A 72,089-nucleotide genomic window follows, 5' to 3' on the forward strand; every position below is an offset into this window, starting at 1 on the left:
GGCAAATTGCAGTCAGCCCCTTTTAACGAGGGGAAGAGCTCGTTTCTTTGGGTGTTAGCCCCCGTTGCATTGATTTCATCATTGATTCTTCCACAGTTCTTCTTCTCTGAGGCAATTGAGTATATCCTGGGGGACGTGCTGTTCGTAGGTATTTGTATTCAACTGAGTACTTTCTATGAGTGTTGTCTACCTTTGAACTTGTGAGTGACTGTCCTTGTGTGGTGGATCATGGACAACACTATCATGTAGGCAAATCAATTGTAGAGAAAATTACATAAATAAACCTTTGTCTTAATTTGCTTTTGTATGATGTGTGATTAATGGCTTAGTGATGTATGCTTGTTTGCTTTTCTCGGCTAACTTTTAATATGTTTTCACCACTTGTAGAAGATTATGTTTTGTGGCATGTTTCAGATTTCAATAATTGATTATTTTCAAGTTAAATGTGATACTGAGTAACTTTTATTCTTTTACGATATATAATTAGTGACTGCTGCTGAACATCAAATTATCAAGTAACTTCTTAACTCGTGTCTTCTAAGGCAAGGAGATAGCGTGTTATGAGTGGATGCGATGGTGAAGAGTAGGCCTTGTAGACATCTTTGGAGGTGCTTAGATGAAAAGATTAGAGATTAAGGCCTTTAGTCTAGTATGTTTTGGGCATGAATAGTGCCTATAATGAGGATTTTTCATCCTTAAAAGAGGCTGTCCTATTTATGAGTCATCTTTTCATACCTATCAAAAAAATGAGTTCATCTTTTCTACTTATTATACAATGCTTGTAAAATTTTAGTTATGGAGTGGTGGTAGCTGGATTTAAGCAACCTTAAACAGTTTTTTGAAAATGATTAACCAAGAAAAATAAAGTTATCAGACTGTGAATGGGGGTGTGTTGCAAGAAACCTTTCCACTGCCTGGTTAAGTGATAATTTACTGCAATGGGCTAGGAGTTGATTACTGTTGGGAGATTGGTTTGGTGTAAAGAACTTTTTGAAGTCCTGCTCCCTCACGTCCTCTTTGTGATTTACCTCCCGAACACAACCAAAAATAATATAAAGGAAAAATTAAATTAATAGATCACGAAATTTACTTACTCCTTTTTGTCTAAAGCTCCTTTTGTCTTCTTGAAGATGATTAATATTGAAACTTCTCCATCATTGTGCTCTTATATATTTCCTGTGTACCTAGGCTATGCCTATCTATATCTTCAGCAAAAATTCTTGTATACTGATCAAAAGAAAAGGATGTAATGTTGAAACTCATTATTGGATCAATGAGGATATCAATTTATAAATAGCTTTTATTATTATTATTATTATTATTATTATTATTATTATTATATACCAAAGTTGTGTCTGAATATTCTTTGTATGCACAACACAAACATGGGTAAAATTCATCTAATTGTTTCCATGTAATTTTTGTGCAGAACTTGTGACTTCTTTATTATTCGAGGTCCTGTTTTACATTGGTATTTCAATATTCCTGCTTGTAACTGACCGTGTTCAAAGGCCATATTTGCAATTTAGTCCAAAGAGGTGGGGTCTCATCACAGGTCTCCGAGGGTACTTAACAAGTGCTTTCTTCACAATGGGCTTCAAGGTCATTGCCCCTATCTTAGCTGTCTCTGTCAACTGGCCGATTATTGGCCTGCCAAGCCTGATTGCAGTGGGTCCTTATCTATTCGGCTGTCTTGTACAACTTGCATTTGAGAAGTTTGTGGACATGAGTGGATCGTCTTGTTGGCCTTTGGTTCCTATAATTTTTGAGGTATATGGCTTCTATTAATTAAAATGTTTCATTATGTAGCCAAAGTTGTGGTTTTGATGGGTTGAATTAGTTTTGCAGGTCTATAGACTCTATCAGTTGACAAAAGCTTCTCATTTCATTGAAAAGTTGATGCTCACATTGAAGGGGCGCCCCACTTCTCCAGAATTGCTAGAAAGGAGTGGTGCCCTGTTTTCCATGATATCCACTTTCCAAGTTCTCGGCATTGTCTGCCTCTGGTCCTTGCTGACATTTCTTCTGAGGCTTTTCCCTTCTAGACCTGTAGCAGAGAAGTACTAATGTGTGTATGAGGTCAGTACAGTTTTTTTAGCAATGCGGTTTTTGTGCTTATTTCGAGGTCTGTGCAATCTCACATTTGGAGTCTTAGGCAAGTTTTTAGGTTTTTTTTTTTCTTAAGCAGTCCTTTTGTAGATCTAAATTATGTAAGTAGGCCTGATGCATGTTTGTTCTCCTCAAGACTGTGAAATAACACTTATTTAGTGACCACCATTGATGGTGATTATCTATTGGCGTGTTTATAGCATTTAACCTTTTGAAGTTTGGTAGCTGATCTGAACACGTAATGAATAGAAGAATACATGCTACTAGGTGGTTTTCTATTCGTGTATCAGGAATTTTAAAACCTGCTATGAATTTTGTGAAACTACATAAACTTCTACCTTGACACTTAAAAAAAGGGGATTTGACCATTTTTCTCACTTTTCAAACTTCTTAAAATTTCGTGTTCTCTGTCTAGAGTGCTTAGTTGGTTCAAATTTACTTAAAAAAAAAAAAATTGGAGTATGCAGTACCGTTGAATTCTCTCTGACCAAAGTAATATTGTTTTATCGAAATGGTTGGATTATTTAATTTTCTTTAGGTAAATGATATATGTGTTTTTATAGTCTGTTTTTCAAGAGGCCTGTAACTAGGGTTGTAAATGATCCAAGTTCGGGTGAGTTGAGGCTGTCCAAACTCATCTCGAATATCTCAAAACACGGCTTGAGCTCTGTTTGATTTATTGAAAATTCATCTCAAATTCAGCTCGAAGCTCGAGTTCTAATAATCGAGTCGAGTACATCGAAGAATTTTTTTAGGCTTTTTATTTTCTCAATTTAAAAAATAATAAATAACAATATAATGACACATACACATGTTAATGTATATATTTTTAATATATATTGTTTACTCCATATCTAATGTACTGCATGTATATAATACCTATATTTGTAAAATATATTTATTATATTATAATATATACGTGCAAGCTTATGCGTCGAGTCAAGTTTTATACGAGCTTGTTTGAGAATATTAACTGAGTCGAGTGAAGTTTTATACAAGTTGTATCGTTTAATAACCGACCATAATTTCTTGTTCACAGACATGTTCATTTAATAAACATCTTGATCTTCATCCATAGGAATGAATCTAGGCATTGAAAACCTGGTAGGGAGAGCAGCAGAAGCGATTTCCCAGAGGAGTAATGAGCCTCTCATACGTGTTAGATGACCACAACGTGTTCCCCTCCCTCCTTAACGTCAATGGCGCTATGAGTTTGCAGAAGAGATGCTTGGTCGAACCTGTAAGCACTCATGATGGAGAACTTTTCTCTTTGTTAAGGGCTCATTTTAGTTCATCTTGATCGGTAACCTGTAGAATTTGAATTCTGAGGATTTTGTTTGTCGAATCATTATCAAAGGTGTGACGGATCTTTAGATTCGTTCTATCGCCTTGTATCATTTCTATATATCACACATTACATTTTTTTTTATATAAAATGTATGATATATGGATGATTAATAGAATAATTCAATAAGTTGAAAAAAAATAAAATTAAAAAAAATTAAAAAAATATAGTGTGTGCTATGTAGGGATGATGAGTAATAAACGTAATTAATCGTGATAGGAGGTTTGAACTGTTCAATGCCTTCCATCCCAACTTTGCGATTAGAGCCCTATTGACGTTATACATTCTTCTAGATGTCGAATTCATTCCCAAGACTTTGGAGTGAAATTCATTTTCTTTGAAAATCCCCACAAAAAAATTTTGAATAAGCCATCTATTTTTAGGTAGTACAAAAGTAGACATGGGAGGGGAGGTGTTACTAATCTAGAGAAATGTTAAAAGTTACAAGTTTTAAATAGATAAATTTTATTTTACTTCTTGAGTTATACAAAAAAAAAAATGCTATTTATAATTATATTTTTATTTATAAGATTTATTTTACTAATTTTTTTTTTTTAAATTTAAATTTCATAATTTTCAACAAATTGACATGGTAAGAAATATGTTTTTTTTTTTTTAAAATACATTTAGTATTTTTTTACACATTTTGAAACGTTATCTATTTTTTTATAAAAAATATGTATAAAATTTGATTTATTTGAGACTTGTACAAATCATTTTTTATTAATCTAATAAGATTAAGGAGTAGTTTGAATTAAAAGATGAATTGAGATTATTTGTAAATAATAAAATAAAAGTTAAATTATTTATTATATTTTATGTGATAATTTAAAAAAATTATTTTAAGATTTAAAAAAATTAAATTATTTATTATATTTTATATAAAAATTTTAAAAAATTATAATAATAAAATCAAATAAATTAATATAAATTGAAATAAATTTTAATTTCAAACGAGATCCCTCCTTGCTTCTGATAGGGCCTTTGCTTTCCAGCTGGCAATTCGATTATGAGTCTTCTCACTAAGAGCACTCTCATTGGAATAGCTAAATTAAAGTACATTTTTTATGAATGTAAAATGAATTTAACTTTTAGCTATTTCATTTATATAAATCTCTACATTGGAATAGCCATTTTTTCATTATATGACAATAAAATAATATAAGATGAATTTAATTTTGACTATTCACATCAAATCTCCAAATTGAATTATCCATTTATTCATTATATAGTAATGAGTAATTAATAATTTTGAAAATTTTTTAATTTTTTTAATTATAAATTTATTTTATTTTATCATATTTTATTATTTATAATATTATATATTAATTTGTAATTGTATTCTAATTATATTTTTTCAATTGTCATTTAAAATAGAGAGATAAATAATTAATATTAAAAGGAGAGAGAAATAAATAATATAAAAAGGATTTGATGAATGAATAGTGTGTTCCAAATTTAGAAATTAGTTTGGATATTACTGTAGCTATATTCCATTGGAATATAGCTAATTCAATGTGAGCAATTTATTGACCTAATAGCTAAATTCTCATTGAATTTAGCTTTTAGCTAATCCAATGAGAATGCTCTAAGGTTCACCACTGGTTCTTTATTCAATATACCTATGAATAGGTTAGCCCAGATATTTAGCTTTGCCAGCTGTCTTCTTGACATTTAGGGGATGTTTCGATGCATATTTCATCGTCGAATGTCATCTCATTTTATTATATCCTATTTTTTAAAAAATATTAATTAAATATAAATATTTTTAAATTAATCATTATAATTTTTTCAAATTTTAAAATAAAAATAATAAAAATAAAATAATATTATAAAAATATTTTAATTTTATATATAATATTTTTTATTCAACTTTTTTTTTCTATCTTTTGTTAAAATCTAATAAAAATTTAATTTAAATTATCTTATTCCTAATTATAAAACTTGTATCTCATCTCATTCACATCCAAATATCCCCTTAGAATGATGGCAATGGTACGAGATACATGAGGCTGGTGTTTTTGCTTAAATAGACACTAGACTTGCTAGTATTGATTTTTTATCTAGACCAATTGCCGTACGTGGTAAGACACTTCATAACTGTTTGAGCCTCGTTTTGGGTAGCCAGCCTAATATGTTTTTATAATTTATTTTAATTTAATTTATTTCATTATTATAATTTTTTTAAATTTTCATATAAAATTAAATAAATAATTTAAAATTTAAAATTTTTAAAATAAAAATAATATTAAAAAAATATATTTTAACAATATTTTATTTAATTTATAATTTTAATTTCAACTTGATTAACTCGTATCGAAAGCAAACCTTGAATAGTAAGTGGGAGGTGGGAGAGGTTGAGCGTCTGACTTTAATCCCTTTGAGGTGCCCGTTAGAAGTGTGAAGAAAATCTCAGATACCAAAATGAATAGGAACTGAGATAGAGGCCTCTTGATAGTTTAAAACTTTAATGAGGTCCACGGGACTACCATTGAGAAGACTGGAATAAGCAGGAGTCGACATGCATTGCTTGATCCAATTGACCCAAGTCTCCCAAAATCCAAATTTTTTTAGGGCATTAAGGATAAAAGGTCATTTCATCCCATCATAAGTATTTTCCATATCAACTTTAATTGCCACAAGACCTCCCTTCCCTTGTTTCCTTTTCATGGTGTGGAAGAACTCGTGTGGCAGGATGGAGTCAAGATTATAATTTTAAATTCGTTTTATTCCGGCCGTTTTGACTGTAGTTTTTCGTTTCGGTGTAGTATTTGGTACACTATACCTCATCATTCTATTTCGCTCCAAATTCGGCCCATTCCTGTTGGTTTCGGTCGGAATTAGCATTTTGAACCCTATTTCATTTTGGACTATTTTAATAGAAGTTTTGTAATTTTCTTGTACTTGGATGACATTTTTATAAATTTTAAATCTACATGATATTTAATTAATTCTAGAATATAAAATGTATTTATATAATTTTAATTTTTTGTAACTTTAAATATGTCTCCTCATTCTTTTTTTTTTTAAATATCATTATTTTTATTAATTTCTCTATTCTTTTGTTTTGTTTTTTTTTTCTTTTGGTATCTCAACTCAAGTTTATGATTTTTTCAACATATATTCATTTTATAAATTGTCAATTCTTCCATATATATACACACACATACATGATATACACTTGCATACATGTAATATTTATTCTATTAGTTGTTAGTTTATACATACATATATACATATATATATATATATATATAATATAGTTAATCCCAAAATGGAACACCAGAATGTATTGGTATCAAAATATTTTGTTCCAATACTTAAACCGAAATGATCACTGGATCAGAATTTAAAACATTGGTCAAGATTACACCCTTAGCTATTTGTAACCGTTATTTCGTTTTGGGGTTACATCTTGAATGAAAGTTGGTAATATCTCTCTATAACTTAGCTTTAACTGCGGTATCTTTTCCAACGTCAACGACCATATATCATCACTTCTTCTCCTCCCCTCTTTCAGCAAAACCAACCAGCATCTTAAATATTCCAAGAATATTAGAACTCTTGATCAAGCATTTGCTCGAACAATCTCCTTGTATCCCTCGTATCACCCAATTTACGATAGAAAAAATTATTTGCAAGCTTGATTTTTTGACACCCAATACACTAATAAAGTCATGTGTTGTTCTATGTACAATGATGAAAAAATATTGATAAAGTGGTATTTCGACATACCAGATCACTTTCAAGTTGCAAAATTCTTTCCAATATACCTGCATGCATGCACCACTCCAAGAGGTCCCTTTTCGCATGCAGTATCGGACAAATTCGATCCCATCCTAACAAGGGTACTGCAAGAGATGCTTTCACCTTTCCCTCTTTGCATAAACGTACAAGAATTCCGAGTTGGGCTGGTTCTTTTCTTCGACATGAATGCCTACTTGATCAATAGAAAGTCTCAAAACCAATGAGATCTTTGATCTTCTTCTTGTCAGCTTGAAATTAGCCCAAGTTAGTACCACCAAATGCACTTATAAGCAACATACGATACATTCACGGTTTCAGAAGTCAGTACCACCATATGATACATTCACCTTTCCCAGCGAAATTATTCATTGGGAAAAGCAATAAAATCGCCGCCTATCACATTTTCCAGCAATTTATAAATCGCTAGAGGTTTGTCGGTATTAAAGCCCTACTTCTGATCTACTCCAACGAAAGCCAAATATTGTCGGGAAAGTTTTTTTACCGGCAAATTTTTTTCGCCGCAAATAGTACCTTATATCGCTACAATTGTAATCTACAATTCAACGTTAATTGTTGGGAAAGATTAATTCCGGCGAGTTAATATCGTCTCTAAAAGACATAAAATCACTGTAAATAGATTTTGCCAACGATTTCAGAAAATTGCCACAATTGACGAAACGGCTTTGCAATGACAATTGTGGTGATAAAAATTCATCGGTATAGGTCAGTATCAGCAATTTATAAATCACTACAATTGAATTATTGGTTTGGTGAAGTCAATTGCAGCAATCATAACATCGTTGCTAATTTGTCAATTACGACGATTTTCTAATCACCGTAATTGAGTCTTTTGTTTTGAAAATGATATTGCGGCGAACCACAAATCGCCGCATCTGCTTCAGTACCAGCGATTTGAAAATCGCTAGTAATGAGTTATCCGGCTTTTTTAGCTATTTTCTGGCGAAAAATTATCGCCGATAAAGAGCTTAAAATCGCCGGGAAAAGTTCATTTTGGTAAAACTTGTTGACCCAGTGTTCTTACTAGGCCTCATTTTTTGTTGTTCCTAAATGCAACATTCAACCAACTGCTGCTTCATTCATTCAAATTGAACATTGAAAACACATGAAGCAAATAAAATCCATCAACTCATCCAAATTCATGTATTTAGACACTGGGGTGGTGCATTATATTCTCATATTAAGTACAAACTGAGCTACATATGAAATAATAGATAAACATTACTGTTATAACAGATTGTTTAACTCTACTATCTACCGAAATAACCACTACCAAGTTTCACAACTCTATTTAAGTGGGACCGTTCATCGACATTAGTTTATAGATCATATAGTTTAGCTTCATTCTTAAAAGTAATAACACAAATAGCCTTAAAAGTATATGTTTATAGATCATATACAAAGATAAATGTTTAGTTGATCACAAAAAGAAATTACAAACAGTTGTCATACAAACTGAAATACATACCTACTTATATATATGTATATATATTTATATATATATATATATATATATATAGTTTTGTGTGATAAATTAATCTTAAGCATCCAGATAATCAGCTAGTGGCCTGTAAATCATAAGTAGATCCTTTCTCACCAACATTCCTTAGCTAGCTAGCTTCCCCCAACCAAAGAATAAAAAGATGGCAGTATTGGTGGATACCTTAAGGCTAGTCAATTCTATATTTCCATGGAATTTTTCAAAACAAGTTTTCAAGCTATTTGAATATATATATATATATATATATATATATATTTATAGCACTTGAATTTTAGAGGTTAATTATGCCTCAATATTTAGTATAGAAAATCTCTGATAGCTTAAGGTATTGACAAGTATTATAGCACTTGAAAAACCAGAGGAAATTTTTTTCTACTTAGTTGTTTAATTGACCAGTACTAGAAAGAACTTGAGTCCCCCCAACTAGCAAGAACAAAGATATATGAATATTAACTACAAAAAAGACAACTATAATGATGATCATATTCGAAATACCCTATAACTAAATTTATACATGCGGGGTGCTTCTTGAAGTTATGATCTTGATTATGCAGTGAGATTGTGGACAATACTGTGCTAGCACAAATGCAAGTGAATTTCCCCCCAAAAGGGGCCATAAACGCTACAAGAAAAAGGTCTGTTTTTTATTGAATATCACTCTTGAATTTTGCCAACTGGTAATATCCACAACTTAGACCACCACATACAAAAAAGGCAGGTATACAAAAATTAAACCTCAAGGAAGAACATGAGACTAAGATTGACAGTGTAAAAAAATTATTGTACAAACAAAAATTAAACTTAAAAAGGAAGAACATGGGAATGAAGCCCAAAAAGATGCGTGAAGGTTTCCGTGATAGAAAAATTTGAAAAGAAAATATAATTGAAAGGGAATATATTCCCTGAAAATCAGACTCGGTCGACAGGAAAATGAAGCCCCAAAAACTTAGCTCCAAGCCAAATATGGAGGCACTGTGTGGCGACTTTCAAGGGACAGGAAACGACTCGAAAATGAAGCGATTAACATTCAAATGAAAGCCGCATGCAAACTGGGGTACGAGGAATGTGGATTTGTAGGTGGGCTGTCCATGGAGAAAGAGGAACTAGGGAGGATGGGTGTGGGAAAATGGGACTCCGAAGGTGAACGGCGTAGTTACCGTAGTGAAGCCTTCAAGTGGCCTTCCATCCGTCGCAAACAACTGTGACCGTCGCCAATGCCAGATGGAGAAATGGGTTTTTGGTTTGAGTTTGGGTTTGGGTTTCATCAAAGTGGAGATTGAAGAACAAGTGTGGTGGAGGGAAAAAGATTGGGGGAATAAAGATCTTTCATGTTTTGGTGCCCACAATAAGTTGCAACGTAAATTACATTGCTGCAAGAGTATAAAACCTTTTCCAACGAACAAACTCGCTGCTAATACATAATAAATCACTGCAAAAAAGGGAATAAGTTAAGTCAGGAACCCAATTCGGCATGTGGTGTTTAAAACATGCAGTGATTCCTAAATCGCTGCAAATAAGTACCATTTGTAGCGATTTTATTTCCAACGATTCTAAAATTGTCGGGAAAGAATGTTTTTGTTGTAGTGAGAGCTTCTAAGAATTGAAACCCCTGTTTGGATTGAGAGAACCTCTCAATTCAATTCAACTCATCTTATTTAATTATTATAATTTTTCTAAATTTTCATACAAAATACAATAAACAATTCAATTTTTTCAAATCTCAAAATAAAAATAATATTAAAAAATAAATATTTTATAATATTTATTTAACTTTAAACTCTCATCTAATCTCGATCATTTCAACTCATTATCCAAACCAAAGTTCTCAAACGGATAAGCTGCCAAAATCTTCACTCTCTAGTACTTATATATGGTTGTAAATCATGAAATCAATCATCCACGTCGAAGAAGATCAAAGGAACTAAGAGGGAAACATATATAAAAGAAAATCTTGGTTTTAATATTGTACGCGGTTACTGGGCATATATAGCTCAGCCAGAACATTTTTCACCGAGAAAGTTCATCATCTTTTTGTACATTACTAGCATATATATATATATTAATATTGAGACTCCAGTGTTTATAAAAAGCATATATATATATATATAATGCTTCATGATCTTCATAACAGAATTACTTAACATGATAATGCCACTATCTGGCTTGTTTTTGTTTATTTTCCACTCCAGATTTTGGATTTAATCAAAAGAGAGATGGCCGATGGCACTGTCAATTAAGAAAATGGTTGCTAAAACATTTCATGATAATATGTTAAATATATATAATGCTACTGAATTTATTATTTTTAGACGTACGCCCGTCCCACCTCATGTGACAATATCTCTTAAATGACTTCAAAATTAAACTACTAAAACAAAAATAAGATGGAAAACAAAATTTCTCTACATATTAATTAAAGTTCTCGCCTTCCTGGTCTGTCTCTAGGAATTTGGGCACTAAAGAGAAGAACACTACAAGAAAGGGTTCTCGCTCGATCGGCCTGTTTTTGTCATGATCTCTCGGCCAACCAAGCTGGCTGGGTCTAGTCAAACTTCCTTTGCAAATTGGGCCTCCTCAAAGAATTAAAGCAATGAAGCAACACAAAAAAAACATGGGCACTTACTATTCGTACAGGGAATATGTTGGGTATTCTCTTTGGTTTAGAATTAGAGGGTGTTATTTTATTTTATTATTATAATTTTTTTAATTTTTAATATAAAATATAATAAATAATTTAATTTTTTTAAAATTTTAAAATAATAATAATATTAAAAAATAATATTTTATTTAATTTTTAATTTTTATTTAAAATTATTTCATCTTATCTAATTATTCAATCCATCTACCGTCAAAGTGTGCCATGCGCACATAAATCAACATGCAAGGCGTGCTTTTTCAAATAAATTAAAAAATAAAAATAAAAACATAAACATGCAAGCTGCGTACATCTAATGCCACTCTGTGAAATTGCTTGGCAAATTCTAAATACATTAGTGGTTGAGATTAAAATAGCTATCTTATTTGAATTTTGACCGATTCAGCACTTCTTCATGTGGTGCTAGCTCTTGCCACGTAACCCGTGTTTCAGACGTTGGGCTGCTCTGTGCAGTACTCTGCCAGTTGGGATTCTACATGCAGACATGAGCTTGAGCCTTTAGGTCAGGAAGTAAGTCCGGAACACGGCTTGTTTGTTTTTAAATATGAGATGATATGAAATAAAATATAAATTAAAAAATTAAATAAAAAATTATTATAATATATTTTTTAATATTATTTTTATTTTAAGATTTAAAAAAATTAATTAATTTATTTTATTTTATGTGAAGATTTAAAAAAATTTTAATAATAAAATGAAATGAAATGATATGAGATGAGATATTTTCTAAAAATAAATGAAGTCTAAATTTTCAACTCTAGAAGGATTCTTTATGAATAATGATAAGGTTATTTCTTATTACTATTCATCTATTTTTTTTATATTTAGTTTTTTTTTCAATTTTTTATTTTATTTAATGATTAAAAAATTATATATTTTATTATTTTTTTAATAATTAAAAATGTTAAAAAAATACTTTAAACAAAATGATAAAAAAATAAAAAAATTTAAAATACATTTGAGTAGTAGATGAATAGTAATATGATAATAAGAAGTGATTTGAATTTAGAGATGAATTGAGATAGTTTATGAATAATAGAATAAAAGTTAAATTATTTATTATATTTTGTGTAGAAATTTAAAAAAATTATTTTAAAATTTGAAAAAATTGAATTATTTATTATATTTTATGTAAAAATTTAAAAAAATTATAATAATAAAATAAAATAAATTGAGATGAGTTACGAATACAAACGAGGGCCATCACTAGCGATCGTTCATTCCCCCTCGTACGTCAGAAGAATAAAACAACAGAAACATGCATAAATTCAGGCGGTTAGATTCCAAGATTCCCAATGACTATTTGCTCTCAAGCCGACGATGGAGAACAACCCTCACCCGAAAACATCCAGACCATGCAACGCGTGTTCGACTCAGAAGTACTCAACTGGACCCACACGTTCGACTTCTGCATGCGGACGCTGGCGATAGTCGAAAGTACTCCTCGTGAGAGAAATGAATTTTGGTTCGTTCAAAAAGGTAGGCAAAAAATTCCAAACCCTCCTCTCCAAGGAAAGAGCGAAAAAGCCCACCTATTTCGCCATGTAACGACAAATCCAACATAATATGCTTCGAATCTTCTTCTGTGCTTATAAATAACCCCCACTAGCAAACCAGACCAGAATTTTAAACCAAACAACCTAAAACCTTTTAGAAACTCCAAACCGACAGTACTACAGATTTATAGAAGTACAATGGCAGCCACAAGATTATTACGTAGTTCTAGACCTTTGAATCTTGGTCTTGCTTCATCTTCTTCTTCGTCGTCTTCTTCTTTGTCCGGGAAGGCGGTGAGGTGCTTAAGCAAGGCGGGCTTTAATGGAGAGAAGATATTTTCTGGGTATGGCGAGAAGAAATCGGTGGCCGTGGCTTTGAAGGCCGCGTCTGTGGCTGCTCCGGAGAGAATAGTAACCTCTGCACCGGGAATGAGTCGGGGAATATTGGATTTTTCTTCTCTAATTGTGGCAAATATTAGGCATGCTATGGTGATTCTAGTGAGGACGGCCGTGAAGCAGAAGCGGCGGAAAATGTACATCCAAATGTTCCTTGAAAAGGTAGGCCAATGATCTCTTCCTTTCTGAGCATCTAAGCAACTGTATATATATATATATATATATATATATATAAGCTTTATGTCCTTCTATCTACGTATTCCTTGGCTGGTTTATCTTGTTCATTTATGGGGTTTACATGTTCATGATGAAATGTCAATTAGCTTCATTATGGGTACCCGAAAGATCTATAGCTACATAATTACGAACATTTGTCAACATGATAACTGAGTTTCCTAGGACAACCTTCAAATTAATCGATGGGACAGTTTATAATGTTTTTGTTTTTCATTTTTTCTATATGATCAATGTGCAGGCTATAGTTGATTGCCGATTCTTTACATTATTTGCTGTTGCGGGATCCTTACTCGGTTCGGTTTTGTGTTTCCTTGAGGTAAGAAACTAATTTGCTCATTAATTTTCTGGCGAAAGCCCAAGACAATGACATCGTATTTTGTTTCTTTTATAATTATCTTTCACGTCCTAATCCTTAACTCAAGCACAAACAGTACCATGGGATTCTAACAATATTCTTTCCAGCTTTATAATGACAAAGACATTAATTCTACGTTGCCTTGCAGGGTTGCTTTACCATCGTAGAATCATATTTACAGTATTTCCATTCGTTGTCACATAAGGCGGATCAAGAACATGTGATGCAGCTACTTATTGAAGCCATAGGTCTCTCTCTCTCTCTCTCTCTCTCTCTCATACCTCATTTTCCTTTTGTTTGGTGTGGTTCTATTGCTGATCAACTACATATATATATGTTTATCATTCTTGCAGACATGTTCCTCATAGGAACTGCCATGCTCATGTTCGGGATGGGTTTGTATGTCATTTTTGTTGGGAAAAAGACAATGACAAAAGAAGGGCCACGGCTTTCCGGGTCAAACTTATTCGGGCTCTTCTATATGAAGGTAACCTTTCAGAATCTTTACCATATATATTCACATACTTTCAAAGAACATAAAAACCTTTTATTCAATGTTTTAGTGATATCAAATTATACTGAACTTCCATGCATATATGTGATTTCTGTGTATCTTATTCCTTCATGCAGACACTTCCAGCGTGGGTTGAGATGCAATCAGTTTCACAAGCCAAGTCGAAAATCGGCCATGCTGTGATGATGATACTTCAAGTGGGAGTGTTGGAGAAGTTCAAGAACGTACCTCTGGTTACTGGAGTCGATCTTGCCTGTTTTGCAGGGGCTGTGCTAATTTCCTCAGCTAGCATCTTCCTTCTCTCAAGACTCTCATCTACTGTCGGAACTAGTACGTAATACTATGCATGGAAGATAGATATATAGGTAGCCAATGCATGGTTAATCACAGGCCTCAGACGATATTTATGGTTAATCACATAATATTCTTTCATTATCATCAACATATATATATACATATATATATATATATACGGATGGTTCAGATCAGTTATTTAAGAGACGTCGGAATATATGCACAGAGGAAGAAGAAGAAGAAGAAGAAGAAGAGGAAGAGTCTCTACGCTCTCTCTATATATAGAAATTTAATTAGTTTCAATTGGCATAAAGGAATTAATGGCAATGTGTATTAATGCACTTGCTGGGATTATATTGTACAATTGTTTTGTTCGTAAAGTCCATACTATTGGTTTTTTTTATTTCTTCTAAGCATTAATATAGATATTGATATTGTTTTTTTTTTTTTTTTGTAATGAAGTTATTTATATATAGAGCCTAATGGGCTTGATGGCATATAACAACCAGTTCTCCAAATGGAAAACTTAGATCCGAAACCCCTCACCCCCGTTGTATAAAAAAAAGTTAAATTATATATAAAATTGTTAGAATATTACCATATAATTTATTATAGAATATATTCATAATGTTCTAGTACTATATGCGATAATATGACTTATTCTTTATTATATTTAGTTTATTGTGTAAATCAATCCGTATAATTGATTTATTGTATTTTTATTCTTTCTCTAACCTCATTCACTTATAAATAGACATATTTTATGTATTCAAGAACAATTCAAAAAAGCAAAGAAATAGCTCTCTCCTCCTCCTCTCTTCATCGTCTCATTTTTTATTATATTTTATTTCTACAAAGAGAAAATTCATCGAGTGGTTACTTCTAGTTTTTCCCTAACATCATGAATAAAGGCAACACTTTTAAATGAATGAATACGAGATTGAGAGATCATATGCTTCAAGGAGTGTGATTGCATGTATGGCTTTCTTAAGATGATATTCGCTTCCACCAATCTAGATTAGTTGGTGCACGCATACCATGTTAAGTCAAATGCAAAATACATTGGATCAAGTTTACCATCATCTCCACGTGTACCTCGTTTGTTTTCACAATTCTTGGTGCACTCATCTCATTTCATATAATTATTACAACTTTTCTAAATCTCTATACAAAATAAAATAAACAATTTAATTTTTTCAAATCTCAAAACAAAAATAATGTTAAAAATATATATTTTAACAATAAACTTTTAACTTTAATATAAACTCATCTCATCTTATTTGCGAAAATAAACGAGGCTAATAGACATTTTTCAAGATCAGATACATGGCATCTACATTAGTATTATTCACTTTTCATTCGCACACAAATTATTCTACATTTTTCATTTATGTCATTAGCAAACTTTGGAATTAAGATTGTTTGAAAATGAACGGAATAAGATTGAGAGAAATACTACTTCAAAGTGCATGCATGATTACACAACTTTTCTTAAGAAAATTTTCATCCCGACCAATCTAAATTAATTAGTTTGCACCAGATTAAGGCAAAATAGACTCCAAGATATAAATGAAGCCTAGAAAATAGTTTATTGTTTAATTACACCATGCACTTAAGGAAATCAAACCAGAAACCAAAAATGACAATCATGGCGGAGAAATTTATGATCTGGTTTGACTATAAATTGATCTGATGATCCGGTTTGATAAGAGGATGAAAACTAGAAGGAAATAAGATTGTTTGAATTACAAATTATATTTATAATTGTTAAAAAGTAATTAATGTTGTTGTTAGGATAGTTTATGGTAGGTCAAATCAACTCATTATAATTTATGAATGCTAATTAACCTATGAGAAAATCTTCAATCCGGATGTGGTGTCTTTGTGAGTTTTACACTATCTAATGGAAGCTGGGTCACGCATGATTAGTTAGTCTATATATTATACTTACCGTAGACACACGTATAAGTTACAAAATATCTTTTCCAATCTCTCATGCCCATCGCGGCTAAGTTTAGATATAAAGATGGTTTCAACTCATCTCAACTAATCTCATTTAATCATTATAACTTTTTCAAATTTTAAAATAATAATAATATAAAAAAATAATATTCTAACAATATTTTATTCAACTTTTAACTTTCATTTCAACTCATCTCATTTCAATTCACTATCTAGACCTCACCGCAAGCCCATTGTCCTCTCTATGTCCTTACCGTCCCTTCTCTCTCTCTTTGCCCCCGTCGCTCTCTTTATCCTCAAGCCCCCCATCGTTTTCTCACCAAGTTGATCTCCGTCGCTTAGTTTGTTTTGTTTAGCTTTTCTTTGGTTATGGTTGACGTTTTGGGAATTTGATGGGAAGGCTGGGGGAAAATATTTCTCTTTGATGGCTATGAGTTTTCCGCAAAAGAAGATATCATCGACTGGACACATCTCAGAACTGAAGTCACCGAAGAACTCGAAGAAATCCGATGTCTTAGGCTTAGTTTTCACAGATGATATAAGATGAGTTAAGATTAAAGTTAAAAGTTAAATATAATATTATTAAAATATATATTTTTAATATTATTTTTGTTTTGAGATTTGAAAAAGTTGAATTGTTTATTTTATTTTATATGAAAATTTAAGAAAATTGTAATGATTAGATGAGATAATGAGATGAGATGAGTTGAGAGTAATTATGAAAATAAATGGGGCCATAGAGTGCGATCATAGGGTGTGATTGGAAGAGTCTTCATGGGCTTTGTTCTCTTCATTTTCTTTGTTGGTTTTGAGGGAAGGTCGCAGAGAGAAAGTGCCTACTCTGCTTATTCCGCTTCTTCTTCTTTACGTCCTTTGTTATGAACCTAACTGTAACGGCGTTGTTGGAGTTCAAATGAAGCACATCGTTTTGGGGTGCTTATTTACTTGTCGTTTGAGTCTTTCAATTACTTGTCGTTTGAGTCTTTCATTTACTTGTTATTTGAGTCCTTGTAGTAGTCTATTTTCATAGAGTCTGTTATTTTACTTTACACGTGTCGTTTGGTTATTTGTCTAGTTTGTTATCCTTGCAAAGATATGAGGAAAAGGAGGACATAGTGAAAATCATTTCATTCTAGAATTTCTATGGAGTCTTGCAGTTTTTCATTTGGAGGAATTTGGGACCTCGAATACCACAAAATGTATGAATTCAGTAGCATTTCTATTAACTCCTTCTCTGTTCATAGTTTTCTCTATTTTCCATTGCCATCGGTCTATACAATCTGTGAGGTTCATAACAATTAGTATCTAGAGCCGATGATCTATAAGGAGCGAAATACTTTTCGAGCAGCAACAAGAGCTCTTACAGTGCTGGGTAGACTCTCATGAGAAAAAGTCTTCACGAGATCAGAGATTGCTTGAATCTGTTGAGGGAAATGGTGCTACAGTTGATGGCAAATCAGAACAATATTCATAATCGGAGGAGTATTATTCTAGAAAATTTTGTAGTTAGTGAAGAAAAAAATGAGCCTTACAACGCAAAACTCTCTGTTCATCAGCTTGGTGAAAATGCAGAAAAATTCGTAGTTATTAAAGAGATCCCAAATCTTGATGTTGAGACCTCAGAGAGTGAAGATGAGAACGACACTAAAAGTGAGGAAGTGGAGGATGATGCCGTCTTCAAATCCAGCGACTCAAAAGTTTATGGGGGCTTCAATGGTAGTGTTGCCGGGAGTATGTTCAATTCTATGAACTACAGCAGGTAGGGGTGCAACCGGTTTGGTTTGGTCCAGTTTTGGACAAAATTTGGAACCGAACCGGTATGTACCGGTTTTGTATTTTCGAGAACTGATTCCGTACCGGTTAACCCCCTAAACTGGTATTTTCAGTTTTACCGGTTCCGGTCCGCTTTCCAGTTTAATATACTATTATATATAGTATATTATAGTATATAATACTATAGTGATAATATATTGTAGTATATTATAATATATATTATAATTGTATTATAGACTATAGTAATATATTATAATATATTATAAACTATAGTGATATAACATTATTATAACTATTAATACGCACTATATAATATTAATATAACTATTAATACAATAGATTATAGTGATATAAGATTTTAAATTTTAATATTATATTAATTAATAATTTATCATATAATACAAAACTATTTTATATATAATTATATATTATATATAAAAATTATATACAATATAAAAAATTATAATATATATATATATATATGAACCGGTCTGGCTCGGTCTGATCCAGTTTTAGAAAAAGAAAAATCAGAACTTGACCGATTTTGATCAGTTTTAAGAAAAATAAAACCGATATCGAATCGAACCAAGCTCGGTACCAGACCAAACCCACTAGTTCGGTACGGTCTGGTTTACCGGTTCACCGGTTTTTTTTTTACACCTATAGCAACAGGGGGTGGAAGTCGAGGTGATTAATTTTCGAAGATAGTGTGCTCTCATACTAAAAGACTCACAGCCCGAACAAGATTCTGATGAGCTCTGCAAGAGAGCAAGGTGGTATGGTGATCAACGAGGACTTTATGAGGAATCTTGAAGTAAAAGAAAAAATGAAGGATGAATGTGGAAAATTTTTACCCGAGAATGACTCTCGTTACTTGAATGAACTTTTTGCTTAGAGGTGGAGGGAAGAAATGACGCCTAAGCTGTTCAATGAATTTCCACTTAAGGGTATTTATGAGCCCTTTGATAGAGAAAGAGAAAGCGTTGCACATATTCGTCTAGGGTTCTTCCTCCATTTCATTTCTCTAGAAGGGAAAAGGGTGAAGACGAAGTCGATAGCGAGACCCTTTGTGGAAGCTGTGGTGGAGATTATGACGAGAAGGCCCTCCCATCATTCGACCATGAGATCCTCCTTGTAACGCCCTAGTCCCGCACAGATCGGAGAGTTACTTCCTAACACTTAAACTCACATTTCAACAATATAAAAATAGACTTAAATATCCAATATCATATAGAAAATTTGATTCAAGCCACTATATTTATATCATCTCACCTAAAGCCTCAAAATCTTAATCCTCAACTGAACCATCAAAATATTTGAAAAATATTGTGGAGATAAGGGGTGAGTTATCAACAACTCAGTAAGCAGAGATCATATACTAGCATGTAAACATAAGCATTTATAAAGTTCGGTATGTAGAACATGACATTTACTTTCATAATGCAGAAAAAACATATTTTCTTTCAGAATGTATAAACAAAACTTGTTACAAAATATTAGATCGAAATTTTCAGAAAAACAAACTTGTTCTAAAAAAGAAAGTCATTTGGCATACCCAAACTGAAAAATTATATTCATATCATCTCATAGCATCACATTGGGACAAATACCATGTTTAACCCCGTGGTAGAGTTATAAACTACCATTATACCCGTGGCTGGGTCGTATACCATGTTTCACCTCGTGGTAGGGTTACAAACCACCATTATACCCGTGGCTGGGCCGTATTCCATGTTTCACCCTCGTGGTAGGGTTATAAACCACCATTATACCCGTGGCTGGGCCTCAACAGAAACAGAACGGAACATCATCGGAACCAGATCACATTCAAATACAGAATCAGAACTTCATTCCAAGGTTTTCAAATGACACATCATATCAAAACAAAATACTGAATAGTTTCAGATTATTTCACATGTTCGAAATAAACAGAATACAAAACATCTTCATTTATTCATAGCAAAAACTTTTAGATTTTCATATTCGCTCATTTTGCATAGTTCAGAAACAGAATGCCCAAAATTAGCTCATGTCTACACCAGTCATGACAGAAAATGATTTCTCTTATATAGAGTTTATGCATATGCAGAACAAACATTTGAGGTCATTTCATATTTCTTTTCAAACAAACATGCATATTTTCAAAGTCAACTTCATTTCATTTCTTTTATACAAAATTAGTATATGAACCCCGCTTACTTGGACAACTTAGCTTTTCAGAATTTTTCTAAAAAATGTCGAATTGACTATAAATCGTCACCTATAAAAATAATCACATAATTTTCGTAAGTTTTCAATCAATCACGGATTTCGATATTTAGCCTAAGCTTCTAAAATAACCTATTTTAATTTCTCAAAACTTAAAACCCTCATAATCCCAAAATATATCATTACTTCCTAAAAAAATCACCAATATCCACCATGACCAATGTCAAACTCAAAACACCAATATTTAATCCCAAAACAGCCAACAAATTTTATAACATAAACCAATCACACAAACAACTCCATCATCTAATCCAACCGAACCCCTTATTCCTCGGACTTAGTCCGGCACAACCAACCAATTAACAGAAAATATGAGTTAGCACAGAAATACATTTAAATCTCAAAAGTTTTTTGGGAAAATACTTACAATGCTATAATATAATTTTTGAAAGATCACGGATGTGCTAGAAGCGGCAACGTAGTAACAAAACAGTGCCAAATGCACTGTGGCCGTGGCTCTCAAAAACCCACTTTTGAACGGTGACAAACCAAGACCTGAGATTCCTAGGGTAGGGCTTAGGGATGTCGGTGAAGCTAGTGGTGGTGGTGGTTGGCTGTGGGCGGCGGTTGAAGGCCAAAATGCTCAAATCAGAGATGGAGATAGATGGGCTTCACCGGTGACAGATCGGAGCCAAGGATGGGTGCATTAGGTAGCTGGGAGGTCGAGGATGAAGTGGTTAAGAAATGGTGGCCGAAGGTGGTGTGACGGCGGTGCGCGAGCGAAGAGAAGGCCACGGCTTTAAGCTGCTCGTGGAGGAGAACGACGACGAGTTAGGGGCTAAAGATTGGAGGGTGGTGGTCGCCGGCCGATGGGGAAGCGAATGGGCTGGGCAGAGAGGAGAAAAATGCACGGGGAGAGAGAGGGAGGGGGCGTCGCACGGGAAAGCAGGGGAAAAGAAAAAAAATGAGGAGAAAAGAAAAAGAGGAAGAAAAGAAAAAGAGAAAAAGAAAAATTGAGGAAAATAAATGAGGTCCAATCCTCACATCTTGGGTTACAAAAATGATCCAACGGAAACGATTTCAAAACAAGTAAAATAAAATAATTCAAACATAATGATTAAAATGAAAATAAATAATTAAACCCAACAATAAATTAATTTAAAATAAAGAGAAATTTAAATGCATAACAATTACTAATATTAAGAAAACATGTCAAATTTAATTTTTACAAATTAAAAAAATCATAAAAATAAACTCACTAAAATCTGAAAATTTAAAACAAGAGAATCAATTTTTAAATTAATAACAAATAATTATTCAATTAAAAATACACTAAAATACGGGATGTTACATCCTCCCCTTTAAAAAAATTTCGTCATCGAAATTTGTAAGGTCAAACATTACTCTAAAGCAGGATACAAGATACAACCCAAAACATGCTCGAAAAGACCATACCATCAACAACTCCCAACAAGCATGAGTAATGTTTTCTCAAGTCTATTTCTATAGGCGATTCCATCATACTCGTATTAATCCCCCAGTGGCACAACACGTCCAGTATTCCTAGCGTGGCTATGATATCCAAAATCTCATTTTTCCACAAGAACCTTAATACAACATCCAAGGAATTCCAATGATTGATAGCTCTATTCGATAATCTATATTAACCTCAATTGACTCATACGGTATAAGTTCCAAATCTTTATTGTATTCTACCTTTGGTAACCTAATGGTCACTTTCAAAGTTAACCATTAATAACATAATTGGTACAACTGAGTGATTAGTCTCCAACTACAAGTATCGTCTCAAAAATTCAAGTCACGACTAATTTCTCAAAATCAATACAAAATTTGAACTCCTAATTACAATCAAAATATCACGCTCCTTCTGTGCACTCTGATAATTCGCCACATGGCATAAAATTTATGTCCTCATAGAAACAACACCATTGAGTACAAGGTGGCTCCATATCTACTGACCAGAAAACTCTTATCACATTTTGGTAGAAAAATGCATGATCTCCCAAAACTATGAATTATTATTAGGGGTGTAAATTCAAACCGGAAAACCGGACCGGACCGGTTTTACCGGTTTTGAACCGGTCCGGTCCGGAACCGGTTTTTAAAACGTAAAAACCGGCCGGTTCCGGTCCCTGGATTTTTTGGACCGGACCGAACCGGTTGCTTAAAAAAAATAAAAAATAATATTTTTATATATAATTTTTATACAAAATATTTTTTATATATATTAAATATTAATATATATAAGGTTTATATATAATGTATAATTATAAATTTTTATGTGAAATTTTATATATAACATATATATTCATATATGAAATAATTTCTTATTATAATTTATAAATTATTACATAAAATGTTAATACTAAATCACTAAAAGTTTATAACTAATACTAATATATAACTTATAACTATACCAAGAGTCTAATATATTAATAAAAGTATAAAACAGTTTTTTTTAAATCAATTTTTTTTTTATAAACAAATTTTTAATAAAAAATTATGAAATTTACATTTTAAAAAAACCGGAAAACCAGACCGGACCGGACCGGAAACCGGTAAAACCGAAAGTACCGGTTTAGGAGGGTAACCGGTGCGTAATCGGTTTTGAAAAATACAAAACCGGTACATACCGGTTCGGTCCTAGATTTTATCCAAAACCGGACCGGACCGGACCGGTTACACCCCTAATTTTTATAATTTTTTCTCAAAATTACTAAGAATGCCTTCTTGAATCTACATCAACTATCATCCTTAAATTTGATATGAATCAAATCCCAAAATCTGCCACTAGAACCCCAGACTAATAACAATCATTATCCAAACTAGATTAATACCTTCAATCTCCAAAAAATAATCTCCTTGAAAATTCTTATATCAATAACTCGACTCTAATCAACCTCATTTTAATGGTCACATACTATTTAGTCTCCAAAATAAATCAAACTAGCACACCAAGCCTGCAGAATTAAAAAAACTTAAATCTTATTTCAATTCAGTCATTCAAATCTGTAATTCTAAAATCTTAAATTATATCAAAATTCATTTTTCGAAATCTGTAAGATCGATGAACTTATATCCAATAATAAAACAATCGACTCCCGAAGCTTTCAAAATCTAAAATATTAAATAATAACAAATCATTTCCTAAAGTCTGCAAAATCTTAAACTTTTGGTGAAATTCCAGTAAATCTATCCTTAATGTTTGTTGAACTTACAACCTCCTATTGTAAATATTTATACCTAACAATGGCATTCTTAGCCGTACCATCTTCCTGCCATAACTTAATCCTTAACTCACTTTTCAACTTCGAACTAAACGAACAAAATAAAATAAAATAAAATAAAATAAAATAAAATAAACTTAATAAATAAAATAACATAATTTCATTTCAAATAAAATAAAATGAAATAAATTCAATTTAAATAAAAATAATAATTTCAAATTAAACCTTTAAACTTTTCTGGTACTGCACATATGGTTTTACCCATTCTTAACCATATCTTTAACCAACTCATATAGTTCTTCCTACCATCTAATATTGTAAATCCGACATTGCTCTAAACTCTCGTACATCTTTAGAATCTAAACCATAAAAAATTAAACCTTAAATCTTATAAAGATTATTTCTTATAGTCCACAAAGTAAGCTTGTCGGATCTAAAATCTCTAAATCTCAAAATCTCAAAACTTAATCATAAAGTCTGCAAAATTTAAAACCTTAAATATCCACAAAACCAGTTCTTATTCTTTACAAATCTACACCTCAAATCTGAAGTTTCTTTGTAAACCCGCGGATATCCAAAACTTAAATGTTTTTAATTTGCAGAACCTCAAACCTATCTTTCGGTCAAACTTAGGTCAACTTCAAAAGCTAAACCTTAGATCATTTCCAAGTCATGTCCTACATCCTACAGAATAAGCTTACGGATCTAAAATCTGAAATGTTATAAAAATTATTTCTTAGAATTTGCAAAATCTAAATCTTCAAATCCCATCAAAATCAATCATATGGTTTTTAGAATCTCAAACTTAAATATCCACATGATCAGCCTTAAATTTCTCAAATTTCTATACTAAAATCTTTACATCTTATGAACTCACAGAAATCTAAACCTCCAAAATTTATAGTATGCGTAATTCAAATTTGGCTCTAATACCAACTGTAACGCCCCGGTCCCCCACGGGTCGGAGAGTTACTTCCTAACACTTAAACTCACATTTCAACAATATACAAATAGACTCCAAATTCTCAATATCATATAGAAAATTTGATTCAAGCCAATATACTTATACCATCTCACCCAAAGCCTCAAAATCTTAATCCTCAGCTGAACCATAAAAATATCTGAAAAATATTGTGGAGATAAGGTGTGAGTTATTAACAACTCAGTAAGCAGAGAGCATATACTAGCATGTAAACATGAACATTTATAAAATTCGATATGCAAAACAAGACATTTACTTTTAGAATGCAGAAACAATATATTTTCTTTCAGAATGTATAAACAAAACTTGTTACAAAACATTAAAGCGAAATTTTCAAAAAAACAAACTTGTTCAAAAAAAAAAAAGTCCTTTGACATACCCAAATTGAAACATTATATTCATATCATCTCATAGTATCACATCAGGATAAATATCATGTTTAACTCTCGTAATAAGATTATAAATTACCATTATATCCATGACTGGGCAATATATTATGTTTCACCTCGTAATAGGATTATAAACTATAATTATACCCGTAACTGGGCAGTATTTCATGTTTCCCCATGTTTCACCGGTGCTCACACATCCATAAATTAATCATTTCGGTAACCCGGAGCCAACCGTAGCCACTGTGCCGCCCGAACCCGCCTAGGAGAACAAATTCTGGTGAGCTTGCCGGAGCTAGTACCTCCAGGCTTGGCATCCGATAGACTATTTAAGGTAATTTCTATACCTAAACGCTTGATTCATGTTTATACATTGAGCAATAATCTAATAGAATGGAAGTTGATGTACCCTTATGAATGATCTCTTTCTCTCTCAACAAGAAGGACAAGATCTTTCTTTCCATTGGCTCACTAGTAATCTCAGACAATTTCATTAGGAATTTTGAGGTAGACTTCCGACTTTCGCAGGTAGTACTGATTTTTTTTTACCCTCTTACATGTCGACCTTTTGCAGTGGCCTCTAATTCTTTTTTTTTTTTTTCTGAGTTAGGAAGTCGTTGGAGATAGATTAAAGCTAAACTGGATGGAGTGCGTGGTTCAAGGAATTATAGAGACACAGGTGAAAGTTGAAACTCAAAGGCTTTTCCCTTCTTATTGGTCCTATTGATTTTGTTGTGGGTGCTTAAAAACTTTGGCCAATTCTAGTTGACTATAACTTCTATTCTCTTCTATTTTCTTGGATTAGCTATTTATTTAACAATTAGTAAGAAATATTTTTATTTGAATCATTGGCTTTAATTTGTGCAGAAGATGATGAAAGTGTTGACTTGCTTGATTAAAATACTTACCGAACAATTTTATGACATCAATATCTTGATTTAGATGTGTATCTTGGGACAAGAATTTAACTATAAGATCATCCAAAAACTCTAAAATGCATTGAAGTTTTAAGTTATAACCTTGTCTCTGGGCATCTTAAATCAAGTTTCTCTTGGGTTTCCTTACTCTTGATAGGAAGTTATACACTTTAAGCAACGTCCATGTGATTGTAACCTCATAGATTTGGTACTATATGCATTAGGTAGAGCAGAATTGATACGTGGTTGTGGTTTGGGTTCAATATACTCCCTGTGTACTTAGGCTTTACCTATTCTTATGAATAAAACTTCTTGATTACTGATAAAAACAAAATTTATCAATACTTTTAAAATTAAATTTGTGTTATTGTTACGCTTTCATTCACGCGCTTATGCTTTGTAGAGAATTTATTGTTACAGTTCAATTTGCCTTCGAAATTGAGTTTGTTGGCGCACTAACTTGTGATGTTGTGAGACTTATATTAAAATTGAGTAAGAAGTATTGAACTATTTGGTCATTTGATGTTGAATTATCCAGCTTTACCATCTGAAAGTATGCATGGCGTAGGAGTAGCTGAAATGGTGTTTCCTTCCCAAAAAATAAACAGTTTGGAGAGTGAAGTCAAGCTTCAAGAGTGGAAGTAATTAATGAAAAACAGTCTCTGAAAGTTTTTATGTGTGTACACGTGCTCCTGTCTATATATCAGCTTGTTGCTTCCTACTATTTTTCAATTTCTAGTGTTTGAAGCCTACCGAAAAAAAGATTCTGTACCAATGTTGGCTTCCAATCCATACTAGGACCCATCCAACATTTAGTTTCCTTGCTCCTTTCTTCAAGAAGATTCTGTTTGTTGATGACAGCACTTTGGAGTTCTTTGCTTAGGTAATAGTTTTTCTTGGTAGTGAGGTCCAATAAATCCTCCCAACTGCATAGGTAAATGTTTTTCTTGGTAGCGAGAAACTCACATCTCAACCATCTCTTTTGATGCTCTTTTCTATACACTACATCTCAATTTATATAAATATATTTATATTATACACATTTATATACATACACTTTTTCATCTTGTTTTGCTTTTTTTTTTTCTCAGTATGCTTGCTCTCTTGACTCACGTGCATATCTTACCATTAAGGCAGTCTGGACCTCTCCTGGGAGTGCAAAGCATATTTCCTCTTTGAACCTGACTTACTTTACCCTAATTTTCAATCTTAAATAAAAAGAAAACTTAATTCTCAGCCTTTGCCACTTTATACTCTTGCGTTGACCCTCTGTTGCAAGCAGTTTCTTTGCCTTTAAATTTCCTTAGCCTCACTCCTTTGTCTTCTGCAGTAATGATTTGAACCTACTTGGAATTTATTGTCTCAGAATTATTATATATTTCTTGTTTCCTTTGGTGGAATAAGTCTTGGAATTGTAATTCTTTTTGCAAGTCCATCCAATTTTATTTGCTTACGGTTTGGCGTATATAAGCATGTGTGCATCCAATTGAAACAAAATTTCAAAATTTTTGTGTACTGACCATATCATCTTAGGTAATTTATTTAATAAAGGGAATCAAATTAATTTTTACACAGAAATTACTGGGGTAGTATTTCAAGTTGTCTTAAACATGATTCACATTTTGCAGCATGTTGAGGCCCTCGAGATTCTTCTTCAGGGTCTTTGTGGTGTTCATAAAGAGCGTTTGAGGACCCATGAAATATGCCTTAAAAGTAGCCCAAACCTAGGTAAGTTTATGCATTGTATATTTCCTTTCTGATGTGGATGTGTAGCTAGGGCAAGCTTGATACGCATGTGTCAAATATCAGGCAAAGTTGGAATGGCTCCTTAAATATTTCGTAAAGCTATACTGAACTCAATTAAATAACCTCTATGGTTATTTGACTATATTTTGACCCACCCATCTTGGCTGCCTGTCTGATTCTTTCACTTTGTGACTCTAATTATAGGCTTATGTTTAGTGGTCACTTTGCTTCCAGCCTAGTCCAATTGAATGAACTTGGAAAGGATCCCAGTAAAATTTAGGTGGAACTTGTAGTTTTGTACTTATTTATTTATGTTTTGATCTGCATGTTTTGATATCATTTTTTTTTATGTCGGGGAACCTTTCCAAGGCAAGGCCCTTCGGACCCACCCTTGCAAACCCCGGTCCGTGCACTGCACCTTCGGAAGTTTCCCTATATAGAACTTGGTTAAATCACTGGCTTTTCACCAGGGGGTGCAGCCCCAAAGGATTGTTTGCACCCATGAGGTGTTGAACCTTGGACCTTGAAGGGAGTGATACCCCAAGACCAAGGCCTTCACCACTTGGGCCAACCCCTTGGGGTTATCTGCATGTTTTGATATCATACATGCAGCATAAAAACATATTATAGTTGCTTACACAGCCACCTAGCATTGAAAGGAAAGGAAAAGTGAAAAAGGGTGGGAGTAGAAAAGCTCGTCTTGCCATATACGTGTATAGATGGATGTTATAGTCATATATCAAATTCTACCGTATTTTATGCAGTATAATTTTTCATTGATTACATTTGTACATAATCAAGTTAGCGCATCAGAAGAGCTTGCCCAGCCATATACAAATAGAGATTCATGCTAGTCACATGTTAATTCCTATACAATATGCATAATGTTATCATGTCATGATTTTCTGATGATTTTAGAGTCACATGTTTTTTATCTGACTTCAAATGAAAAGCATATTAATTAGTATATTAGTGGTTTCTGTATAGCTGACAATGAAGTCATCCTCTCTCTCTCTCTCCTTTTTATTGCTCTGTTGTTTTTTCCTTACTTTTAGGTGCTGTGTCTTCGGAGGTTCGAATCTTATGTGATCTTGAGCAGCCCGAACCCACATGGTAAAACTTGGAATTTCCCCTCTTCCCTACATATTTTTTGAATTCTTTTGTGTGCGCGCGGTTGTGTGCATCTATGCTTCTTATTGTGCTTCTTATTTATTTATTTTTTTAAATCTTTTGTAGGACTGTTAGACATATAGGAGGTGCAATGAGGGGTGCAGGTGCTGAGCAAATTTCAGTTCTAGTTAGAACCATGGTGGAAAGCAAAGTTAGCAAGAATGTGCTTCGCTTATTTTATGCACTAGGCTACAAGCTGGACCATGAGCTTCTAAGAGTGGGATTTTCATTCCATTTCCAAAGGGGAGCTCAGATCACTGTTACTGTGTCCTCAGTTAATAAGATGCTGAAACTACATGCAACTGATGAGGCTGTGCCGGTAACACCTGGTATTCAGCTTGTTGAAGTGACGGCCCCTGCATCAGCTGAAAGTTATTCTGAAGTTGTCTCTGCAGTATCATCTTTCTGCGAATATCTTGCACCGTAAGTTTTTTATTATTTTATTAAGATTTGTAATTAGTATGCTTGCAATGATTGCCAACCATGCTTATTGTATCCAAGTATAGGACCACTGGTGTACACTTGAAAACTGGCCAGACTAGTCCATGGCTTTCTCTCCTGTTAAACGTGCATTGTGTGAAGGAAACCCTACAACATTGTTTAACTAGGGAATTTCGTTGATCTATGGCATGGCATTTATGTTGTAGGGTACTTTTAGATTATGTGGTTGTAACCCCAAGGGGTTGGCCTAAGTGGTGAAGGCCTTGGTCTTGGGGTATCACTCCCTTCAAGGTCAAAGGTTCAACACATCATGTGTGCAAACAATCTTTTGGGGTCACACCCCCTGGTGAAAAGTCAGCGATTTAACTAGTTCCGTGTTGAGAAACTTCCGAGGGTGCGGTGCATGGGACCGGGTTTACTCTACATGGGTGGGTCCGACGGGCCCTGCCTTGGAGAGGTTCCCTGACATCAAAAAAAGAAAAAAAGAAAAAAAAAAGATTATGTGGTTGTGATTGTCAGTTCCCAGGAACTTGATAATTAGTGGACTTGATCACTGCAAGTAGGTTAGAATAATAAAAACAAAGTTGAACTCACATGCCATGAAATTTTGAAGATAAATTCTTGGCCTGAACTTAATATCTTTTAGCTTCTGACATTTATGTATCAGGCTCCTGCATTTGTCAAAACCAGGCATTTCAACAGGTGTTGTTCCTACTGCTGCTGCCGCCGCTGCCTCTCTTATGTCAGATGGTGGGGGTACACCCTTGTAGCAGGGTTATGAAATTGCAAGATTTGTGGAAAGTTCTGATTTCTGGCGACTTCTGTTGGAGGCTCCAAGAAAATCGGCAGTATTTGACTACTAAACTATATGAAGTCCCTGTAGAGTCTTTGTACAAAAGGCTTACTGATAGAATAGTTCACTTTGGTAGGTAAATTGATTTCGGAAATCTATTTTGGTACCATTTCCTGTAGGTTTGGTAGAATGTTTGAAAGGTGGGTTAGTTTTTATTAGGTATCCAAATCCTCAACACGAGAATGACTTTTGGAGCCACAAATGACGGCAGACAGTCTGTTTTGATGGCCAATTATTTAGGTATTTTCCAGAAGCCGGTCTTTTCTTGTACTACTATCCATTCTCTGCCTCTTCTCTGTACTTGACGGCCTGAATATTTGCCTGTTCATTTTACTTATTACAAGTTCATGATTATACATTATAGCAGGGTTATAAAACTGCAAGATTTGTGGAAAAGTCTGTATTTATGGCGACTTCTGCCGGAGACTCTAAAAGTCTTTGATTTTACGAAGTCTCTGGAGGGTCTTTGTACAAAAAGCTTAATGATGGAATGATTCACTTGGGTAGGTAGATTGATTTGGAAAGTCTTCTTTTGGAATCATTTTCTTCAGGTTTGGAAGAAAATGACTTCTTTGGGCCACAAATGATGGCAGACAGTCTGTTTTGATGGCCAATTATGTAGGCATTCCCCAGAATCAGGTCCTTTCTTCTACTACTATCTGTTTCCACTTTTGATGGACGTTTTCTTTATGGAAAATGCTACGTCCACGAGAAACGATATCGAGAATGTGTTCCTAATATTGTTTTGTGTTCTTTTTTTCTTATACATATGTTTTTTTAAAATATTCACATGTTATGCATCAATCACTATTCACTTCCACACTCCACACTCCACACTTATAATTTTTTTATAAGGTGTGGAGGTGTTTTCATAGGGTGGGGTGGTGAATACTGACTGATGAGAATAATTTTTCTAAAAAAAAAAAACATTATTTGGTACACATTTTGATACCCTTTCTGGGTGGGAGTAGCAGGACCGTTTTATTAAAAGCCAAAAAAAAAAAAAAAAAAAGAAACTGAAATCCCTCGTTTATGTTTTGTGGTTTCCATCTCGTGTCATGGAGTGACAATAAAAGTCTATTGCCCTTTTCTATTTATAATCATCCAGGTAAAAAATACAAAGTATTTCCCATCACTCCTTTCATGTCGAAGACTTTCAAGTCCCCATGATATTCAGATGTTCTTTACCCAAATGAGTGCTTTAGATATCTACCAAATGTTATTTACGAAATGCAGATTGACAGAAAGTAAACAACCCGACCAGAACAGACAAACTAGGAAACCAGCATAATCATCTGATCTGCTTGCCTAAAACATAAGAGGCAAGACGATAATCCTGTGTCTTCAAAGCTAAAGAATCATACCTAAAGGACTGCATCTCTAATGGACATTTCTCTCATGCTCTGACAATCTTTTGGTCAGTGCAACTACCCTTCAGCAGAAGTCATTGGAATGTTTTGTCCTATTTCTTCAGACCCAGAAACTTGCACCTCTGATAGTCCATTCTCTAATGCTCTCACCAGCTTCTCAAAGTATTTCCTCGTAACCATGGTCAGGCCCTTCAGCTTTACTTCGAACTCCCTGAAACCTTCCGACGGCCTGCCATAATCAACGAGAAACTGATTCAACTCCAGCTCGGCACATTCGTGAAGCCTTTCGAGACCCTTCTCCGCCTCCCCCTGCAAGAACTCAAACAGCCTTCTTTTTGTATGCTCATTCTCAGGAAGGTAATACCCATATGCATAAGTCCACTTGAGTACTTGCCTACACCCAATGATCTGTTCCCAGGCATCCGTTATGAACAAAAGCTCATATCCTGCTTTGCCCTGTGTCTCAATAAGCCTCCTAATCTGCATGCTCTGCACTCGCTGCATGTCTGCAATGGCTTTTTGCCGTGAAGAGTGATTTGCTGCCCATCTGTCATAGTAATGGGTGTATTTCGTTACATATTTCTCTGCATCTTCTCTGTTCTTGTCAGCCTCGACATCAGCCGCTTCATTATACCTATTACATGTTCCATGATTATACCAATCTCCAAGGCATATCCAGCAAAACTCATATCTACATGGCGGATTGCATGTCATGTGCATACACCCGCCGTTCTTTTCGATTGATTTCTGGCACCGGGGGCAAGGCTTTGTGCGAGCTAGAATCCAAATCTTGGTTTCAGACTCGTCCGTGTTCTTGGAGAGCCAGCTCGATACAGTTTGACAGTCAACCGGACGGTGAGAGTCCTCGAGACAATTCCAGCAGAAACTGTAATAGCAAAGACAAGAAACGTCCCAACTGTCTTCACCGCCGCCACCTCCGTCGAACTCAACGGCGTACTCGCAATCCGGACCAGGACACCACTTGATTTTCTTGTTCTCCTCGACATAGGATCTCAACAGGTACTGCGAGTACTTCTTCTTGTCATCATCGGACAGCGCCAACATGTCGATGACGTCTCTGTCGGCAGCGGCACTACAAGACGGGTCGGGGCATCTCAGCGTCAAACACCCGGGACCATTATTGATCGCCGACCTAATGTAACCTCCCCAGCACTCTCTGCAAAAAGGGTGACCGCAGCCCACCGAGAAAATCCTATCCCGAGGATATACGTCGAAACAGATACCGCAGGAGGCTCGATCACCGGCGTTAACATCGGAAAGTTGCTTATCATAGTCCAACAATCCCACCCTCTTTCTGACATCATCTTCGTCGGCGAACCACGCCTCGTGAACATTTCCAACACTCCAATTGAAGTGCCGAAGTAGAATCGTTGCAGTCGCTCCCGAGACACTCAGAACCGTGGATACCTCTGCAATAACATCCTCCTGCCGTTTTCGCATGTCTGCTTGGTTCAAGATCGTGTATTTCTGGCCTGAACCTTGATGAGACTTGGCATCTTCTGGGTCCATGGGGTCGTCTCCTTTGATGAAGAAGTCGTAGTAGCAATCGGCATCATCGTCATCAACAGTTGTATCGGAGTTTACGTGGTCGCTATTCAAGTCGTTCTCGTCCATGGCGAAAACAAAGACCCTCTACACAAAGGAACAGAATTTATTATATGGTTTCGATCGGTTTTTTGAGAATTTGGGTGTGGCGAGGGGGGTAAGTTCACCTTAGGGAATTTGAAAGCTAGGGAATTTCTGATGGGAAAGTTTTATACCCCAGAAAGAGAGAGAAAAGGAGTTTTCTTCGCATATAAGAGTCCTCCTCCAGTCTTCCTAGTCCGAGTAAGGTCTCTTAAAACAAACATAACAAAAGAAGAGGAGTTCGGGACAAATCACACACACTTTATTTAATAAAAGGATCGACTCGATTGAGTGTAACATTAAAAAAAATAATTTATTAGTTAATTATTAAATATAATATTTTTTTCATTTTAAATTATTGAAAAAGAGTGGAGTAATGCTTTCATCTTAAATTTATTACTTTTTAAATATAATATTTTTTAAATAATTGTATGTTTAATTAGTTGAATAGTAATTTTTATTATCTAATTTCTTATCCAAAGATCAAATATGTTGGATAATGGAGTTATATCGTCTAGTTTTCATTCGTATAATATTTTTTTAAATATAATATATTATTTTAAAATAATTGTTTGTTTAAATAGTTGACATAATTAAAAGAATAATGAATAGTATTTTTCATGTATACTCTAAGTTAAATTACTAGCTAAAATATAGTGTTAGAAATAATAATTTGAAGACACGTCATAACCAAGGTTTCAAAAATTAAAAAGTACATAGTCATCCTACTACCTAATAAAAAATAAACTATAAATAAATAATTAAATAAGAATTAAAAAACCTTAGAACAACCAAAATCAAATTATCACCAATTAAAAAAATAAAATTAGAAGAGCTCATGGTAGTTTGGGTACTTATTACTATTTATTGTCAGAATACATCATTACTATTTATTATTTTATTATTACTTTTCTCATACTTTCTACTAGTACTATTTAATATTCTATAATTATTTTTTCACTACTATTTACAGAATACTTGAGAATATCTCACTATTCAAATACAATTAAAAGACTAAAATTAAGGAAATAAATTTAAGAATAAAAAAAAGTTAACGACTTAAAATTAAAAACATAAGATAAAATTGTAACAAGTATTTGCAAATAAACACTTAAAAAATAACTTCAAAATCTTAAACAAACTAATAATAATAATAATAATCATCCAAAAATATAATAAAATAAAATTAAAAAAAGAAAATTAATATTAAAGAAATAATATAGTTCTGCATGGGGTTGTGGGTCGCCAAGTGGCCGCAAGCCACCAATGATTTTTAACAAGTGAGCAATGCCAAGTGATGTTGGTAGGATGTGTACGTTGTCGTTTATGTATGGTGGTCCACTACATCTTTGTCGGAGCTGGCGTCGTTTTACACCACTAACCATTTGCTGCCACCTAAGTGTTTCATGGTTTATATAATAATACCAAAACCCAAAAATAGAAAGTTCAAACCTAAAAGCCATTTTTTTTAGTCGTCTCCGATCACCGCTAGCTCCAACCATCTCTCTCGGATTGGTTGGAAAGCATTTAACACCGGATCCGAAATCCATTTTGCCAAAATAAGTTACATGAATAATGGACGTATTTTCCAGAGCCAATTTAAGAAAAACTCATTTGATTTAGGCAGTTTCTAGCATTGAAATCATTGGGTATAAACGGTTCTGGCATAGGTTTCAAAATCTGGATTAGCCCCTACGCTAGGTTGTTAAGGACGTGTTTCGTACCACTAACTATATATACAGGTAACCTACAACAAATAAGCTTGGAAGTGCTCCGATGTCTAAGTTAGAGAAATGTTCTCAGTATATGTATATGAATGAATCTCAATGTGTTACCTCCAGGTATTATTCTAGAGATATAGAAGTTCTCGTGGTGAAGATATAGAAAGGACGGAGGTTTGATGCTGCATGTGTACAAAAGTTGAATGGTTCACTCATGATGTTGCAAGCCAGATTGAGCTACTACATGGGTCTTGTGAGTGTTTCTAAATTGATTGTAACAAATAAAATTTCTATAGTAAATTTTAGGTGGTAACTTACTCTCCTGAAATGATTATAGATTTTGAAGATGTTCTTCAAATGAGTTTCTACTTCCTGACCAAATTTCGTATTGATTATTTTTCTGTGAATTGTTTCATTATTGATTGTTTGTTTGGCAACTATCATTGATTGACTGTTTTTTTTCACGATCGTTAAGCAAAAATATTATTGATGAAATTGATAAGCATAGCTGAAGTAGAAGGGATATATACAAGAGCGACACCTAAACATTAGTGACAAGTGAAACAAGGAAGTCATGGATGTTAAGGCCATTAAAATCTATTACAATCAACCACTGGAATAAAACATAATTAAAAGTTGAAAAAATAATATACATCTTTACATGAAAAAATAAAGAAAATATATATACATCTTTTACAAAAAACAAAAGTAAAACCAAGACCAAGAAGCAAGTAAAGGAAGACTCTGCAACAGGTATAACGGTAAGAAATTGAAAAGAAGACAAATGCACACAGAATCTAGCTTTTACATTTACTGCCATTTGTCTCACTATTAACCTTTAGATGTTGAAGAAGGCAGGCGTATGTCCTGCATTTGTACCGCAAGTCAGCATCTTAGCAGTAACTTGTGTACATTACTTGGATTCCAATTAGTGCTGCAAGCTCAGCTGAATTTTTACCTACAATTTCATTAATATCACAGTTAGAAAATTAAAAGCAGTAGAACTTCAGAGCATACATTACAAACTTAAACTAGACAGATAGAGAGACGGGGGGGCTACCAGTTTTACTATCATTTTCATCAATATCCATAATCCCCAGATCATCACCATTGGCATCGCCATTGTCATATGAAGGTTTATTACCATTAACCTGACGTGCAGCTGTGCCCAATATCCTTCTTCCACCGTCGAGAACGGAAAATTTTCTTTGTTCCGTGAGACGCTCGTTGACATTCTCTCTGAAGCGGGACCTGACTCGAGAGCCAGGTCTGACCCAGTCTCGGCTTGGAATATTGGCGGGTCAGCATGGCAAGTATGTTTAACTAGTCTTGGATTAGAGCAGGGACAGCCTCTTACGGATATTCGGCAAACAGCAGTCGTCTTCTACCTTGCGATGATCACAATTTCCGGCGCTAACAACGGCGGCAATCACCACAGAAATCACATGAGGCCATAAAACATCACAAACACCAAATATCATAAAAAAAGATCCGTTCTTTTTCATTAAACTTGCAGAAACACCATCAACATCAAGAATGAGAAAAATACGTTGCAAAATTGCGGAAGCTTTTCTTAGAAAAGCGCTGATACCATGTCAACCCACAAAAAAAAAAAAAAATGTGTTGGGTTCATAGACGTGCAGCTGTGCCCGTTATCCTTCTTCCACCGTCGAGAACGGAAATTCCGTGAGACGCTCGTTGACGTTCTCTCTGAAGCGAGACCTGACTCTAGAGCCAGATCTGACTCAGTCTCGGCTTGGAATATTGGCGGGTCAGCTGTTAATGTTATCCCAACGCCTCTGTGCACACGCTCTAATCGGGAAATACCCATGACGGCTGAAACCATATATAAAAATTTAAAACCGTTTCCTATCTTTTGTTTAGGCGGTGTGGGACAAAGTCATGGCCGGCTCAAGGGTAGGCAACAAAACTTTTAGTAGGCCCACGGTGAAAAAAATTATAAAAAAAAATAGGTAAGTATAAAATATGAGACAAGGGTAAATCTGGAATAGAAGTGTCAAAATATGATATACTACTCTTAGATATTTTCTAAAATATGATGTGTGTTTTGATAATGATGGCATTGATTTTTTTTAAAAAAATTAAGCATTAAGAGAAATATTATTGTAAAGATCCGATCCAATAATTTTAAAAAAAATCTTATTTGTCTTAAATTTTGTTTGACAGGTTGTACTGGAGAGCCCAGTTGCAATTTATTAGATAACTTTGAATAGGCCCGAGCCCAAAATTTTGGTATGATAATTGATGATTTTTTAATTAGGCCCAATAAATGCAATAAATGGGTTAAAGTCCAATTTCTATTTATGGAACAAATGGGCCTATATTTTATTTGGTTGGCCCAAGTGCTTATCTTTTTAAAGGAAATATCCAACCCAAGTAGAAACTGATGCAATCAAGACTCTTTCTTTTCTTCCTCGTAAAGCTAGGTTTGTGTGTGTGACTGAAACCGGTGCAAGGTAGCTATTACTAGAAGAAAGCTCATGTAGTTGACTCTATTGCTAGAGTCCCTCTGCACACTGTAGTGCTCTACTTCCCGCCACCACAAAACAACCCATTTTCCTCAAACAGAAACTAGTCAACCATTCACAACAAATGCCTCAAACCTAAGAAACATCAAATGGATTTGGATTCACTCATCACACAAATTGAAACTCTTTTTTTGGCAAGATTTAAATGTTGAACTTGCACCAGAATAAGCAAAAGTCATATCAAACACAGTTTTAGTAGGAAGATTGGTAGCATATAGGCCACTCAATAAGTTTGCAATCCACTAGTATCAAGGAAACAAGGAACTTCATCCAGAAATTTCTCATAGAAGATCTACAAACAAGCATGTTCATTTTCATATTTTGATCTCCCCAAGATAAGCTAAGAGTCTTAAACTAAGCACCCTAGAATTCAATGGCCACCTATTAATCCTCAAGCAATGACCCCTAGGAGCTACTTTGCAAGAGATCAGTCTAAAACACTCACTGTTTAATATGCAGATCCATGGGCTACCCCTCGACCATATGACACTGAGGAATGCAACCAACATCGGGAAAGCTTTAGGCAATTTGATCAAAGTTGAAGAAGATCCTATCTATGGGATGGCATATAGAAAATACATTAAGATAAAGGTCGAAATCGATGTCACTAAACCCCTTCAACAAGGATTTGCAATGCCAAGGTACGAGAATCACGAAATATGGATCTCCATAAAATATGACTGTTTGTCTGATTTTTGCTATGCATGTGGAAGATTGGGTCACTCCAAAATCTTTTGCAATTATAAAAAATCAACTCCCATGAAGCTTAACTATGGACCATGGCTTAGAGTGGATTTCAATAGCCCAAGCTTTTCTTAGACACTTCAACAAATCGAAGGAAGGCAAGATGCATATGTGTACCCTTTGAAAAATACAGCTCAACCACCCACGGCTCAGGATAGAAACAGTAAGGGGAAATAAATCCAACTTTCAAACAATCAACAAGGAAACTATTGGATAGCTTTCTTGGATCAGAATGTACTTACTAGAGGTGACAACAATGCCTTCGCAGTGGAGACTTCAGAGCTTCTTCAATTCTTCCCACTGCCGTTGACTACCCAGCAACACGAAGCAAGCTCCACTCGAACGACACCTTCCAACTATTCACCACTGTTCAGCTACAGTGAATCGAGTGCATTCAATTCCCTACCAACAAAAATCAATATCTTTACTGTGGAACCAACTACTAGCTCAAATCAAATAAATCCAATCCGCAGCCAATTTTCCCTCTTATCAGCTGGACCTAGAATTAAGACAGTATAAAGAATGGTAGTAAAGCCACAGAACTTCTCAAGCGTCACACCACCGATCGCATCTCTGTCGGCTAGGACATGTACACCTTGGAAGGCACAGTGAAGGCAAATATACTTGGTGATGCAGAGTTACAAAACACAGCTGATCAAGCATGGGGCCACAATTTCCTCAGCCCATCTAGGTGAGCCCAAGTCTTAACCCTCCAATTCAATTACAAAAGTGCCCGTTTTTATTGATCAGCAAGAGAAAAACATTTTCTCTACCAGGCCCAAAACTCTCTGCCCACCATGCCCATTCACACCATTCCTTGAAAGCTAGACTGACAACTCTCCCAAGCCCAACCCAATCTTCTACAAAATTGACCCAATTCAATCCTTTGCTTGAGGCCAGTGGAACATCCCAAAATCCAAGCACTCAAGTGCATCAACCTTCCCACCCAAGAGCTCAACATACCCCAGACCCACGCCCTATACACTACCACCCAATCAAGCTACCCCATGATATAAACAAGGCCCCAACAAGCCCACCACCTTATTTCACGCCAAACTAGTCCCCTTGGTAAGTGTCATGTTAGAGGCCTTATTCTATACAATGCCAACAATTCCAACTTTGTGAAATGGAGCCACTCGACAGTAGCTTATAAGTGTATTATAGGTTCACAAATCAGGGTAAACCCCAACACTCTTCAAGCCGACAACAAGATCCAAAATCTTATTCCAAGGCATACCCATTTTCCCATACACATTTAGAAACACATTATAGATGATCAAAGTAGGTTAACATCCCTCTTCTTCCAACTTCATAAAACCTGACGACCTTATTTAGTTAAGAACACATCCTAGCACGGATAATTAGAGCCGAGAATGTGACCTTATCAAATTTTAACCCTTTCTCACGCATTTCATCAAACAACTTATCTGCTCTAACCAAATCCCTACACCTTCTAAGCTTTTCATCAAGTATCATTTCCCTATTTTTTTGCCAATCAAAGCAACATCTTCCTTATTTAGATTACATGAATTTAAAGACTCAACCACCTTCGCAAGAGAAACATACCTTGCATTAAGGGGAGTTGCGAAACCAAATGACCTTGGCTGGATGCCAAGCATTTTTCTTATCACCCTAAGGCTTCCTATGTCTCTTTGTAAAGATGCATTTCGGAGCCTCAGCCACTAAAGGGACTATTACAAAATTTTAAAGCAAGGAGAATGAGAAGAAGTAGCAAAGTCATCAAAGGGAGATTCCTTTCCTCATTGATATGGAGGATCCGTCCATTCTCGACCTCCAGGTAGAGCACGATTCCGACCCTCTCTACCTTGGCAAGAGCAGCTATTGGCTTTACCTTGTGAAAACCATGGCATTGGCGACAACGCCCTTAGCGGCTCTCCCATATAGCCCTCCTATTGCGCCATTGAATCTTCGAAGTACAGAAAATTAAAACGAAGCTGTAGTGAGAACTAGTCAAAGATGTTGGATCAGAGTCCGAAGATGGGTGTAATCATTGATATGCTTGCTTGATTACAATTCGAGGAATTGGACATGGATTTGTAAACAAAGGATAAGATTATGGGGTCGGCTGAGGGTTTAGGAGGGTGGTGTCGGTTTTGGTGGGGGGTTTTGCTAAATGTGGGGAAATAAGGGTGTTGAAGGTGGCGGATTTGGGAGTACAAGTGGTAGATGCACACTGAAGAGTGGAATATCTAATTTGTCTACCATGAGAGAGAGAGGGGGAGAGGTTTTACTTGGTGACAACCAAATGATGCATGCTGGAATCAAATCAATCAAAATCTTGACCCCTATTGCTGGCATTAGAGTCTCACCCATGTCCAAACCAATCCAATATTCCCTAGTCAAATAATGAAACAGAGAACTCGTGGCACTTTCTGGCCATGGAGGATGCCATACCCAGTGTGGCCATTTGCTTGGGATTATTCCCATTATTGCCAATGTAGAAAAATTCCTTTGAGTCAATTTTGAAGCATAGATCACTTCAGGACTCTTGCTGGTTAGATCGGTATCATTTGAGATCTTTGGTTGAATGAATGAACCAACGACCTAATTATTTTGAGCTCTTTCTTTATGGCAATAACTTGAATCCTCTGGACCTCTATCTTTTTCTTCAACTGTAACTCCATGTTCTTCTTCCTGTACTACATAGATTTGGTGCTCCAGATAGTTCAAGTTTTCATTGAAGTTGCACCTAAAATCTTTTAATTTTTGCAGGATAACTTGGCATCTTTCCTGTGTTTGTTCTACTTGCTCCTTGATTTTGAATAAAGACGCAATAATTTCTTCTGTGGGTTGATAAAACAAAGATTGGTTGTCTCTCTTATACCAATTTGTAACACACCTCAGAGGGCTAAAAGGACAATCTCTCTTCTACCAATTTGTCCCAGCAACTCCAGGTTCTCTCCAGCAAGCACGACAGCACCATTGCCACTACTTCACTTAGCCATGAAGCCACCTGAGGTCTCTTTTCAAGCGCCACTGAAACTAATGCAGACACCATGATGAGGTTGCACCACCCTACATATCGGATCCACCACCAAGCCGTAAGCCTCAAGATGCCCTTGCGTTAGCAACCCAAGAACAGAGCACAAGCCAACCTCCATGCACGGCAAACTAGAAAACCCCATGCCGAACCACTGTAGAGGGATGCCTAAAATCACTGTAACTGCATGGAAGCAACCAACGCAAGAGACAGTAACCATCGTAGAACTTTTATCCAGCCTAGACAACCACCTCAGGAAATCAAAACACCACTTAGTAGCCAAAGAAATCGTTGACCCAGCCATCGATGTTCAAACGCACAACTGTTTCTTGGTTGCACCACACGAGCCAGCAACACCAAGCCATATAATCGACCAATATACAGGCTGACTGAGAAGCCATCCCACCTGAAACCTCTACCGTAAGCCATCATAGAATATGCTAACAACCACAGAGACTACCGGTCAGCCACTTTCTGTTAGACTCTCACTGTCTGGTAAGCCTACACCGAAATCTCTCTCATCTCTCTTTTCCGTCGTGTTTCTCTAACTAGCAGCACCGTTGTTTCCTCCTCCATGACTACACATAGAGAAGGTCGCCTAGCATCGTCAACCTTAACCTAACCACTGGGGTTGTCGCCCCAACCCTTCTCTCACACGATTTCCTTCTCCCACGGTGAGCCTTGAGTCTCTGTTCCTTGCCCCTTTGTTTCTCCAGAATGCTCTCCTTTTTAAATGGAAAGTGGGCCTTGGGCCTTTGGACCATTACGTTACTACCCTATAATATTCTAAGTGGACTGATTTTCTTGTAGGATTTAATTTTAAGTTGGACTAATTTTCTATAATTTGGTTGGGCTTGAATTTTAACTTAGGCCTAATTTTACTTGAATAATTAGTTTGTACCAAAATAATTATTAAAATTATTCTCCATACTTGCATTTAATTATTATTAAATTGAATAAATAACACAATTTCCTAGAAATTATAGTAATTTATTGTACTCATTTTATATTAATGTGAAGTGCAATTCAGGAAGTAGTACTACGATTATTATAAATTAGGATTAACATATGTTGGTTAGTTTAGTTAGATTATTATTAAAGCCCATTCTTTTATAGCCAATTTTTATGTACCTCGCATGTTATTATATATGCAAGCATATCATTCATCATAGTACATGTTAATTTCACATCACATTTAATTTAGCATTTTATAATTATGTACGTATTATATCATGCATCTCACGTTAGATAAGACACATAAGCTTTCTAGATATCAAGTGTAAGACAAGATCATATCAGTTTAAATCAGATGGTCATTCAAATCTATGGTACCAATACAGATTCATGGGTGAATGTGCAAGCCATGAACTCAAGCATGGTCTACAATAGTGCCAAAATACTACTCAATGATTCCCCTTCTGGCCACAGGATGTGGGACCAGTACATAACCTTGCACATAGGTTTAAGTATGTTAATTAGTCAGATCAGTTAGTTAATTCAGATAAATCAAGACAAATCATGCATAGCATAAGTATAAACAGTCATGATTTTTATTCTCTCACGCATGAAAATGTTTTTATGAAAAGCCTTACGTTTATTATGTTTATGTTGTGATGAGTTTCTTAATGAGTTCTCAACTCATTTTAATTTTATTTTGTGTTATTAACCACCTAAGTAAGGATGATGATGAGTACGAGAAGGTGGGTTAGGCTTAGAAGAGCAGACCGATGGACTCTAGTGAATTTTGTTTTAGATTGTCTTTTCCAATTTCATTGGACTGGGAAAACTATGATTATGTTTTAGACACGTTATTTTTTTTTTAACTCTTTTATGGGATAAGTATTTGTTTTTATTAATTATGAAAGTCTCTTGCTTGGCTATATTTATAAAAACACGTGACATTCCTAGCCTACAAGAAGTGGGTGTTATAATTATGGATAAGAGTACTCCATTTACAGAAAAATTAGATTATTTTTCAAATTGTTATATTACTTATAGATATTATTAAGCATAATTAAAGCCTCATTTTCTGCATCTCAAAAGTTTTAAATTAAAGCCTCATGTACTTAATGGCTCCCTTTAAGCCATAAAACATATTGAGCGGCGCTTGGACAATGTTCAAGCTATGTATAAACCATTCGGACGGTTAGGATTTACTTCAATTAATTCATTTTTTTTCGTTGGTACACATGGAAATTATAAACCATGTAACCCGTGGATTCTGACTGACACCAAGCCACCTAGCTGGGTTACAACTAGTAAGAAAATAAAACCAATTATCATTAAAACAATTAGGGATATGAACAATGAACATCATACATATAATATGAGAAGTGCTACAGCCACAAATAAGTTTCACAAAAGTAAGCCTAAAAACTAAAATGACTTCATATGATATATTAGATTTAGTTTACAATAAAAATAACTTTATAATCTAACATACCACATAAAGTCATGTCAGTTTATGGCTTTACTTTTATGAGATCTTTTTATAATTAAAGCATTTCTCATATAACATACATATTTATGAGTATATAATGTCATACGTCATCTCTCTCTCTCTCTTCGGGTGCGTTTGGATACAGTGGTAAGATGGAACTCGCCTCACCTCATCTCATCTAAGTTCAACTAATATTTCACTACTATTCACAAACAATCTCAACTCATCTAATATCATCTTGCTATTCGTGGCGCTCCTAGTCCCCGCTTGGGATTAGACGGTGACTGAAGCGTCGCTACATGTAACTCAAGGCTATATACCCCTCAAACATGATAGATAAGATGCAATGCATCTATAAATCTTGTAGTATGTAATAATTCATAGCGAAAAAATTCTTTTAATTACATAGGACTTGTGGTAATGTAATAATCATGGTACTGAATTGTAAGCATCCAAAAAGTTTGAATTTCATTAAAGTACTCCCAAAATAGATATTGTTTTCAAAAGTCTCCCAAAACATTGGACCATTTTAAAGAAATATCTTTTACCACAAAACATTCTTAGGTTCTCAATCTCCCCACTACTACAGCTCCGTCTTGAGTTAAACACAAGAAGTTCCATGTGACTTCTGGGCCTCGGGTACCAGAAATCCTAAATCCCTTGCAATCTCCATTGCCTCAATAGTGGTCTAACTAGCTCGCTTAAGGAAACTTGATACTTGGTCCATATTCCACCAAAATTTCGAGTTCTTTACTAGGTCAGTAAGCATACTATCAAACTCGGCCTCACTAAGACTAGCTAATATTTTCCAAAGAAGCGGGGCTGTGCACTTCAAAATGTCGGCAATATAGTCATGACGAGCCTTCATAGTGAATTTGTCGTCTATCATTGTGCCCTCTAGGTTCATGGTTCTATAGTATTTGAGGTACTTGTAACAGCTTCTACCAGTCCGAGTGGGGAATGGTAGTGGAAACTACCATAGTGAGATTTCGAGAAATCTCATTAAGTAAACAAGCAACATACAACAAATATCACAAGCATATAAGAGCAAACCACAAATGAATGCATTGACATGTACTTTGACATAAAGCTTGACATAAGCAACATAGACCTTAAAACATCTTTTCTTCTTTTAATCTTCTTAACACATGTTTATATCGTTTGAGCTCGGGTCCTTATTCTTGTCAAAACATATCACGCCATTTCTTATCATGATGTATCATGCCATATCATGATCGTATCATATCATTTCATGTCATTTCATATCATATCATAACATATCATGGCATATCATATCATATCATGTCATAGAGCTCAAACGCCTTATTGTTTCTTATAACACATGGTTGGATACCTCACGGTTCCCCTAAGCACCATGTGTTACCTGTTAGTCACCACATCATCCAACGATCCACTTTGATTGAGGTGACTGCATCATATTCTTAAACATATTCATTACGGTAGTTCACTTATTTCACCTTCACCGTATGACACCCACTAGTTTTAGGTACAACCTTGCTCTGACATCCTTTCCATAAGGAACCATTCGAAGCCTGTTGATTGTACTTCGTCGACCCAGGGGTCTCCACTAGACTTTAAGCACTCCAAAGTGGACAGTGAGTTCCACTAGGGCATTTTCCCGTCCTAGCATTTGGGATCGTGACAAAACATACATTGACTCTTCTTTCAAAAACATATACCCAAATGCATGAGACATGAACTTATGATGCTACACTCTTTCATACTCATAAAACATGCAAAAATCGAGATGCATAACACTAAGTAGAAACTTGCATCTCATGATAAGGCTTGAAATCATTTGAACATGCAATCACATGATGAATACACCTAAACATAGCCGATTCATGATCAACGAAGCATAAAATCATTGCAGCTTCCATGCAGTTGCAGTGATTTTAGGCATCCATCAACAGTGGTTGGAAGTGCTGTTTTCTAGTTTGCCTTGCTTGGATGTTGGGTTGTGCTCAATATTTGAAAGCATATACCATTGCTGATGTTTTAAAGACCTCCATCTACCATGTTGTGTCTGCTTTCCACAATGAGATGTTGAAGAGTGCTAAATTGGGTCTTCTTGAGAATTTTGTCTTGAAACTTGGATCCAGAGCTAGAAATGTTTGCTATTTGCGAGATTTGACCGAAGCAAATTACTTGTTGATGTGATGCTATCTTGTTCTAGTGGAAAATCGGTTGTTATTGAAGGTGGCTACATTAGAATGGAGTTGAATGTAGTTCTCAACAATTCACTTGTGACCTTGTGTGCTAATATTGGCTATATTGACGAAGCTGTCAAGATTTTTGAAGATATGAAGAATTCAAGGACTTGCAAACCTAACAATTGGTCATTTTCCTCCTTGATTATGATACATGTCCACAGTGGTAACCTTGTGATCAAATCAAGGAAACTTACCCGCACCTTGTGGGCAAGGTGCTTTGATGGGAGAAGATCTGTAATAGTTCACATGGCCTTGGGCCCGTGGGCCTTATTATGTTATTTTGCTATGTTAATGTTTTAGCCTGCTTGCAACTTGCTGGACTTGAATGCAGTTAACAGGCTAGAGGCCGTAGAATAGGTTTACTTCCTTTGTTCTGTTTTGTTCTTTACAATTAGGTTGTTTAGTTTTTGCTTGGTAGTCGGGCCAAGCCCAATTTAGGGATAATATTTACTCTCCACCAAATATATGTATGAGCCTTAGTGGTCTGTAGAAGGATAACCAAAAACTAATAGAAGCTTTTTTTTATCTTCTTTTTCTTCTTTATCTCTATGTTTTTCTTGGAGGTTCTCACCCTCAAATTGAAATTGTTCTTTCCGCCCTCTATGTTGTGTTACACTGTTGCACGTGAGTTTAGATACCCAAATGTGCATATATATATATGTATGTATGTATATATGTATGTATGTATGTATCACCGTTGCTGGAAACCTTAGAGAAAATGAGGTTTTTTTTTTCTTTTTTTTTTTTCTAGTCAAGCATATTATAGAATAAAAAGGCGGAATTACAAAAATTTTAAGGTGGATCTTTTCCACTATTAATAAACAAAAAGCATCTAGGGAGATTATCTAGAGGTAAGCATCCAAAAATATGATTGGTTGCTACGCATTGCGCCACTAAGTGCACACATCGATTTTGGGATCGATGAATTTTTGCTAGTTTCCATCTTTGGTGATGGCGGAAGATTTGTTGAATATCTGCAATGATGGGAAAGATTTGCCAAAAGAGGGATGAGTCTGAGCTTTCAATGGCGGTGACAGATTGGGCGTCGCCATCAATTGTTGCTAGATTTTGTTGAGTTGCCATTTTGGAAGCTAGTAGCGCTGCTGAGGCTTCAACTATTAGAGGGTTTGAAGTTTGAATTTTTTCCATTCTGATTTTCAGGATATCGCCACCGTGGTTCCTGCGAATCGCTGATGCTACGGAGAAATTATTTCTAATTGCGGCATCGAAAGAGAAACTTTGAAAAATTAGGAAGTGGAGGCTTACAAGTTTCTTCTTGCCTTTTTTGTTTTTCTTCCCATGATTTCTTGTATTCCTCATAAATCAGACTTAGATGACTATTTTCCTTTTTAAGGGATAGGGTAGTGTGATTATGAACAATATAATTTTGATTCCTCAGATAAAATCCATGATAATTACTGCAAATAGCTGGAAGTGGTGTTTTTCCTTGTCTCGTAATCCCGATTCTTGTTCAGGGTATATGATCATCCTTATCCAATCTGAGATGGACCTGATGGGCAAGTTTGCAAAATTTAATGGCCAGTGGCTTTGTTGCCATAGTATCCGGTTTATTGGACACTCTACGAAAGAATGTAGCAAGGTTTCTTTTGCTTGATTGCATAGCGGACATTCTTTAGATTCAAGTCGAGGAACGATTTCACTTAGCCTTGACTTCGTTGGGAGGATGTTCCAGAGTAGTAGCCTGTGACGGTGATGGATTCTTAGACTCCATAGAGGCTTGAAGAGCGCCATCATGAGATATTGTTGCGCTGAATCTTGGCTGCTAATTGTTACATGGTAAGCTGTTTTAACCGAAAATTTTCCACTGTGGTTCAATGTCCAAATGATCTTGTCTTGCCCCTGAAAGATTCTTGGCAGCGGAAATTTTTGGATAAATGTAAAGCTTTCCTGGTCAAAAAGGTTTTGCACTTTTGGCGTGTCCCACGATTGTGGATTGTTCATAATTATATGTGAAACTTTAAGGGAAGGGTGGATTAGGTCCATACCTTGGATCGACTTTAGTTTGAAATTTTTCATAGAAGGAATCCACGGTTCTTACCAGATGTTGACAGAAAGACCGTTAAGAATTTGGTAACATCTTCCTTTTTTGAGTATGTCTTATGTTTGGAGAATACCTTTTCACATGCATGAGTCTGATGGTTTTGGTGCCGCGTACCAAAAATTTGTGTTTTGGAGCTATTTTGCTGAGAGAATTGAATGCCACAAGCCATTATGTCTTTCGCTTAATTCACATCCAGTTTTTGCTAGTAACGCTTGATTCATTCTTCCCATCAATCTGAGTCTGAGTACTCCTAATATTTTTGGTTGGCATATAGATTTCTATGATTTTAATGTCATATTATGAGCTTTGTCCTTTTGGAATCCCACCAAAAGTTTTTGAAGCTTGTATCGAGTGCCATGCATACATATTTTGGGAGTTGAAAGGAGCTCATGTGGTAGGATGGGATGGTGCTTGCTACTCATCTAATCAACATTGTTTTTTCCTGCTTGTGATAATAGTTTTGATTTCCAACTTTCTAGTTTTCTCCCCACTTTGCTCAACATTTCTTTGTAGCTCTCTCTTTTATTTTTGTTAAAGGAAGTTGGTAAGCCCAAATATTTCATTCTTGCTGAAGATGCTTGGTAAGGAAGCAGCTGAGATGTAGATGATTTGTTTGTTGGACTTGTGTTCCTTGTGATGAAGATGGAGAATTTGCTCAGATTAACTTTTTGTTCTGCTCATTGTTGATATTTTGCTAAGCTTTCTGAGATAACTTGAGCATTCCTTTTCGTAGCTCTTGCGAATATAATTGTGTCATCCACGAAGGGTAGGTGTGAGATGGGTAGACTCTTTCTACTGAGTTTTACCCCTTCAAGTGTACTTTGTGCTTAAGCTTTTAACATAATTCTTGATAGTGCCTCTGTGACTAGTATGAAAAGGAAAGGCGAGAGCAGGTCTCCTTGTCTGAGTCCTCTTTGTGTTTTGAAGAATCCTCGTGGTGAGCCGTTGATGATGATGGAGAATGTTGTTGTTGTTACACACTCTTTTATCAGATTTATCCATCCTTGATTCAATCCCAATGCTTTCATTACCATGAAAAGAAAATCCCATTCAACCAGATGAAATGCCTTTTCCATGTCAAGCTTTATGGTCATTAACATGTTTTTCCCAGTTTTTCTTTTGAGATGGTGGAATAACTTATGTGTGATTATGGTATTTTCTTTTATGTTACGACCTAGGACAGAAACCATATGAAGGGGGGAGATAATATTAGTTAGCGTGACTTTAAAGCTGTTTTCCAGTATCTTTTTTATGATTTTGTAGCTGACATTAGTGAGATTGATTCGGTGGTATTGACTTGGGGAATTCGGGCTTGGGGTTTTTGGAATGAGAGTTATGTTGGTATGATTCGTCTACTTCAAGAGTTTTCCACTTCTGAAGAAATTCTGCATGGGTTGGATGACCACTTTTTTTATGATGTTCCAATAATGTTTATAAAAGAGAGTCGTCATGCCATCTGGACCTGGCGCTTTGTGGCTTGGGATTTGTTTTACGGCTCCTAATATTTCTTCTTCATTTGAAATCGCATCGAGTGATTCATTATCATGATCCGAGATTTGCTTGTCGAAAAGATTTTCGAATTGCTACAGGATTTGCAAATTGGATGAAGAGTATATTGATTTGAAATGATTTATAAATGAAAATTCAATAACGAGAGGTTCCATTGACCAGTTACCTGGTCCCAATTTGATAGTCTTTGGCGTTTCTTCTCCTTCGGATTGTTGTTGTAAGTTGATAGAATTTTGTGTTGAGATCCGTGGAGGTGAGCCATGATTTTTGACACCATAATGTTTCTTTATTTTCTCTTTGCTTGTGGAGTCTATGTTGCCGGAACCTTTCTTTTTGTTGATTGTGAGATGTCATTTGGCAGCTTTTAACTTAAAGTAACTCTCTTTGTAGATCTTGGATATTATTATGAATTCCCCAAAGTCATTTTTGTTCCATAGTTTGAGTGCATCTTTGGTTGATTTGATTTTCTTGTAGAGTATGTAGGCCGGATTGCCTTGATAGCTTTTACTACATGCTTCTTTTATTATTTGATGGCTGAGTGGCTCACGAATCCAGAATTCTTCAAATTTAAAAGATGAGGCTTGATGATGTTTTGTCGTAGTATGCAGCAAGAGTGGGTGGTGGTCTGACGCTGATGAGGCTAAATGTTGCAACGATGCATCAGAGAATAATAGTCTTCACTCCTGATTTGCTAGTACTCGGTCTAGTCGTTCCCTTAGAAGTGCTATCTCATATATGTTATTTGACCATGTGAATTTTGGACCCGTGAAACCAATGTCAATGAGGCCGTTTCAATCCGGAAAGGCCTTGTGTAATACCCGGGCGTAGCACCATTTCTGTGTTTTTATTTTTTTATTTTTTTTAGGGTTAGACGTATGAAAAAGCCCACTTATTATTATTTTTTTCACTACCAGACTTGATCCTAGATGTTTTTAAAAGGCCAAACAGCCCAAGCCAGAAAGATCTTGTGCCAGACTCCACTACATGCACGGCTTCGATCACGTCCTTGGCATGCACATTTCTTCCTCTCAGTTTTTCCCTTAGGGTTTCCATCACCTATATATACACACACATACATTATCCCATGTACTACCCAAGCACTCGCTGCCGCAGCCCAACTCTTGCACGTCCTCACCATCACGGAAAGCCAACCATCGAAGCCAAAGCCCCACTGTTCACGACGCAACCAGCCTGCACCTTCATGGTTTCACTCAACCAGCGCACAGAAACTGCAACTTTCCAAGGAAGTCAGGCCGCTGCTTGCTCCTCCATAACGCTGCCATAGCCACTTATCTGCACCACAAAACTCATGCGACTCCCACACGAAACCGAAGCCGAACAACTCTGTTTTGCAGTCCAAAAACAAAGCAGAACCGAGATGGCCATTTTCGGTTGATCATCACCGTGAGCCCTTCCCCATAGCGCAGCCGTGCAGCACTTGAACCACTGCCCCAAACGAGCCAAGCTCGTAATGCAACACGGTATAACCCGTGGCGCTGCTGCATAGATCACCCACTGCACCGTAGTGCAACGCGAAGACAACCGCCCAGCACCCCAGCCACTGCCACGATGGAGCCCAGCCTGAAACACTCAAACCACATCCCGCATGATGGAAACCACCATGATTGCCGCTGCTCTGCCCTGCACCTCCGTACCAAGCCGCTGATACGCTTTGGGACGTGGAGGACTTTGTTTTTACATGCCGAAACAGGGGAAGCATCCCCACCGTGAGCCAAGTCGTCAGCCCCCTCAACTCCAACACCATTGCCATCAAAAGACGCTGGAGGACAAGCCTCCACCTTCGGACACTGCCCAACGGTGAGTTTCCGTTCTCTTTCACGTCGAGCTCTCTCTTCGTCCCTCTCTCTTTCTACGTGAGGTCTCTCGCTTCCAGTGCTCTACCGTGATCACCATCGTCTGCCTAGCCCTCGCTGTGTCACCCGTTGCCGCGTGTTTTCCCTTGAGTAAGTTCCTGCCGCCGCATGTGTTAATCCCGTGTGTTTGTTTGGTTGGTTTAAGCTTATAAGTTATATATATACGTACTTTATATATAGATTACATTTATGGAAAGTTTTAACCTAGGTTGGGTACTTACTAGTTTTGACCTAATATATATATATATGTGGAAGGTAGGTTTAACCTAATGTTTTCGGGTGAGAAGTTTTATTTTTGGGATTTATGTTTAAATGAGTTTTGCTTTAAGTTTCAATAAATTTTATATTTGTATTTTAATAATATTTTTTAATTAAAGGAAGTAAACCTATTATTTTTAAGAGAGGAGTTTTTCATGACTTATTTATGGAAATTTTAATAACCAATGTATTCTTTTTATTTATAAAATGTTGTTGGTATTTTAAATATTTTGAATATTAAATTTTTATTGAGTTTCCTATTTATTTTAATACTAGCTTGATTAAATTCTTATTCAGTACGAATTCGTTTAAGTGGATATTGATGGTTTTGGAAAAGGAGGGTATTTTGGAAATTATGAAAATTTTAAGTTTTGAGGAATTAAATAGGTTATTTTAGAAGTTTAGGATTAAATATCGAAAAAAGTGGTTGAATGGAAATTTACGGGAATTACTTGATTATTTTGTAGGTGATGATTGTTAATTGTTCGACATTTTGAGGAAAATTCTGAAAAGCTAAGAAGTTCAGGTAAGCGGGGTTCCTATGTTAGACTTTGCATTAAATAAAATGAACTGAGGTCCTTTTTGAAAAATGTGCATGTTTTGCTATGAAAAGAAATCTGAAAACAACCTTAGATATTTGTTCTGCATTACTCATGAGATTCTGTTTAAGAGAAAAGTATTTTCTGTCATGACTGGTGTAGACATGAGCTTATTTGTGACATTCTGTTTCTGAACTTTAAAAAAAAGGAGAGCGAATATGAAATTTTGTGCATAAAATATGTTTTGTGATCTGATTCTGTTATGTTCTAAAGATGTTCTATACTCTATTATGATGTGGCATCTAAAAAACATTTGACATGACTTTCTGATTCTGTTCCGACTCTGATTCTGATTCTGTTTTGCTCTGATATATGGCCCTGTCATGGGATACAATTGTGACCTCTGGCCTTGTCACGAGATATAACAGTGACCTCTGGCCCTGTCACGGTAGATAATATTGACCTCTGGCCCACCACAGGATATAATAGTGATTTTCTGTTCTGAGTGCAATCGCTTTGGTAACATGGTGATTTATGTTCTGCTTGGCTTTCCACAGGATGCACAACCCTACCACGGGGGTTAAACATGATCTCTGTTATGATATGATGCTCTGATATGATATGATAAGATGAAGATGTTCAGTCATGTTGTGCTAAATGAGTCTTTGAATATGAAAAGTTGGTTTCTGAATATGAAATGTTTGAAAAGTCACTCTGATTTTCTGATAATATGTATTTTTTAGATTTGCATATTGATACTGAAATGTTTTGTTTCTGCATTCTGAACTCTGTAAAAATTCTCATGTTTACATACTAGTATATGTCATCTGCTTACTGAGTTGTTGATAACTCACCCCTTATCTCCATATATTTTTCAGATGATTTTGAATAGTCCAGCTAAGGATCAGGATTATGGAGCATCGGTGAGATGATTATTTAAGTATAGTGGTTTACTCATAGAAGATTTATGAGAAGTGGCGGATTTTATTGAGAGATTCTGTAGTATTCTGATTACTTTATATTTTGGAGTCTATAAATGCATTGATGAATTGTGAGTTTTAAGTTATAGGGAGTAACTCTTCGATCCCTGCAGGACCGGGGCATTACACCTTGAGGCCTTTGTTTGGGTTAAAGATGATTGGGCGCCCATCGTGCTTCTCAGGCTGGTCAATGAGATCATTAAAGTTGCGCATACATACCGAGGGGCCGGGAAAAGTTTGGTGTATTGAGTCCAGGTGACTCCAAAACTTAGCTTTATAATTCCATTGGACTGGTGCATATACATAAGTAATTAACCATGGATTATGAGGGGGATCTGAGTAAACTGAAACTGAAATAACATTCATATTAATATGGACAGGTTCTAATTCTACACCCGGGCTCCACAAAAGTAAGAGGCCCCCTTTCTTACAAGCAACTGGAAAGTGAACAAATCAGTGGAAACCTATAATATTAACTATAGATATGGTGCACTCATTCGACACGAAGGTTTACATCAAAAAGATTACGTTCGGTTTATAAGTCCTAATCTTAGCCCTTAAGCGTCTGATTGCCTTGGGTCGTGCTAGGCCCCTGCAACTCCAAGCCAGTGTCTTCATTCAGCAAGGGGAGGCATTTTGAAGCTTGCCTCGCTAGCTTATTTGGACCTTCTTGGAGAAGGTGGTGATTGTCTACTGTAAGGAGACATGCGAGTTTTCCCTTTGAATTTTTTCTCTTTTCCCATGAAGCCTGACTGCATTTCCAATAGAGTGAGAGCCAAAGCTGAATCTTCCATTTGTGATGCATTGGTTGTGGGCTCATCAGTTGTTTGCTTTTCTGTATTCACTAGGCGTTGGGATTTTCTCTTTAGGGGTTATGGGGAGTTTGCACTCATTTGTCACTTGGATGAGAGGATGGCTGGGTGAGGCTTCTTGGTTTGAGAAGGCGAAGTAGCTATTGGGGATGGGGTGTTTGACATGGAAGCAGGTGGTGGTGATTTTATTTGTTGAGTCGCTTACGTTGTGGGGATGTTAGTTGGGTTCGTGGGATTGTTTGTGGGTTGTGTAGTCATGGAGGTTGAAGTCGAGGTTTATGATGAGGTTTGACAAGGGTTTGGAGTGAAATAAGGTGGTGGGCTTGTTGGGGCCTTGTTTATATCATGGGGTAGCTTGATTGGGTGGTGGTGTATAGGGCCTGGGTCTAGGGTACGTTGAGCTCTTGGGCTAGGGAAGGTTGATGCATTTGAGTGCTTGGATTTTGGGTTGTTCCACTGGCCTCAAGCAAAGGATTGAATTGAGTTGGTTTTGTAGAAGATTGGCTAGGCTTGGGAGAGTTGTCAATCTGGCTTTTAGGGAATGGTGTGAGTGGGCTTGGTGGGCAGAGGGTTATGGGCCTGGTAGAGAAAATATTTTTCTCTTGCTGATAAAAGAAAATGGGCCTTTTTGTAATTGAATTGGAGGGTTGAGATCAACTGTGTTTTGTAACTCTGCATCGCCAAGTATATTTGCCTTCACTGTGCCTTCCAAGGTGTATGTATCCTAGCTGACAGAGATGTGATCGGTGGTGTGACGCCTGAGAAGTTCTGTGGCTTTGTTGCCATTCTTTATTCTGTCTTAATTCCTGGTCCAATTGATAAGAGGGAAAATTGGCTGCGGATTGGATTTATTTGATTTGAGGTAGTAGTTGGTTCCACAGTGAAGATATTGATTTTTGTTGGTGGGGAATTGAATGCACTCGATTCACTGTAGCTAAACAGTAGTGAAGAGTTGGAAGGTGCCGTTCAAGTGGAGCTTGCTTCGTGTTGTTGGGTAGTTAACCACAGTGGGAAGAATTGAAGAAGCTCTGGAGTCTCCAATGCGAAGGGATTGTTTAACCCCCGTAGTAGGGTTGTGCAAATCCCAGCGGCCAACCGAGCAGAAATAGAATGTGAATCTTCCCCTTATCATTTTCGGATCCCTGAGTTGCACATTGGAAAGACCATGCAGAAAATCACTTTATTTCCAAAGTGGGTGCACCAGAAACAGAAAATTTGGTACCAACCCGAACAGAGGCCACAATTTTACACCCGTGGTAAAGTCAAAACAGAACATAAACAGAATGTCGTACTAGAGGTTTCAGAAATCACATGATATCATATCAGAGTACAAAACATTTTCAAAACAGAACAAAATTAGATCACAAAAATATAATTTATGCAAAATTTCATATTCACTCTCTTTTGCACAGCTCGGAAACAAAATGTCAAAATAAGCTTATGTCTACACCAGTCATGACAAAAAAATACTTTCTTCTTATACAGAATTTCATGAGTAATGCAGAATAAATAACTGAGGTCGTTTCCAAAATTTCTTTTCATAACAAAACATGCATATTTTCGAAAATTAACCTTAGATCATTTTATTTTATGCAAAATCTATTTTAAGAACCCCGCTTATCTAAACTTCTTAAATTTTTGAAAATTTCCTAAAAAATGCCGAATAAATATTAATCTTCATCTATAACATAATCATGTAATTTTCATAAATTTTCAATCGAACATGTATTTCAATATTTAAGCCTAAGATGCTAAAATAACTTATTTTAATTTCTGAAAACCTAAAATTTCATAACCTCAAATTATGTCAACACTTTCTAAGATCATCGATGTCCATTTAATAACTCCGACCATGATATAAAAATCTAACCTATTTACTATCGAAATCAAATTATAAAAATTTAATACCAAATAATAAAATTATAAAAAAATATTTTAAATTATACATAAAAAATTTAATAAACTAGATCATAATAAAAGAACAATACAACATTATTGCCTACTTACCTTTGAAGGAAACAATTTAAATCACTTATAAAAATTTCTGTATTTAAGAGTTTTTAGAAAATTATAAAATAAAAAATGATGCTCACCTTTACATATTAAAAAATTAAAACTGACTAACATGACTTGTAATTAAAAGGGTAACATTGTAATTTCAACACAAAATATCTTATGTTGGACCAGCTTTACGTGAAGCTTGTTTATATGACAATCCATTCGTAAAACAGCAATTTGCGAAGCAGAGGCTCACCGAGAGAAGTGGAGCTGCAATGGAGTTAGGTGGATGCGAAGGATGCGTTGGCGGTGGTGGTTTCTATGGCGGTGCACTGGAAGAGAGAGAGTGATGAGCGAGAGAGAGAGAACGGAGAGTGAGAGTTGCCTGAGAGAGAGAATAGAGAGGGAGAGAACCCACACGGGATACTCACGGAGGGTGGCGATGCGGCGGCGACAAGGTGATTGGGCAGCGGCAGATCATGGAGTGGTTGGGGTGTCAGTGTCGCTTGGCTTCCCTTTGTCGTGGCTGGTGGCACCGAACAAGATGAAGTGCCCTATTTTGAGATGCAAAAACAGAGGTCCTTCGGTGCATTTGTAACACCCGGGCCCAAAAAGTTATTTTTTGACTGTGTATAAATTTTTCTTGAACTTCAAACTTTGGTTAAAACCTTTTAATAGACAAAGTGTATTTTTTTTTATTTTTTTATTTGAACTTCGAGTTGAGGCCCTTTTTATTATTTATTTATTTATTTATTAAGTAAGAGACCCGTATTCTCTAAAACTTAGAGACCTTGGTCCAAATCGTTTTAGTAACTTCCCCAACATGCACGTTCTCCATGGCATGCACTCTTCCAGTCCACTAGGGTTCACGACAAGCGTCTTTATATACCCACATATTTATGCAAACTTTCAATTTTTCCCTTCCCTTTCTAGGGTTTTCACATCACATATATATACACATATATTAGCCCATGTATAGAGAAACTGCCTTTGTGACGTTCGCTGACACCAGCCACTTCCCTTAGCCTCCTGTCGCACAAATCAGCAGCCTCCATCTCCACATAAAACCTTCGCCACAACTAGCCCAAGAGAAGCCGTTTGTCCCCTGTTTTAGCCCCCGAAAACATAGCAACATTAGCCACTACTTAGCCACCACAGCACCTGGTATCCAGTCCAGTCTTTGCACCACTGTGAGCCATTGGCCAGCCACATCTCTTCCACCCCTTGCCACCTCGCACACCGAGAATCAAGGAGAGTCTCCATACACTTAAACTCGTATGCCCCTCCGTTCCTCAACCGTAAAACATCACCTTCAACCGAAGACCCCTGTTTTTACTCCTCAAAACAGGGGAATTTCTATCCCCACCTAGTGCCTCAAACCACCATTTTTCGCGCTGGAAACCACCGTAAAAGCAACATAATCGCCGGCCATGACACCCCGTCACCCCGTGCAGATCGGTGAGCCCACTGACTTTCCTCCATTTTTGTTTCCCCACGGCAATCCACTATTATTTTCTCCATTCCTCCTCCCTCATGCCGTGTTCTCTCACTTTTACGTTAACTCTCTCTCATTATTTTCTCTCCCATTCAGTGCCCTGCCAACGCCCTCACAGCCGTCGTCCACTGCCCAGCACGCCGCTCGTCATGCTCTCCATCTCTTGGTGAGCCTCCACCTCGCGAACTATTGTTTCACAGTTATGTTTTCTTATAATAGAGTTCTATAGAAGCTTAGCGTAACTTGGTCATGCTTCATATGTTTATGTAACTAAATTACTTGGTTACCCTTTGAGTTGCCACTATATTAATCTATTTTTAAACTTTTAACATGTAATAGTGGACTCTATTTTATTTATGCTTACAATTTTTTAAATTGTTTTTAAAGTAAAGATTTCTTTAAAAAGTAAATGATCTGGTGTAGGTTTATTTCCCTGCAAACAAAGAAGAAGAAAAGAAAACCTGACTTAGTTTTATGATATTACAAGTTTTCCCTTTAAGTACAAGCCAAATCATAAAGTGATTTGAGTTCATATTTTTCGTTGGGTTGATTTTACGACGGGTTTCAGTATGATTTTAGATAATTTTTTATCTTAATGTTATGAGAGTTTCATCTTATTTTCTTTTAGTCAAATATGTATCTAAAGTGTTTTAAATTTGTTATTTCTTTCGAAAGAATAATTGATAACGTTGTATTTTTATTATGATCTAGTTGATTATATTGTTGATGTAAAATTTAAAATATTTTGGTCTAATTATATTATCTAGTAATAGATTTTATAGTTATACATCAATAGTAAATAAGTTAGCTTTTTAATGGTTTAGTCGAGGTTATTAAATGGACATTGATGATTTTGGAAAGTGATGATATATTGTGGGATTATGAGAATTTTAGGTTTTGAGGAATTCAAATAGGTTATTTTAGATACTTAGGCTTAAATATTGAAATACGTGTTTGATTAGAAATTTATGGGAATTATGTGATTATTTTTATATGTGACGATTAATATTTGTTCAGCATTGTTGAGAAATTTTTTGAAAGACTAAGAAGTCCAGGTAAACAGGGTTCATATACTAGTTTTGCATAAAAGAAATGAAATGAGGTTGACTTTGAAAATAATCATGTTTTGTTTTTGAAAAGAACTCTGAAAACGACGTCAGATGTTAATTCTGCATATGCAAAGATTCTATGTGAGAAATTAGTTTCTGTCTTGACTAGTGTAGACATGAGCTAATTTTGTGCATTCTGTTTTTAAACTATGCAAAAAGAGCGAATATGAAATTCTAAAAGTTTTTGCTATGAATAAATGAAGATGTTTTGATTATGTTTATTTTGAACATGTGAAATGATCTGAAGCTATTCAATATTTTGTTTTGATATGATGTGTCATCTGAAAACCTTGGTACGAAATTCTGATTCTATATTTGAATGTGATCTGGTTTTGATGTTGTTCCGTTCTGTTTCTGTTAAGGCCCAGCCACGGGTATAATGGTGGTTTATAACCCTACCACAGGGTGAAACATGATATACGACCCAGTCACGAGTTTAATGGTGGTTTATAACCCTACCACGATGGTGAAACATGGTATATGGCCCAACCACGGGTATTATAGTGGTTTATAACCCTACCACGAGGGTGAAACATAGAATACAACCCAACCACGGGTATAATGGTGGTTTATAACCCTACCACGGGGGTGAAACACGGTATACGACCTAGCCACGAGTATAATGATGGTTTATAACCCTACCACAGGGGTGAAACATGGTATACAGCTCAGCTATGGGTATAATGGTGGTTTATAATCCTACCATAGGGGGTTAGACATGGTATTTATCCCGATGTGACGCTATGAGATGATATGAATATAATGTTTCAGATTGGATATGCCAAAGATTTTTGAACAAGAATGTTTTCCGAAAATTTCGCTCTGATATTTTGTACCAAGATTTGTTTTTGCATTTTGAAAGTAAATATGTTGTTTCTGCATTTTGAATGTAAATGTTTTGTTCTGCATATTGAACTTTATAAATGCTCATGTTTACATGCTAGTATATGCTCTCTGCTTATTGAATTGTTATAACTCACCCCTTATCTTCACAATATTTTTCAGATGATTTTTGATATTTCAATTGAGGATCAAAATTTTGAAGCTCTAGGTGAGATGATTTAAGAGTAGTGGATTAAGTATAGAAAGTTTTCGATGAGTATTGGCGAATTTTATTAAGAAATTTTTTTGTGTTATGATGACTTGGCATTTTGGAATATTGGTTATATTGAGGAAATTAATTTGAATCGAAATTTCTTTATGATATTGGAAATTTGGAGTCTATAATTACATTGTTGAAATTAGAGTTTTAGTGGCAGGAAGTAACTCTCTGACCCCTGCGGGACTGGGGTGTTACAGCATTTGAGGGTGGTGTTTTCCGACGTGGGTTCACTGCTGGCTATGGCGGTGGGGTCTGGGCAGAGGTTTACGTGGGGTGGATGAACCAGAGTGAGAAGGTGGTGCGACTGGGTGGCCTGTGGTCGAGCTGGGGGTGTTGCGCTATTGGGCTTCGTGCGGGAAGGATGTTCCCGATGGCAAAAGACTGTTGCTGCAGTTCTCCGTTGGTGGTTGAACGTGGAGGCTTGTGGGTTGAGTGGTTTCTTGGGTGCGGTGGTGAAAGGCAGCGTTGTGGAGGATCTCGACACTTTGGGGTGGTTTGGCGGCTAGAGTGGAGGTCTCAGTTTGATATTCTGAGAAGAGGAGGACGAGCGGCACAATTCTAGGGTTGAGGATGCTTAGCATATATATACGATATATATAGTAAACGGATAAAAAACCTAGAGAAAAAGGGTGGTGGGATTGCATGAAATGGAAAAGGGAATTAAATCGTGCGACGGAGTCTGGAAATCGCTTCCACGGGCTTGGACTCTTACGCCTAAAAAGAAAAATATACGTGGCCCACGTCTTGGATCATGTATGGGATTACTGCATGGGCTTTTAGCTTAAGTTTTGGGCCTTGACTCAACCTAAAAAAAAAATACACTTATCCCAAAAAGTTTTTGGGTGAACATCCACTTGGTCTATTAAAAGATTTTAAACCTAATTATCAAACCTATTGAAAATATTTTATTCTGCCAAAAATATCATAGGCACAAACTTTCTTCCAAAAATTTTACTCGTAATCCCAAATGATTTTTTATAACTATAAACTCAAAAGTTCTGCCACACAATTAACTCCCTTACGCCTCCACGTTCAGGCAGCACCAATCTCACGCACGAACCACATCTCACACGACGGAAACCACCGTGTGATAGCACTGTCCAAGCCACGCCCTCTGTCGTTCGTACTGCCGCTGCACCAGTACACATATACGGTTGTCATCCCACTACAAAACAACCCTTTGCACTACCCAGAGCTCTCCCTGCCCCTATACAAAAATCGACGCAACCCGTGCATGCACTGCATCTCCATGGATCGTAGCTCCACCTCGCCGTGCCCCACCTCCACTTGACCATCATTGGAGCAGCGCTCCTCTGCCGTACACCACTGCACCACCACCGTAGTACTGAGAACAACCACCTGCATAGTGAACCGAAAACCACTTTGTTTTAGCCCTAAAAAATAGAGCAACGCACAGTCGGTGCCCTTGTCGTTCAAAGCCACCACACACGGTGCCAGTGCCTCCACGTCGTTACCACCGGCACAGAGAACTCCAACGGTCACTCCACGCCACTCCTATCACACCGCGTCCCTACTAGTAAGCTCATAGAGTGCCACGGCCTCCTCGTCGTTCTTTTGTTCTCTCTCTCTGTCTCTCTCTTTTTCTACGTGAGGTTTTTCTCTCACTCATCTCTCTCTCTCAGTGCCGCACCACCGTGATCTGCCATTGCCCCGAGCTGTGCCGCCATAGACTTCCACCCAAGCCACCGCTACACATAGTTTCGGTATGCATGGTCCCTGTCACATAAATTTTAATCCTAGGTTATTTTCTCAAAGAGTTGAGTTTTCTTTCCCAAAATGCCCTTAATTGGGAATGTACCGAACATGTTTTTATCATCTGCTACGAGTGGGATTTTGTTAGCAGTATAAGAATTCATATTTCTGTATAGTAGTTAAATTACTAAATATATGAGTTTTAAAATATGATTAAGTTAATTACCAAAATGAATCTAAGTTGTAGTTGTTTAATTTTAAAATATTTTAGTATAAATATATTAGCTAGTATTAAATCTTATAATTTGATTTCATTAGTAAATAAGTTAGATTTTGTATTTTAGTCGGACTAATTATTTAGTCATTGATGAATTGAGAAATGTGATGATATTTGAGGATTACGTGAAGTTAGTTTTTTAAGGAATTAAAATAGGTTATTTTAGCTTCTTAGGCTTAAATGTTGAAATACATGTTCGATTGGAAATTAATGAGAATTATGTTATTATGTTATAGGTGACAATTAATAATTGTTCAGCATTTTGAGGAAATTCCTGAAAAGATAAGAAGTCCAGGTAAGCGGGGTTCCTATGCTAGACTTTGCATAAAATAAAAATGAACTGAGGTTGATTTATGAAAATGTGCATTATGTGTTTTGAAAAGAAATGTGAAAATGACCTTAGTTATTTATTTGTCATTATTTATTGAACTCTGATGAAAGAGAAATCATTTTTGTCATGACTGGTGTATTCATGAGCTTATTTTTGACATTTTATTTCTGACCTATGCAAAAAGAGAGAATATAAATTTGTGCATGATTATTATGTAAATATGCTTTGGACCCATTATGATTTTGAAGATGATATGATTTTGTTCAGTACTCTGTTTGGATAAGACGTGATTTTTGAAAACTTTTGGCATGACTCTCTGATTCTGAATTTGATTATGTTTCTGGTCTATTCAGTTACGGCCCTGTCAAGGGTGATAATAGTGGCATACGGCCCAACCATGGGTAACAATAGTGGATACGGCCTAACCACGGATAATAAAAGTGAATACGACCCAACCACGAGTTATAATAGTGGATACGACCAAACCACGGGTAATAATAGTGGATACGGCCAAACCACGTGTTATAATAGTGGATAAAGCCCTGCCACCGGTTATAGTAGTGGTCTCTGTTTTGAGTGCACACCATGGTGACAGAGTGATTTATGTTATGCTTAGCTATCAGCAGATGCACAACCCTAGCACGGGAGTTATACATGGCTTCTGTTATGATATGATGTTCTGATGATGATGATGATCATTTATGCTATGCCAAAGGATATTTTTGAAATTATTTCTAAATCTTTGCTCTGATATTTTGATAACATGTTCTGCTTTCGCATTTTGAAAATGAAAATGTTTTGTTCTGCATTCTGATCTCTGTAAATGTTCATGTTTACACACTGATATTTGTTCTCTAATTACTGAGTTGTTGATAACTTACCCCTTATCTCCAAATATTTTTCAGATAATTTTGATGTTTTAGCTGGAAAACAAGAGTAAGTTTTAACAAGGTGCGATGATCATAGTGGAATAATTGCATGAGCGTACAAGTTTATTGGAGAGTTTTTTTTAGTAGGTTTTATGATTTTATGTTATTTGATATTTGGTGTCCTAGATATTTCTAAATGTTTATGGAGTTTTTAAATTATCTCATTGAGGTATTTATTTGGTGTTCAGGTAGAGGAACATATATTTTTGGTTTGAATAAATGGATTTGTACTTTTTGGGAATATTGGAGTATTTAAATATGTTATGAAGTTGGATTTAGGTTACAATAGTTAACTCTCTGGACATTCGGGAATGAGGCGTTAAAGTTGGTATCAGAGACAGGTTTGAATTCTGCATACTATAAACCTTGGAGGTTTAGATATTTGTGGGTTTAGGAAGAAATTTCAGATTTGAGGTGTAGAATTTTAAACTTGTGTTTAATATTTTAGGTGGTATTTATATTTTTTTTTACATGTTTTGTTTTCTTTCCCTAGAACGTTTAATTGAGTTTGAGATCCTAGGATGGCTGCTCGTCGTCGAGTTCGACACCTTGGAGATTTGAATGAAAACAACAATGAGAGGGGCTGCAAGTTCGAGCAATTTAATCGCACTCATCCGCCCACCTTTGATGGAAGAGGCGATTCCAATGTAGCTGAGGATTGGATTCAGGAGATCGAAGAGATATTCAATGTTTTGGAGTGCACCGATCAACAAAAAGTTCATTTTGCAGCTTTTAAATTGATTGGAGAAGCGAAGAGATGGTGGAACTATGAGAGAGCTATCAGAGAAGCTGGTGGAACTGGAGAAGTGAGCTGGCCTCACTTTAAGCAAAACTTCTTCGACTGCTTCTTTCCGAAAGCAGACCGGGAAGCTAGAGCCTGAGAGTTTACTAACTTGGTGCAAGGGACCATGACAACATGCCAGTATGCTGCAAAATTTGCAGAGTTTCTGAGGTTTTAGGCGTTTGCTCTAAATGGTTGACTAGTTTCTGTTTGAAGAAAATGGGTTGTTTTGTGGTGGTGGAAAGTAAAACACTATAGTATGCCGAGGGACATTAGCAATAGAGTCAGCTGCATGAGCTTTCTTCTAGTAATAGCTACCTTGCACCGGTTTCCAATCACACACACAAACCTAGCTTTACAAGGAAGAAAAGAAAGAGTCTTGATTGCATGAGTTTCTAATCCGCATGGATATTTCCTTTAAAAAGATAAGCACTTGGGCCAACCAAATAAAATATAGGCCCATTTGTTCCAAAAATAGAAATTGGGCTTTAACCCATTTATTGCATTTATTGGGCCTAATTAAAAATTCACAATTATTGACCGTGGGCCTACTCAAAGTTTTGTTGCCAACCCTTGAGCCGGCCATGACTTTGTCCCACACCGCCTAAACAAAAGATAGGAAACGGTTTTAAATTTTTATATATGGTTTCAGCCGTCATGGGTATTTCCCGATTAGATCGTGTGCACAGGGCGTTGGAATAACATTAACAGCTGACCCGCCAATATTCCAAGCCGAGACTGAGTCAGATCTGGCTCTACAGTCAGGTCTCGCTTCAGAGAGAACGTCAACGAGCGTCTCACGGAATTTCCGTTCTCGACGGTGGAAGAAGGATAACGGGCACAGCTGCACGTCTATGAACCCAACACATTTTTTATTTTTTTGTGGGTTGACATGGTATCGGCGCTTTTCTAAAGTATTTTTCTCATTCTTGATGTTGATGGTGTTTCTGCAAGTTTAATGAAAAAGAACGGATCTTTCTTTATGATATTTGGTGTTTGTGATTTTTATGGCCTCATGTGATTTCTGTGGTGATTGCCGCCTTTGTTACCGCCAGAAATTGTGATCGGGAGCATCGCAAGGTAGAAGACGACTGCTGTTTGCAGAATATCCGTAAGAGGCTGTCCCTGCTCTAATCCAAGACTAGTTAAACATACTTACCATGCTGACCCGCCAATATTCCAAGCCGAGACTGGGTCAGACCTGGCTCTCGAGTCAGGTCTCGCTTCAGAGAGAACGTCAACGAGCGTCTCACAGAACAGAGAAAACTTTCCGTTCTCGACGGTGGAAGAAGGATAACGGGCACAGCTGCACGTCTAAAAAGCCAACACATTTTTTATCTTTTTTTATGATATTTGGTGTTTGTGATGTTTTATGGCCTCATGTAATTTCTGTGGTGATTGCCGCCGTTGTTAGCGCTGGAAATTGTGATCATCGCAAGGTAGAAGACGACTGCTGTTTGCCGAATATCCATAAGACTAGTTAAACATACTCTGGCCCATTTGCGGAACTTGATAAGCTTCTTGAGCGATTGCGTGTCCCTTCCGAGGTATTTCTCTATATATGCACAAAAAAATCCGATTATGAAAATATTTTGCTCGACTCTTTCGGCCTTTTTTGCTCTCAAATGAAATTTCCTTGATTGCAGTATGCAGCAAGGTTGACAGGAGGTTCATCCGATTCGATTGGAATTTAAGTTGTACTATTTCTTCCTCTTACATATTTTCTTTGTGCTTGGACTATACCAATTCTTCAAATAAAATCTTTTACTTACCGAAAAAATGTTTGGAACATCATTTACTTGGGATACACACAGTATGCACCTTATTTACAAATTAAATATCCATCTCTCTCTAAAGACCTATGTATCTTGTTAATTGACTCCTTGTAACATATTCATTAGGGGTGGCAATATGTGACACGACCCGTTAATCCAATACGAATACGACACGATAAAAGCGGGTTAGGATTTAGTCTTAACGGGTTTGGGTCAAAACGGGTTGACCCGTTAAGACACGATTGCTTAACGGGTTACTAACAGATCAACCTGTTATGACTCGTTAAGAAAATTAAATTTACCTTTATACCCTTAGACCTAAAGGGCAAGGAGGACGCTCCACTTCTTTCTTCAAGTTTTAAATTTGTTTAGATCTGTGTTTTTAATTTTTTATTATATTTGAGATTGTAACATTAATATATTTACATTGTATGTTTTGTTTATTATGTTTGGGATGTAATTTTAATAATGAATATTATTACAAATTGTGTGGATCATATTTGTTTGGATTGTAATTTTAGACTTGTAGTTAGTTTTTATTTTTTATAGATATTATTTATATTTAAATATTTATATAAAATCAATTAAGTCAAACGGGTCGTGTCGTGTCATATCGTGTCTGTTCAACCCATTAATGTAAATGAGTTGAAACGGAACGGGTCGTGTCGTGTCGCATCGTGTCAATTTATTTCTTATTCATTAATGAGTCATAACGGATTGTGTCGTGTCAACCCGTTATCTTACCGTGTCGTGTTCGAATTTGGAATTTTGATACAAAATCCTTAACGGGTCGTGTTCGTGTTGACACATTAAGTGTAATGTATATACCTTGACATGACACGAACACGACCCGTTAACATGATTTGACACCCCTAATATTTATATAGTTTTGGGATTACCACATAAATGATATTCCATATTTAGTGGTGAAAAAACAATGGTTCTAACCTAGCATAACACCTAGAGGGGGTGAATAAGTGTTTTTCAATTTTACTGGACTATTTAAAATTATTGCCAAACAAACAGTCAATCAATGAAACAATTCACGGAAAAATAATCAACACAGAAATTTGATCACGAAGTGGAAACTCATTTGATCTTCAAAATCTAAAACCACTCCAGGTGTAAGTCACCACCTAAAATCCACTATAGAAATTTCATTTGTTACAACTAATTTAGAAATACTCACAAGACCCTTTTCGTAGCTAAATCCAGCTTGGAGGTATATCAAATTGAAATTAATTCATATACATATATTGAGAACATTTCTCTAACTTTGGCATCGGAGTACTCCAAGGCACCCAGTGCCGCCACCTTATTTGTTTCAGGTTGTCCGTGCAGTTGGTGGTGTGAGACATGTTCTTAGAAATCTCCTTGACATAGGGGCTAATCCATACATTGACTCTCAACCTCTACTATCAAAGATATAGGAAGTGACTCTCAAGTCTTGCAGCAAGGGGTATAAACGTGCCGAGTTCGAGCAAGTACTAGGTGGTCAAACCCCATTTCGTATAATTTTTATTTGAACACGGGTCGAGCTCGAACTTTTCATCGAGTTAGATTTTATATTCACGAAGAGCTCGCTTAATATTCAAGCAAGTTTAAGATTGTTCACGAGCTATTTCATTTAGATAAAATAGATTATTTATGTTGTATTTTAAGTTTATCTAATAATCTTGACAAGCAAAGTTTTGACATTTCGCTAATATCTTTGTAAAGTTTGTATATACATATGATAACACTTAGATTCATAAGTATTCAAGTAAATGAAACAGCTCCTTGAGTTTATTAAAAATAGTACTATAAGAAACAATAAATACAAAGTTATTCAAGTTTATTGGAAACCGATCTGTTTCCCACCAATTTGTGTCATGGGAGACTCGTGGCATAAAACTGGTGGGGAAAAATTCTATTTCCACCAAACCACAAATTCATGAGAAAAACTTTCTTTTTTTCATGAACTACTGTGGTGGTAAAAGCTTTTTTTCTTCATGGCAAATAAGGTTTCATCTGGTATGACGTGGTGGGAAATAACATTATTCTCCATGAGAAGAGGTTGTGGCAAAAAGTGTTTATCCATAACATATCTTGGTGGAAAAAGTTATCTTTGGTTTTTCCGATAAAATACTTTCATGGGAAATATATATTCTCTACAAAATATTTTGTCGAAAATACTTATTTACGAAGAAATCTTATCGCGGGAAATAATTACTTCCAACAAGAAAAAGTATTTACCACGAGTTGCATTCGTGGCAAATGCTAAAAGATTTTTTTTATTAAAAATCGTAAAGTAAAAAAATGATTCTGAGCCAAAAATAATCATAACAAATAGTCTAATATTGGCTAAAATAAATATATCCAAACCTTGGAGATCCAAATTCACCCTTATATAAATTTTTAAAAAAATATGTAAAAATTTGCTAACATTTACAAGAATAACTTCTAATGAGAACCCAATTTATACACATACACTACACAACCACAAAACTTTGCATGTTACAATTCATGACCCCACAAGTAGTGGGGCGAGCTTTAAAACAATCCACTTCATCCCTACTTCAAGGCTAATGGCATAAAAGGAAAGTAAACACAATAATTGATAGAGGGTTCTTTTTCCCCATAACTAAATGCAAAGAACATGTTCTGGTAACTTCACATGCAGAATCCCTCCAATACAAAGAACATGTAATAATATCGTCGCAATAAATAACAACCCACGAGAGGAAAATAATTCTGGTAAGATTATTTTCGGCGAGAAAATGTCACCGCAAAAAACTAATAACCTTGTGACAAAAACTGATAACCCACGAAAATAACATATTTTTGGTAAGTTTATTTGTGGCAACTTTTAATCGTCGCAAAAGGTGTTTATTTCATGGCAGAAAATTGTTTTCCCACAAAGTTTTACTTGCCAATGTGATCTCGTGACAAAAGGCTTGTATTTTTTTTCACGAACAATTTTTGTGTCATTAGCCTACTATTTGCTACGATCGTATATCATAGAAAAAGAATTAAGGGGAAAAGCCCATATTTGTTGTTGTGTTTATTCTCTCAAGCTTGGAAATGTTTTTATTATGAAATAGCTCCTTATGTTTATTATGTTTATGTTGTGATGAGTTTCTTACTGAGTTCTCAACTCATTTTAATTTTATTTTATGTTTTTAACCACCCAGGTAAGGATAATTATGAGTACGAGAAGACAGGTTAGGCTTAGAAGAGTAGACTGATGGACTCTAGTGAATTTTATTTTAGATAGTCTTTTCCAATTTCATTGGACTGGAAAAACTATGATTATGTTTTAGACACGTTATTTTATTAACACTTTTATGGGATACGTATTTGTGTTATTAATTATGAGAGTCTCTTGCCTGGCTATATTTATAAAAATACATGACATTCCTAATCTACAAGAAGGGGGTGTTATAATTATGGATAAAAGTACTCCATTTACAGAAAAATTAGATTCTTTTTAAAATTGTTATATTACTTATAGGTATTATTAAGCATAATTAAAGCCTCATGTTTTGCATCTCAAAAGTTTTAAATTAAAGCCTCGTGTACTTAATGGCTCACTTTAAGCCACAAAACATATTGAGCAACGCTTGGACAATGTTCAAGATGTGTATAAACCATTCGGACTGTTAGGATTTACTTCAATTCATTCATTTTTGTCTGTTGGTGCACATGGAAATTGTAGGCCATGTAACCCCATAGTTTTTGACTGACACCAAGCCACCTAGCTGTGTTACAACTAGTAAGAAAATAAAACCAATTATCATTAAAACAATGAGAGATATGAACAATGAACATCATATATATAATATGAGAAGTGCTACAGCTACAAATAAATTTCACTAAAGTAAATATTCAAACTAACATGACTTCATATGATATGTTAGATCTAGTTTACAATAAAAATAATTTTATAATTTAACATGCCATATAATGCTACGTCAATTTGTGGTTTTACTTTTATGAGATCTTTTTATAATTAAAGCATTTCTGATATAACATACATATTTATGAGTATCTCATGTTATACGTCATCTCTCTCTCTCTCTCTCTCTTCGGGCGCACTTGGATACAGAGGTGAGATGGAACTCACCTCATCTCACCTCATCTAATTTCAACTAATATCTCACAACTATTCACAAACAATCTCAACTCATCTGATATCATCTCGCAATCCATGACGCCCCTAGTCCTCGCTTGGGATTGGACGGTGACTGAAGCGTTGGGACATGTAAATCAAGGCTATATATCTCTCATACATGACAAATAAGATGCAATGCATTTATAAATCTAGTAGTATGCAGTAATTCACAGCGAAAAAATTCTTTTAATTACATAGGACTTGTGGTAATGTAATAATCTTGGTACCGAATTGTAAGCATCCAAAAAGTTTGAATTTCATTAAAGTACTCCCAAAATAGATATTGTATTAAAAAATCTTCCAAAACATTGGACCATTTTAAAGAAATATCTTTTGCCACAAAACATTGTTAGGTTCTCAATCTCCCCACTATTAAAGCTCCATCTTGAGTTAAACACAAAAAGATTCCAGAAGTCCTAAGTCCCTTGCAATCTCCTTTGCCTCAACAATGGTCTAACTAGCTCGCTTAATGAAACTTGATACTTGGTCCGTATTCCACCAAAATTTCGAGTTCTTTACTGGGTCAGTAAGCATAGTATCGAACTGGGACTCGCTAAGACTAGCTAATATTTCCCAGAGAAGTGGGGCTGTGCACTTCAAAACGTCAGCAGTATAGTCATAACGAGCCTTCATAGTGAGCTATCCTCTATCATTGTGCCCTCTAGGTTCATGGTTCTAAAGTATCTGGGATACCTATAACAGCTTCACCATTTCGGGTAGAGAATGGTAGTGGAAACTACCATAGTGAGATTTCTAGAAATCTCAGTAAGTAAACAAGCAACATACAACATATATCACAAGTATATAAGAGCAAACCACAAATGAATGCATGGACATGTACTTTGACATAAAGCTTGACATATGCAACATAGACCTTAAAACATCTTTTCATTTTTTAATCTTCTTAACACATGTTCATATCGTTTGAGATTGGGTTCTTATTCTTGTCGAAACATATCAGGCCATTTCTTATCATAATGAATCATGCCATATCAAGATCGTATCATTTCATGTCATGTGAATTCATATCATATCATAACATATCATGAAATATCAAAATATATCGTATCATATCATGTCATAGAGCTCAAACGCCTTAATTATTTCTCATTACACATGGTTGGACACCTCACAGTTCCCCTAAGCACCATGTGTTCCCCGTTAGTTACCGCATCATCCAACGATCCACTTTGATTGAGGTAACTACATCATATTCTTAAACATATTCATTACGGTAGTTCACTTATTTCACTTTCACCATTTGACACCCACTAGTTTTAGGTACAATCTCACTATGACATCCTTTCCATAAGGAATCATTTGAGGCCCATCGATTGTACTTCATCAACCCAGGGGTCTCCACTCGACTTTAAGCACTCCAAAGTGGATAGTGAGTTCCACTAGGGCATTTTCCAGTCCTAGCATTTGGGGTCGTAACAAAATATACTTTGACTCTTCTTTCAAAAACAGATACCCAAATGCATGAGACATGAACTTATGATGCTACACTCTTTCATATTCATAAAACATGCAAAAATTGAGACACATAACACTAGGTAGCAACTTGCATCTTGTGATAAGGCTTGAAATCATCTGAACATGCAATCACATGATGAATACGCATAAACATAGCCGATTTATGATCCACTAAGCATAAAACAGATTTGAAAACCCTAATTCTAGCCTTGGCCAATTCATATAGGTCCTCAAAACATAACCTTTAATCATCACAAAACATGCTTTCATTCTTCCACACATTCGGTTGATCTTATTTGCAAACAAAGCACCTTTACATGTAGAAACCAAAACTAAAACATAGCATATTAGAAGATAAGATTCAACCAATAATCACCACAACATGGCATCATATATTCCCAATGAAAACCGAGAACATACAATACAAGAGAAACTAGATTCAAACAAGAATAATCAAACACAAGTTCACAACATATATATAAGTGTTATAAAGAGTAGGTTGAAGGTCTACTTACAAAAATCCAACGAATGCAAATAGCAAGCTAAAAATATAATTCGAAGATCATTAGCCAAGGTCATATGTAAAACCCTAATCTTATTGGTGAGTGTGTGAGTCGAGTATGTGGCTTTCGAGGTCCTTCCTTATGGTTTGAAAGCACCAGCACTTTCGGGCTTCTGAAAATTGAAACTCCATGTAAGAATAAACCTTAACTTTTCTAAGTGTAATGGCCATCACTCTCATTCCTCTTTAAAGTTTCATCTTTTATTTGCTCAAGGAAAATGGTGTTCGGATCCCTTTCTCCCCTTTGAAGAGAAACCCTAGCTTTTCTCGAGTGAGTGTGTGTGTGTGTGT

General features: G+C 35.7%; 4 protein-coding genes across 9 annotated transcripts in view; 3 read left to right on the forward strand and 1 right to left on the reverse strand.

Moving 5' to 3' along the window:
- Positions 1–3,506, forward strand: part of LOC108981525 — a 4,279-nt gene extending 773 nt beyond the window's left edge. For both annotated transcript variants that reach the window (XM_018952730.2, XM_035691330.1), the window contains 4 exons: positions 1–148; positions 1,430–1,770; positions 1,849–2,079; positions 3,188–3,506. The exon at positions 1–148 is cut by the window's left edge. In XM_018952730.2, the coding sequence (XP_018808275.1) occupies positions 1–148; positions 1,430–1,770; positions 1,849–2,067 (708 nt within the window). In that variant the 3' untranslated portion in view covers positions 2,068–2,079; positions 3,188–3,506. The remainder of the gene's footprint in view (positions 149–1,429; positions 1,771–1,848; positions 2,080–3,187) is intronic.
- A 9,509-nt stretch (positions 3,507–13,015) lies between these two features.
- LOC109008186 lies at positions 13,016–15,071 on the forward strand. Its single transcript, XM_018988198.2, has 5 exons — positions 13,016–13,430; positions 13,744–13,821; positions 14,009–14,108; positions 14,214–14,347; positions 14,491–15,071. Exons 1-5 carry the CDS (start codon positions 13,071–13,073, stop codon positions 14,710–14,712), a joined length of 894 nt encoding a protein of 297 aa, XP_018843743.2. The 5' UTR covers positions 13,016–13,070; the 3' UTR covers positions 14,713–15,071.
- Positions 15,072–25,386: 10,315 nt separating this feature from the next.
- Positions 25,387–30,875, forward strand: LOC108981523 (mediator of RNA polymerase II transcription subunit 18). Of its 5 annotated transcripts, none has more exons than XM_018952719.2 (7): positions 25,387–25,564; positions 25,672–25,758; positions 25,841–25,909; positions 27,776–27,875; positions 28,949–29,006; positions 29,130–29,486; positions 30,172–30,875. In XM_018952719.2, the coding sequence occupies exons 3-7, from the start codon at positions 25,874–25,876 to the stop codon at positions 30,272–30,274; spliced, it is 654 nt and encodes a 217-aa protein (XP_018808264.1). In that variant the 5' UTR covers positions 25,387–25,564; positions 25,672–25,758; positions 25,841–25,873; the 3' UTR covers positions 30,275–30,875. The 5 variants fall into 5 exon arrangements, with proteins under 5 accessions (XP_018808264.1, XP_018808268.1, XP_018808266.1 ...); XM_018952723.2 differs by having other exon boundaries at positions 25,672–25,737; XM_018952721.2 differs by having other exon boundaries at positions 25,675–25,758.
- An 802-nt stretch (positions 30,876–31,677) lies between these two features.
- Positions 31,678–33,586, reverse strand: LOC108981522 (probable E3 ubiquitin-protein ligase ARI7). Its single transcript, XM_018952718.2, has one exon. It carries the CDS (start codon positions 33,360–33,362, stop codon positions 31,785–31,787), a length of 1,578 nt encoding a protein of 525 aa, XP_018808263.2. The 5' UTR covers positions 33,363–33,586; the 3' UTR covers positions 31,678–31,784.
- Between the last annotated feature and the right edge of the window lie 38,503 nt (positions 33,587–72,089).

This window comes from Juglans regia, chromosome 6 (assembly GCF_001411555.2).
Source record: "Juglans regia cultivar Chandler chromosome 6, Walnut 2.0, whole genome shotgun sequence".
Classification (NCBI taxonomy): domain Eukaryota; kingdom Viridiplantae; phylum Streptophyta; class Magnoliopsida; order Fagales; family Juglandaceae; genus Juglans; species Juglans regia.

Excerpts from the sequence above, each read along its gene's own strand:
- LOC108981523 (XM_018952719.2), top strand. The coding sequence starts at position 25,874 with ATGGAGTGCGTGGTTCAAGGAATTATAGAGACACAG. Across the intron at positions 29,007-29,129 it reads GAGCAGCCCGAACCCACATG|GACTGTTAGACATATAGGAG; the intron begins GTAAAACTTGGA and ends AATCTTTTGTAG. Across the intron at positions 29,487-30,171 it reads TTCTGCGAATATCTTGCACC|GCTCCTGCATTTGTCAAAAC; the intron begins GTAAGTTTTTTA and ends TTTATGTATCAG.
- LOC109008186 (XM_018988198.2), top strand. The coding sequence starts at position 13,071 with ATGGCAGCCACAAGATTATTACGTAGTTCTAGACCTTTGAATCTTGGT. Across the intron at positions 13,431-13,743 it reads TCCAAATGTTCCTTGAAAAG|GCTATAGTTGATTGCCGATT; the intron begins GTAGGCCAATGA and ends ATCAATGTGCAG. Across the intron at positions 14,109-14,213 it reads GCTACTTATTGAAGCCATAG|ACATGTTCCTCATAGGAACT; the intron begins GTCTCTCTCTCT and ends TCATTCTTGCAG.
- LOC108981522 (XM_018952718.2), bottom strand. The coding sequence starts at position 33,362 with ATGGACGAGAACGACTTGAATAGCGACCACGTAAACTCCGATACAACT.